At 38.9% G+C, this 71,516-nt stretch overlaps 5 protein-coding genes and 1 non-coding gene across 12 annotated transcripts; 2 read left to right on the forward strand and 4 right to left on the reverse strand.

Moving 5' to 3' along the window:
- The first annotated feature begins 6,767 nt into the window (after positions 1-6,767).
- Positions 6,768-8,779, forward strand: tmsb (thymosin, beta). The gene is made up of 3 exons (XM_027153468.2): positions 6,768-6,916; positions 7,362-7,463; positions 8,555-8,779. The coding sequence occupies exons 2-3, from the start codon at positions 7,364-7,366 to the stop codon at positions 8,587-8,589; spliced, it is 135 nt and encodes a 44-aa protein (XP_027009269.1). The 5' UTR covers positions 6,768-6,916; positions 7,362-7,363; the 3' UTR covers positions 8,590-8,779.
- Positions 8,780-13,381: 4,602 nt separating this feature from the next.
- On the reverse strand, positions 13,382-17,633 carry eif4ebp3 (eukaryotic translation initiation factor 4E binding protein 3). Of its 2 annotated transcripts, XM_027153349.2 has the most exons (4): positions 17,481-17,633; positions 17,265-17,407; positions 15,099-15,263; positions 13,382-13,831 (listed from the first exon to the last, which is right to left on the reverse strand). In XM_027153349.2, the coding sequence occupies exons 2-4, from the start codon at positions 17,395-17,397 to the stop codon at positions 13,800-13,802; spliced, it is 330 nt and encodes a 109-aa protein (XP_027009150.1). In that variant the 5' UTR covers positions 17,398-17,407; positions 17,481-17,633; the 3' UTR covers positions 13,382-13,799. The 2 variants fall into 2 exon arrangements, with proteins under 2 accessions (XP_027009150.1, XP_047661980.1); XM_047806024.1 differs by having other exon boundaries at positions 17,265-17,597.
- Positions 17,634-19,374: 1,741 nt separating this feature from the next.
- ankhd1 (ankyrin repeat and KH domain containing 1) lies at positions 19,375-47,171 on the reverse strand. Of its 6 annotated transcripts, none has more exons than XM_027153371.2 (34): positions 46,730-47,171; positions 36,697-36,850; positions 34,021-34,177; positions 32,586-32,733; positions 32,227-32,374; positions 31,732-31,965; positions 31,517-31,611; positions 30,976-31,213; positions 30,619-30,810; positions 30,413-30,522; positions 30,211-30,298; positions 29,838-29,965; positions 29,519-29,662; positions 29,279-29,381; positions 28,287-29,162; positions 28,054-28,184; positions 27,726-27,837; positions 27,484-27,629; positions 27,198-27,340; positions 26,849-27,062; positions 26,244-26,419; positions 25,958-26,120; positions 25,756-25,851; positions 25,535-25,651; positions 25,208-25,370; positions 24,528-25,026; positions 24,036-24,191; positions 23,801-23,950; positions 22,011-23,665; positions 21,404-21,577; positions 21,054-21,308; positions 20,788-20,960; positions 20,108-20,272; positions 19,375-19,976 (listed from the first exon to the last, which is right to left on the reverse strand). In XM_027153371.2, exons 1-34 carry the CDS (start codon positions 47,003-47,005, stop codon positions 19,917-19,919), a joined length of 7,839 nt encoding a protein of 2,612 aa, XP_027009172.2. In that variant the 5' UTR covers positions 47,006-47,171; the 3' UTR covers positions 19,375-19,916. The 6 variants fall into 6 exon arrangements, with proteins under 6 accessions (XP_027009172.2, XP_027009168.2, XP_027009169.2 ...); XM_027153367.2 differs by having other exon boundaries at positions 20,788-20,963; positions 32,586-32,748; XM_027153368.2 differs by having other exon boundaries at positions 28,054-28,187; positions 32,586-32,748.
- A 2,549-nt stretch (positions 47,172-49,720) lies between these two features.
- zgc:110540 (deoxynucleoside kinase) lies at positions 49,721-53,001 on the reverse strand. The gene is made up of 7 exons (XM_027153359.2): positions 52,758-53,001; positions 51,650-51,765; positions 51,211-51,404; positions 50,973-51,120; positions 50,616-50,731; positions 50,231-50,330; positions 49,721-50,068 (listed from the first exon to the last, which is right to left on the reverse strand). Exons 1-7 carry the CDS (start codon positions 52,849-52,851, stop codon positions 50,042-50,044), a joined length of 795 nt encoding a protein of 264 aa, XP_027009160.1. The 5' UTR covers positions 52,852-53,001; the 3' UTR covers positions 49,721-50,041.
- Positions 53,002-55,072: 2,071 nt separating this feature from the next.
- Positions 55,073-55,154, forward strand: trnas-gcu. The gene has a single exon. It is a non-coding gene; the product is annotated as a tRNA-Ser (tRNA).
- Positions 55,155-57,238: 2,084 nt separating this feature from the next.
- Positions 57,239-60,040, reverse strand: cd248b (CD248 molecule, endosialin b). The gene has a single exon (XM_027153434.2). It carries the CDS (start codon positions 59,973-59,975, stop codon positions 57,876-57,878), a length of 2,100 nt encoding a protein of 699 aa, XP_027009235.2. The 5' UTR covers positions 59,976-60,040; the 3' UTR covers positions 57,239-57,875.
- Positions 60,041-71,516: the final 11,476 nt, after the last annotated feature.

The following is a 71,516-nucleotide window of genomic DNA, read 5'->3' on the forward strand; positions in this document are numbered from 1 at the left end:
CACAAGAGAAATTCTAGAAGTGAGAAAGAAGCAGCACAAAAGTAGACAAAAAAAATAGTCAATGGCTAGATTTGAAACAAACAGAATCACCAAGGTATTTTGCTCACATACTTATTGTGCATGTATACACACTTAAAGAAAAATCTACCTCCAAAGCACATTAAAGATGTTTAGATTGAGATATTTCACATGCTTAGCAAATTCATTGTTAGTTAAGTTCCAGTGGCAGTTAAGGGGAGAAAACATTCCATGATCTCAAACATCTGGGGCATTTTTTTAGCATTTTCAAAGTGACGTTCGGTGTCATATTTCCGAGGAATGGACTCAACGTTACAACACAACTATATGACAGGGTTACGTACAATATGATGGTGCTGGCTGCAGAATTAACATGCAAGTTGAAGTTTTGGAAGCTGATCTGTTTGAGCATGAGATACAGATGAGAAGTGAGCGGTCCAAAGGGACTAAACCAACACTCTACAGGGGCAAGTCGTGGCCTAATGGTTAGAGAGTCTGCCTCGTAATCCTAAGGTCGTGGGTTCGAGTCTCGGGCTGGCCAAGACTGAGGCGCCCTTCCTTGAGCAAGGCACCGAACCCCCCAACTGCTCCCCGGGCACCGCAGCATAAATGGCTGCCCACTGCTCCGGGTGTGTGTGTGTGTGTGTGTTTACTGCTGTTTGTGTGCACTTTGGATGGAGAACGAATTCTGAGTATGGGTCACCGTACTTAGCCGTATGTCACGTCACTGTCACAAATTGTAAATAATGTAGTAATGTAGAAAACCACTAACCAGAGAAAATGTAAAGCAACACAATGATGAAAGATTATTAATGATGACTCATCTACAAAATGAATTTGGATGTAATTAAATACCATGTTTATTAAGATTAAAAGGCAATGTTTTTATTTTTGTAGAACTGAAAAACATGAATAGAAGCAGGGGACATGTGTATGATGTAAGAGTGAATGTGTAGAGCATATTTTGTAAGTAATAAATATTGATAAAATTAATTAATAAAAATAAACTAAAGCAATAGGACAAAAGTTTTTCACTGTACAAAAGTCCCAAAGGCAAGAAAATGAAACAAGAATCATGTAAAAAAAAAAAAAAAAAAAAAAAAAAAAAAAAAAAAAAAAAAAACATTTTTATCTCATTAGGAGTAAACGTCACTTCACTTGCATTATATGAGGCTGATTATATATAATGGGGAGCTGCTGTGAACAGAGATATTATACTCATATCCTGGGTTTGGACTTAAGTATAACTTGAGCTCTTGGGCTCAATTTGAGTAGCAGTTTATGAATTAAGCTCAACTTGAACAGTACTTGAGTAAGTAACTTAACACTGGATGAAGCCGTCGTGGAAGATGATGTGCAGAAGTATGCAGGACTTTGAGGCTAGATCTCAGTGCGGAGTTTTGTTTGCCAGTCTAATGTGTCCTTAAACTTAGTCAAGCTCCTGAGCACTTTATCATGTTCTGTAATGTTTGTGTAGATTAAATTAACCTGTAGTCATTATTTTGTTTTTTTCAATACAGTGTCTCAATTAGTTTTTAAATTACAGCTATTAAATTTTAAATAATAAGGCAAATTAGTGCCTAACCTTTTCAAAGAACCTTTTCTGGATTCTTTATTTTTAATAAGTTGATAATTATTAAAAGATATATTGGTGAACCTGTAATGTGACATGATGGGTTAAAGATTAGTCTGCATATCAAAATATCTGGATCCTATGAATGTTGGGATTCACTAATAAATCACTTATTCACTAATAAATCACTTATTCAGTAAAACCAGTTTAACTTCTTAAAAGTTAAACTGGAAGTTTAGAAGTTTCTTTAAACCAGATTCTTCTAGATATATCTACATTTTCAGTGTATGATATTTATTGTAGAGCTCGTTTATTTTTCGTGTATTTCAGCCTTCTGTGATATCAGTACTGCAAAATTCAGTATCGTGATCACAATAAACAAGCGATAAATTGTCTAGCCTTCTGTTCCAGGGAGCTGGGGAATAAATCAGAGGCTTGCTCAGGGCATTAAATGCTTGGCTGGTTCTGGGAGGAGCCACACATGACCCTCAGTGATTAATACTATGCGGATGAATTGACAACGACAAAATCCAAGAGGCGGAAGTACGTGGGAAGTGGACTCCGACAAGAGGGAACATCACTTCGCTCTGCTGCACACAGCTGCGACATGTCAAGGGGATTCAGCTCCAAGGAGGCATTGGAGAAAGGGAGGGGGACACAGAGGAGGGAACTTGGTCCACAGATGTGAAATGTGGGACATGACTTTTTAAACAAGGCCCAGGGGCTTTTGTTGATTTACTCAAAGGATTTGAGTGACTTGACTCTGAACACTCAGGATGTTCAGGTGAGGTGTAGGAGTGTCTGATCATTATCAGTCCAGTGTTTTTTTTCTCTGTATAACATGATAACATCCCCGTTATCAGGACTCAAGCTACACTGAGCCATAATTTGAGCCTGCTGAAGAGTGTTAAATGGTCAAGTGAATACAGTGTGTAGAGTGTGTAGAGGTGTCCAAGTGTGTCTGACTAATACATTAGTGAGTAATAAGAATCTCTCCAACTGCTCAACCTCAGTACAACATCAAAGCTACACAGTACCCTCTAGGGGACAACTATGACACCTACACAATGTTTTTCAGTGTTTAGAAAAGACAGAAAGGCCTTTTAGACATTCGGTTGCAGGTACATCAATATTCTAGAATAAAAAGTAATCAATTACAATATATCTATGACGAAGGATGAGTTGTACCGACCTGGATCAAACGCAGTTTAGAGCATATTAACACATATCCTGAAGGCCGGACCCAATCTGATAAATATTCTAAACAGCTAATCTCTTTTATTCCACTAGGAGGATCTGGTCTCTTTCAACAGAAGGGGGGTGAATACTTATGCAATAAATTACGCAGTCATGGCCGTCAAACCCAACATGATTGCCAATATATTAACATTTGTTACTATTTGTGTGGTGTAGATAAATGTTTTTTTATCTATGTTTTTTTAAATTTTATTTATTTGTTTGTTTTATTTATTCATTTGTTTATATATATTTTTTATCTTTTAATCTCTGAATAAATTCTTCACAATTCACAAAGAATTTAATATGAATTTCTACCACGATGGATTCATCAACAATAAGGTCACTTTCGAAAAGGATCTTATCAATACTTTATTCTTTACTTTTTCATTTTCTGCAGTTCATTTTATATATTCTGACAGTTTTAATGGAGTATTAATTGATTATAATATTATGTCCATAAACTCAGGGACCAGTAGGAATATGTATAATCAAATCTTAATATGTTGATCTGAATAAGTTGAACAGAATCTGCAAAAACATGAGCATTTAATAAAAAATTAAATACTCTCATTGGTTCCTGGCTTGAAAGACTACTGACTTACTGGTTCTTGACTTATTATACTACTCTGTACCAGGGTTAAATACGGTCACAAAGGCAAGCCTGATTAAACCATTTTTTATAAACATGAAAGTTTCATAAAGATGGATTAATGTTTAATCAGGGTGGAAACATAATGTTTGTCTGTGATCCTAGTAAAAGTTATCCAGGGAGAATGTTCTAGTAAATGTGAAGGCGTTTATTTTATATTCAGGAAAATACATACATGTTACAGTATAATACATACTATTTATGCATTGGAACTCTGTAAAAGCAAAAATTCGGATGTACTCAAAACCGCTTCTGCATCCAATTAGATGCTATTTTAAAGCCTGGGGAGCCTCTAATCCTGTTATTTTCCATGTTCGAGCCCCCAAATGCCCCATGGGTATGAAACATCAGTTCAAGCTCTAATTTCAGCAGGACAAATAGTGTTGCTGCTGAGCAGTGCTTTCGCAATGCGCTCTCAGTGCTTTCAAGGTGCTTTCGCAGTCTGTGCTGCCTTCAGGCACAACAGGTTAAGGGTTGTATACATGGCTTACTGTTGGGTCTTTTTTCCCCACAAGAGCCAGCACACAGCACCATTTGACAATGAAAAATACAGGATCTGGCTGTATAGAGAAATTTATACTCAGCAAAGAACAAATCATTTAGTGGTGAAGAGCTTGTGTGTGGTTAAAGACTGAATACCTCAAAGTGTCTTATACACTGGGTCCATCTGGTGGTCCAATAGGGAAGCTAATCAGTGTGTATTTTATACTCATTTTACTCATATTTCATATTTCATGTTTCTACTGATTTACTGATGTAAGTTCAGTATTTAGTACTCATTTGCAAAGGTGGAAAAGACTCTTGTTACACAATTTGAGTATATGGTTTATAGTAACAATACATTTTTCAACTTAATTAAATTAACAAAAACATTTTACTTTTAGTAAATAAAAAGTACATATATTTTTTTAAATTAGTTTACTTTGCTAGTATTTTTATCACCATTACAGAGTAATAAATTCATTTAACCCCAGAAGACTATAATCCAGTTACGGGCAAATGTTTTAAGAATTCATGTATGAGACCCACTAAATAAAAACAAAGCTGTTTTCTGCCAAATGTTTGCACTTGTAGCAGCCAATGTTTAGTCCCTGGTCTGAATGATCAGCCAAATCAAAACCTGTGGAGAAATAAATGTTCATGTAAACCACTAGCTGAGTGAGCTAGACTAGCCAGATCCTTTGATGCTTTGCAGTATAAAAATTTCCAGTCCTGAATGTAGTACACAGTATAACGTGTAAGGGGCATATTTGCTAGATAGATAATTATGTAACTAGAAACATTTATTAATATAAGCTAATGAACATAGCAAGCAGTTGAATCCCTCAACAGAATTTGGCTAATCCAGCTAGTCAGCTGCTGTTTTGTTTATTTCTACACACTGACTTCTTTAACTAAAGTGAATTCTTACAATAGCAGTACTTGTACTCCTTTGTTCCATCACTCCTAATCTGTCATTAAAAGCTTCTTAAAAGACTAGACAGAAAATCTAGCAGGACAAAATAACCCAATAGCTATAAAATAGAAGTGGAGAAGAAAATTAAATTGTTAAAATTGTTAAAATCACCCTTAAATGTGTTTTTTTTGTTTTGTTGTGTTTTGTTTTTGTTTGTTTCTTTTGTTTTTTGGTCAGCTGTCCGCTTGACAAGTAATTTAGAAAATTAAATAGAAAAAATGAAATGAAAATGAAGTCTAATATTAAAATGTATGTAGTGGGGTGAGGGGAAAAATCCCAGTAGACAGCTAACAACTGACAGTCTCTACAGCCTGATGCATGATGAAACATGGTTAAGCACAAGGTTAAGGTCAGTCCCCACCCAAAAGCTTCCCATATCATGACTCTTAGCAAGGGCAGCTGGGTGATATTGATAGGCTTTCAGTTACCCCCTCCCCATATGGACGTTCCTGTGCCATGTGTTCAGTGATCAACTGCTTTCTCAAGACCTTAAGATCATCTGACACACACCACACCCTTCTCTATTGTCTCAGAGACATGACCAGGACCTAGAATTACAACTATTTATTGGATAACACATCAAATTTCACAGCTGGTAACACAGCTGTGAGTCCAGTTCAGATTTAGATGAGGAAATCTAAATATTAGGAGTCATATCTTAATGTTGGCTGTTTACCAAGTGATACTAGTTTTTGTTCTTTTATGTCAGAATTGTGTACAATGTAATACAGGAATAATAATTTAGCCCAAATATTAAATTCACCAAATTTTCCCAAAGGAAAGCATAGTCACTGAGCTAAGAGAGGTTTGATAAAGCTTAAAGATTACTTCTTTATTTTTTGCATTGAAGCTCAAATGCTAAGCTTCTAGCTATTATTTTACATCATTCTATATTTAAGCTTCGAGTCACACTCTATGTCAGAGACGTGTCAGCTAAGGAAGGATGTGTCAGCCTATTATTTTATATCCTTCTATATTTAAGCTTCGAGTCACACCCTATGTCAGAGACGTGTCAGTGCTAAGGAAGTGATTGCAACTACTACTGATTTTGGCTTTATTACTGTTTTAATAACTTTATTTTTTATGTTCTGTTATGTAGTGTCAATCTTGTCTATTTTCCAGATTATAGACATAGTTTCAGTGTGTTGATTCTGCTGTACACTTAGCATGATGCAAACCTGCTGCCCTTAAACTTATTAGCAACTTTTGCCTTGTAGCAACAAAACAAAGTAGCAAACAACAAGGATGATTTATCTGAGTGAGTCTGTTTGTGATTAAAGGAATGTAGGGGGATTTATTTATTTTCTCATTTTACAATTATCTCCATTTTGAAGAAGAAGTATATACACAATATTTGTCCCATGCATTACAGCACAGTGAAATTCTCTCTTCACATATTTTGATAGGTTGATAGGAAGTTGAAAGTCCCTGCAGCAGAGAAGGTTAAGGGTCTTGCATTAAAATTAAGCCATGTCATTCCACTTTGGACTTTACTTGTTGAGGGTTTAAATAAGAATTTACTGAATCTTTTTTAAAAAAGACAAATACCACACTGTTTCAAATCCCAAATATAGCATTTAGTCAAGAGCTAGCTAATCAACACTATGTAACGGTGTCTTGACAGAAAACATGGTAGATTCATGAAGATACAGATAAAAACATAAAATTAATCAATTGCTTTCCCAAGGCTTGAACTGAACCCAAACTGGAATTCATTTGTTTACCACAATGTCATTTTGCAATTTATGCAGGAAAAAATTTAATACCATTCTGTGCTGCATCAAAAAAATCACATTCAGATTTCTTTCTTTTTTTAGAGTCATGAATATTTGATGGCATCAGTTCAGGAATGAAGATACAGATAGGGCCAGGGCTAATGGGAAATCCCCTCCCAGTCCCATCCACACACACAAAAGCAGGCTCATCTTACCAGCCTTCACAGACTGACTGCAGCCTTCACAGCTGACACACCCTTATCCTGGTAAGACATAATCTATTATAGTCTGTGATTTTATATTGCATTGCTTTTAGTATGGTAATAATGGTTCAAATAAAGAAGAGAGAATAAGAATTGACTTGGAAAGGCGAGTTGAAGCTGGTTAATTGACGTGAGGAAGAACAAAGGGGAATCAATGAAGGAGTCAGTACAAGTATATGATCTGTACATGTGTTTGGTAAATCTGTCTCTCTTACATTTTTAATCCACTCTCTTATTTATAAAAGTTTTTATTCATTCACTTTTTTATTCTATTGTTGTACATAATTAGAAACATGCATCTTTGTCAAATGATAACTACACCATCTCTAATGTGTTGACTGTGCGTGTTTGTGTTTGATTAGACAGATTAATCAGATGAAATTACGTGAGTGTATGTAAATGATATTATATAAATGATGGAGGCATCGATTCTGTTTTGTCATCGCAGTCATGGCCGACAAACCCAACATGATGGAAATCACAAGCTTCGACAAAACAAAACTGAAGAAGACGCAAACCCAAGAAAAGAATCCTTTACCAACAAAGGAAGGTGAGTCTCCATTTGTGCACTAACAAATAGTCACACACTTTCAAATGACATTCAGATCTTAGACCTTAGAAGTACATTTCAGTTCCATATAAAAGAGGACAAAGTAACAGGGCATAGAAATACCTTGTACGACAAGATTGCCGACTCATGGTGTTAAAATAGAAATGCAAAATGGACATGACAGTTGGTTCTGTTACCCATGGGTCATTTCTAATCTAATCAGCTGTGTGGCATCAATACGCAGTGAAAATCCACAGCTGCTGCTCAAGTCACATGTGAAATGAGATCATTCACCCAGCTGCTGCTTCCTCACATTTCTGCACAAGCTCCAAACATATTCACCTACGTCAAGATGTATACTAGTTTCTATTATGTTAAGATAATCATTAAAGAAATGGTGCTTGTGTACACAAGTTTCCACATACCCAAAACCACGTCATTCAGTTTCATCAGATAAGAGGTATGGATAGGAGCTAGCATCCAAACGAGAATATTTTCCTTGTGCATTTTGCGAAATATTTTATGGGTTACTGTAAAATTTAAGTAGGATTTTATTTCACTGAATCATTCTTTTTTGAAAACTTCTCTGTTCACTAATGTCAATAAAAAAAAAACATTGTAATAACTTTCATCCATAGAGTTTCATAAAATATACCAGACAAATACAGGGTTAACTGTATTTTCATTCAAATCACTTCGTGCAGCTCCATTTTCTAACTTAAATTGTACTTTTGCACAGTAATAAGAATTCCTGATCTATTGGATGAGTCATATTTTTACTTGACTCATCTCATCACTCGACTCTTCCGATTCTTAACGCGAACACATTGCCCAGGAAAACGAGGATGAATTTACACGTTAAAAAAAAGCATTCCAAATATATTTTAAATTTTATATATTTAAAGCTTCATTGCCATCATATGATGTGGGGGGGGGGGTATGATTATGAGCAAGAAGAAAATGACTCGTATCTCACAATGTTCGCATGAAAGAGTCGGGCTAAAGAGTCGACTCTTTTGCAAATTCACTGAATGATGCCAAAAAATATATACATGTGAGCTTGTTTTTTTTCTTGTTTCCTTATTCTGTAGCTATCGAACAGGAGAGGAGAGAATCATCGTCCTGAGAGCAGGCATGAATAAGTTCAAGGCTGAAGAAATAAAGACATATGCAGCAATCAATACACACCTTCGTTAGTTTGAAACTGATTTAACTCATGTAACCACATTTATTTTTCATATTTCAATGATTTCTTTTTTTATATAGAACTTTTTGGTGAATGTACGAGTTGTCTTTAAAATAATAAAAACAAATTTTAAAAAAAATGTGTTATAACCTGTAGTTATTTTTTAATGGTGAATATCAAAGTTATTTTAAATCACATTGCCTGTAAAATCCTGCAGTATTTCTTATGACCGCATGATGGCAGTATAAACTCGTGGTATTTGTATGAATACTGAGCGAAGATACTTGGGAGATGAAAGTTACAGCTAGCAATGCCTTTTGAGATATTTAACGAGTTTAAAATAGGACTAAATTTTACGATGATTTAAAAGAAATATCAGTTTAATAAATGAAAAGAATAAAAATCCCCTGGTTCAGGGGCAGTGACAGGAAGCTTCCCTGAGAGCTGCTGCTTTAGCCCTTAATCTTCAACCGAATGCTAGAGTTTGGATTATTCCTTCTCAGTTTGGATGAAATAACACACAAATTGGAGAGCAGGGTGTCAAAGCAGGTGATGCCGCAATCTCACAACTCCAGGTTCTAATCTAGAGTACTGTGTGTTTGGAGTTTTGCATCTTCTCCCAATGTCCATCTGGGTTTCTTCAGGGGTCTCCTCTTACCTCTCAAAAAAAAAAAAAAAAAAGTAAACAGATTGCTTCTTCTTATGGTGGAGTCATGAACCCTGAACTTACCTGAGGCAAGTAAGGCCTGCAGTTCTTTGGATGTTGTGGGGTCTTTTGGTGGGGTCATCGGGCATCAAGGCAGGATACACCCTGGACGGAGTGCCAACCCATCGCAGGGCGCACACACACACACACACACACACACACACACACACACACACACACACACACACACACACACACACACACACACACACACACCACGGACAATTTTCCAGAGATGACAATCAACCTACCATGCACCGGGGGAGGAAACCGGAGTAAACCCCCGAGGCACGGGGAGAACATGCGAACTCCACACACACAAGGCGGAGCGGGAATCGAACCCCCAACCCTGGAGGTGTGAGGCAACACGTGCTAACCACTAAGCCACCGTGTCCCCCTCGTTTCCAGACTTATATATCTCCATTACATGCTTTCTCATTTGTTCCTGAATTCCTTTGGATTTCAGCATGATGTGTAGCTTTTGAGGATCTTTTGGTTTACTTCACTTTGTCAGTCAGGTCTTATTTAAGTGATTTCTTGATTGCGAACAGGTGTGGCAGTAATCAGTCCTGTGGTTGGCTAGAGAAATTGAATGCAGGTGTGATAAACCACAGTTATGTTATGTTTTAGAAACACTTGTTCACACGAACCAATGTGGGTTTGGATTTTGTTTTCCCTTAATAATAAAAACCTTTATTTAAAAACTGCATGTTGTGTTTACTTGTGTTATCTTTGACTAATATTTAAAAAAAAAAAAAAAAAAAACACAGGAAGGGGCAAACACTTTTTCACACCACTGTATATGATCTGTTTTTTGTGAAATGTCATTGTCATGAAGATTCTATTTTTTTCCACCCAGAAACCCCATTGGTGCAACTTTTTATTGACGAAATGTAGGTGCATCATTTCTACATACAACCAACCTACCAACCAACCAACCAACAATAAATAAATAAACAAATAAATAAACAGCATATGCCAGGGTGAGTATATAATAGGTTTTGCTCTGTGTGGTAGAGAGGGTAATAATTTGTGCACTTGAGCTTCAGTCTTGTCGTTGTGTCTGAGGGGAAATCTGATGCTGGTGTTGGTATGTGGGGCTGTCACATTCCTTCATTGAACTGAACTTGTATACTGCTTGGGGTAAACAGAAACAAATGCACACCTGATAGTATGTATGTTCACAAACACAGTGTTGAAATCAGATATGTGGAAGTGGTTGTATTATTTCATATTCTAAATTGAATTCAATTCCTGACCAGTGGACACACTGAAGTTCAATGGTTTTGTGTATATTCAATGGTTCCAGTGGCTTTAAACCTGGGAATGTGCTCAAAGCAAAGCTCACAACTGTCAAAGCAATCTATCTTGGGTCACTTGACCTTAGAAAAGTACGTGACATACTTGAGTCACTGCACCGGATCCTGCTGGGTCACATCTTAAAAACACTATGAGTATATGATGCAATGAGGATGTAACAAAAGGTTTCAGATGATTTTGAACCAAACCCCAAATCAGTGGGCCAGGGAAAAAATAAACTCTGCAGATGCCTGTTTCAGTTCAGATCAGAGTTGCGGTTCATTGGGCAAACGTACTGTACATGCATATACAATACAAAAGAAAGGGAACAAACTCTCAGTACATGTTGCATTTATCAAGAAAATAATCAACAATTGTATCGCTTATTAATGCTTGCTATAATACCCTGGTGTTCTGAATAAAATAGTTGATCTAGGGGCAGCACGGTGGCGTGTGTGTGTGTGTGTGTATTCCTGCCTTCATCCCATTGTTGTCAGGACAGACTATGGATCTACTCCAAACATGAGCAGTTATAAAACTTTTTATTCAATAGAATGTGCTCAGGTCATATTTTAAATAGAAACGAAATGACACAGAACTCAAGAAATGCAAAGCAAAGTGAAATGAAATGGATTGGCTAAGGTCAGTATTTTATTTAAGATACATTGTAGTTGAAGGCCAGCATTAAAAACATATGCACTTACACAAACACACACGATTACACGCTGTCCTTGCAGTGTTCCAGACTTTCAGAGTAACAGGTGGTCTGTTCCCAGAAAAGGACAGAACATTGTAATAATGAATGCGGTGTCCTTTTTACATTTTTCACTTGTTATTCTGTCACCGAGGAGGCAACTGAAATTCTAGCTGAACTTAGACCTGCTGCAGTCTTTACTACAAAATGTACTCCCATGCACAATAAATATTCTTTAAAAGCAGTGTGATTTGTAATGTCATGCCTTTAACATTAGTTAACAAGAAGTTTAAAAAAAAAATAAAAGTGTCTCTAAAAATGATTTACACGGTTGCTGGTAGAAAAGTGCTGACCATTTGTGTGTTGACAAAAGTCTGACTATTATAATCCTGTTAGGTTTGTTGTGTGTTTTGAGACGCTTTGCTGCTCGCCACGGTTGTAAAGAGTGAGTGCTTATTTGAGTTAATATCACCCCATATATAGTCCATCAATTCTCCTCCGCTCTCTCATCAACAATGTGTTTCCACCCAGATCTACTGTACCATTAACTGGATGTAATTTGTGTAACATTCTGTTTAAACTTTAGAGACCTTTGTGCATGAAAATCAGTTTCTGGAAAAACAAATTAAATGTACGGTTTTATTTCCAAAGTATTTCTAGTCTACATAACAATAATGTAATATTATTAATACCTCAGTGTCAATTTATTAATACTAAATTGTCTTCTTGTTATTGGCTATTTGCTTTGTCCTGTCACCATATCTCTCTTTCCTGTATGTGTAGCTCAATGTAATATTTAGTTTAGTTAATTTCCTATTATTGCATTTTAGTTTGAGATCTTTTTTTATTAATTTTAGTAATTTGTGTTAAATGTGTGTAAGGTGCTCTGTTTTCGAGCCAGACTCAGACTTTTTATCATTTGGTCATGGGTCTGCAGATGAAAAAATAGCCTTTTTGGCTAATTCTGGCAGATTTACAGCCATTTTTTTTAATGTGCATTGCCCCTGTAAACAAGTAAATTGTTTTCTGGCCTGGAAAGCAACTTTCCTTCTATTTGAAGCTTCAAATCTCAGCCAATTTTCTTGAATAATGTAAGCACCATTGTTTGTATTTTTTCAAATGGTGTGGATTTGACTGTTTGAAGTTCAAGGACTGTGAATATCTTCTTTGTGTTGAAGGAACAGGTTTTCAAAATGATCTGACATCACATGCAGCAAAGAAAATAAATGTGGCATAAAACAGACACTTGCAAATGCAACAAGTTTAAAAAAAGTGTATAAACTTCATTATCAGTAAGACGATAATGTTGAAAATGTTGTATAAATAAAGGAATCCTTTTGTGTTTGTCTGAGCAGGACAGAGTATGAGATCTTTCCAAGAGTTTATTTTTTTTAATGGGTTGTGCTGTGCTCGACCGCCAGTGCAAATAAAACCAGTACGGGTAAAAACATCTAAATCTATACCTACATTTACATGTCTGTTTAAAGTTGTGGCTAAAACTAAAATTAAAATAAACACTGTTTACTGTTACTACTTTGATAGCAGATCGCAAAAGAGTAGATGCTTTCAAAGCAAGAGGCTCAAAAATAGGCCCAACAGGTTAACATCCATCCATCCAATCTGCTATACCGGGTTCAAGGAAAACCTGGATAGCATAGAAACTAGACTAACAAATGTACTCCAAGCCAAATCCACTATAACATGCAGAAGCCATTAATAGGGCAGCTGTATTGCATACAGACCAATAGACAAGTCAGTCTACTCCATAAAGAGAGATCATGAGTCCTGACCATGTAATGCTGCGATGAGCCAGTATGACGATGCTGATAGTTCGGTTTGCACTTTTCCTTCACGCTTCTTCAGACAGAACAGCCTTGTCCTGTTACACATTGAAATCATGGGGAAGGCAGAGTAGCTATTAAAAACAATCAGCTAGTGTCCCAGTGCATCTTGAGAGGATCACATGAGAAACCATCTCACACACTTCAGGCTACACACACAAGGGTTTAAACATAAAATCTATTGACAAGAACTGTGGTTTGTTTTTCAGGTTTTATTTAAAATACAACAGAAAATTAGTCAATACAGAAAGTTTCCACAAAATGAGGTACTGAATAGTCACCCTAACAGGGTTTTATCTCCCAACTTTAACCCATTGGAGAACCAGTATAAAAATCTTTATTGGAAAAATAATCCATTATAAAAGATAGTTACATTCATCTGAACGATAGACAGAATGATTCAAAGTTGTAACAACATAAAGCAAAATTGTGCATCATGGTAAATTAAGTTATCAAATTCAAACCCTAACCGGGAAACTTAGTAACTTCGTGTCATAGTGTTTCATTTTTCAATAAAGCACAGCATGGGTGTTTAACAAACGAAGAATCCTGTGGTTTCTCAGATCAGGAGCGCAACATATAGCTTCTCCACAGGAGCCATACCGCGCTCTCAGATGTCCAGGACAAACTGATTGTCATCAGCTGTAGAGAGAGAAAGTAGGGTGAGATTAGAGCCAGTGACCTCTCTGTATGAGTCATGCTCTGCATGTGGTGTATAGTACACAGTAAAGTTATAGAAACCAACGTGCCGAGAGATCACATGTAGTTGTGTTTGCTTTTCTCATGAAACGCTTATCAAGTCTTCACGAAAGGTGACCTTAACATTAAGAGAAGTGAGCAACAAGAAGAGGAAGTAAACAGTGGTAAATGCCGACCTCTAACAGAAAGCTGGATGTGTAATAAGGGCAATTTAGGAGGCACAAAACTGTATAATCGCTGCTAGAGTGTGTTAGCGATGAACAAGTTTCATTTACTCCAAACTCACTTATGTTGGAGGCCTAAGTTATTAAAACTCGATCATAGTGTTGAAATTGAATACTTTCACTGACTTTCTTGTTAACTTCTTACTGCTCACATTAAATTTATATATATAAGAACTAAATACACTTTCCTTTTGACACCCAATAGAACATTATTGGCCTCATAGTCAGGAGACCACATGTTCAAATCCTGGTGAAATCTGTCATGTTCTATGGGTGGGCGGAGCACGCACACTCTCCCATGTCAATCACAGGGAAACTAGCCAATCATGTGCATGTATGTGGAAAAGGGCAGAAATCAAAAATTCGCAAGTGACCACACAGGAAAGGAAATAGCAGGAACAATGACTTTTTTTTTTAAACACACAGTAGTTGTGTAGCTTTTTGGCAGGATAGGTCCACATTTTATTGACACATTAATTATCCAGGTCTAATGGCGAGTGCTATACAATTATTCAATTTAATGCACATTTGCGTATTTTTGTCATTTGTTTTGGAGTTATTCAAAGATTTGTCTGTTTAGAGATATGTGAAGATGGTAGACACAAAGTCAGAAGTTTGAGCACAGCACAAAAGTTTTAATGTATAAAACAGAAGTGGATCAAATGACAACTATTTTCCTCAAGTCTGTCTCATCATAAGGCTTTATAAAAAATCTATAATAATAATAATAATAAAAATAATAATAATAATACATAAAAATCACGTTCATCAATTGCCCTTAATTAGTGTGGAGCACAAAGTAAATAATTATTTGCAAAAAACTTTCCACAGTAATCGCAGCAATACATCAAATGCAAGATGATTCAGATTAGGCTTAAATAGACATTCTGACTCAAAAATATATCAAGTTCAACAACAGGTATACAGAATGAGGAATCCAAATACTTATTCTGAATGAATACAGGTATAAAAAAAAATTGACTCACTGTGGAGGCTTTTACGGACCTCGTCCTGCTCCAACAGCTTGTCCAGTGGGTGTGCGGACAGCATGGTGACGCCAGGAATGTGAGGCAGACAGCACGGAGGAGTCCGTGCGATCGGTGAGTTGCGGCATTCCAGGAGAAAATCCCTATCGTAGATGATTCTGGTCCCTGCAACAACAAAAAAAAAAGCTGTTTGAGTATTCAAAAGAAGGCCAGCATGCATCATGCAGAAATGCTTCTTATTTGAATATGTGGAAGATCGAGCCAAATATAATTATGTAGTCTAGAGCTGACAAAGTGCTTGGCCTTGATTTGCATTTCACTAGCCTTCCAAATGACTGCACTTCCTCTGAAGGAAATAGAAAAACACGTTGCTCAAGACATGCGGAACGGCTGATGTGGTAATCAGAGAGAGAAGGACTCATTGGGGTGCTGTGCAAAAGAGATTTAAAGACTTGGTGTTTCTGTTTATCTGATCTGTGCTGCCTTAAACAGTAAGAACCGCAACAGATATTAGGGGCCTTAGTAATATCTTACTCATTGGCTAATAGTAGATAAGCACATGCTCTCCAACGGCGTTGTTTAGATGCAGTAAAGCCGCCATAAATATGAACCACTTCTTAGAATAAATTTGAGGGAAAACAGAAGGTTCTAGCGATCTAAAGAAGTTAGACTTGAAAAGAAATAAAATTTAAATATTAAAGACTTTCAAGCCAAAGCTAATTATTTAAGATGCTAGATCTAATTTATTATTTAATCATACAGTACATTTATTTAGTTGAAGCCTCATTTTTCTATTTGTTCAGTGTAGTGTAGTGTGTTCGATCTGACGGCAGACAATTCAAAAACAGACTTCAGGATTTAAATATCTAAACATGCAATTTCCAAACCAATAGCAGACTTTTTGTTTCCTTTGACGTTCATGATCTTGGGAATATGTACACGTCATCCTATACTTTGCAATAAGACTTCTCTGATATTTTAAGGGTTTAAAGATGAAGTGATTTCTCTGAATGTTATTACTAAGATTGAAGATTCATCATCAGCTTTACAAACCATACCAAGCAAGTCCGAGCAGATGTCACTTAGCAACAGTACGAAGAGTTATGCTGAATTCTGAATTCATCAGAGATACTCATCAGGATACATTGCATGATTAAAGTTCTGAGACTCAGGCAGTCTGAAAGCTGGTCCAGGAAATAACAAAACAAGGGAAAGAAAACTTTTAGAAGGAATTGAAATAAAAATAAAAGCTAAAAACACACCAAATCTTCCTATTTACATTTAGATAGATAGATAGAGATAGATACTTTATCGTCATTGAACAGGGTACAACGAAATTAAGTTTAAACATTAAAGTTTACAGTAAAGTATAGTTACAGTAATAGTTAAGTTTACATAATTTGAAATTTTTGAACATTCAATGTCTTCTACATAGATTGTAGATGGGAATAATTAACTATTAAGGTTGTAGTCTATGAAATGTGTAGACGTGTGTGTATGTGTGTGTGTAGTGCAAATAGTTCTGAACATTCAGTGATGGTGTTTGTTTAGTTTATCAGGTAAATATTTTTACATTATACACTAGTTATTCTAAAATCGACACATTTTTGAAGCATTTTCTTGTTTTTAGGTCATGTTTTTTAAACTTGCACTAAGAGTAAGGTTATGTCAGTGAAATCATAACAGGACAAAAAGAGAAGTGAAATGGGGGGCGGTGTGTGTGTGTGTGTGTGTGTGTGTGTGAGTGAGAGATAAATGTCTTCTACATTGCAAAAAACACTGTTCACTTGCACCTTTAAAATGATTTCTTGTACAAAATTTAGAAATGGTATTTTTATAGAATTGTTATAATAAAATTAGGTCAAAGAAATTGAACACTTTTCACAGTATCTTGAAAAGGACAGTGTATAGAGCATGAAAACGTGTTTTTAAATCCCCTTTTCCAGGTTTCTCAGTCTTATCCTTTTTTAAAACATTTATTCTTAGAGAGTTTAAATACCTCCCACGTGAACTTCGTCCTCGGGAGCGCGCACTGACTTCTTGGCGATTTATTTGGCTACGTCCGAATCCATAAAGCGCACACAGGTAACTGTTTATTATTATTGTTTTAGATGACAAAATAAACCTCAGAAGAAATACAGACATCAGCTCAGAATGGCTACTTGCCTCCAGGGGTGGTGGAGAAGACTGTGCCGCCGGGGGTCTGGCTGTAGGACCCGGGCAGAGAAGCAAAGCACTGCGGTTGAGACGCGCGTCTGGGAATCGGGCAGCTCGACGACGCGTCACAGCTAGTCGACATGATTTCCACCCTGACAAAGCAGACTAAATTAGGCCTAGTGGGTAACTCTTAAAACCGACAGGCTAAACAGTTTGTTTTCCGACCTCTTTCCCGTTGTTTATGAATTATTCCCCGAGTTCCAGGAGCGGCGTGATAACCTTCGTGCTGTGTTCCAAAAACGCACAGCGCTCTCTCCAGCCTGCGCCTGCGCAATTGAACACCGGGTTGAAAGGCGGAGCCTAACGATGAGGCAATGTTTTGACACGTGATTTGGTACAAAACCAAACTAATGAGCTCGAGTCCCGTGCCTTGAGTTGTGAAACAGCGTCACGTTATGGTTTCCTGCTGTTTCGTATCGTGTCCAGTACGTGTCTCACTAATCCCCTCAGATCAGATATGTCATGAATCTATTCCCACTATTGAAATAGTTAAATATGCAGGATTATATGGAGCTTTTATTCCTATACAATAAATAACAAAACACACATTAGTTGAGATGATGGCATTATTTCTGGGTTAAACATAAACCAAAAGATCTGCTGCTCTATTTGCAGCCATTAAAAGACAGCTTTATTGATATTATACACACATGTACTGCATGGTATAATGCACATCACTTAAACCGTGAAGCCAGAGCACAGGGTCAGCTATAGTGGTGTCCCTGGGTGGTTAATGGTCAAACTTCATCCTGGGACCGTTGACCATTAACTACCCTGGGACACTGAACCATAGCTGACCTTGTGCTCTGGCTTCAAGGTTTAAGTGATGTGCATTATACACACATGTATAGTATGGAACAATGCACATCACTTAAACCGTTAAACCAGAGCACAGGGTCATCTATGGTTGTGTCCAAGGTCGGTTTATGGTCAAAGGTCCCAGGATGAAGTTTCATGGTGCTATGATTTGAGGTCACTGTATTTCTGAATCAAAAGTATCCTTGAATTAAGGGTGATCTTTAATGAACTACAGCACACAACTCGTACCCATAAATCCCCTCGCTGTCTTTTAGATTTCATCCTGGAGCTATGCACTGAGCTATGCACTAATAAAGTGATTTTTTTATTTTTTTTAAAATACGTAAAAGTGAAAAACACTGATGACCTTAAAGAAATCTAGGTGTGCATCCAGGCAGCTTTGCGGGTAGAGCCAAAATATAATACCAAAATATACTACAAATTCTACTTGCTGCAGCTATCAAATGCATGACATGCAAATCGTTAAAACCTGACTCTCCTTCATACAATGCCTGGATTAAAAAAGTATGGGAGCTTCATGAAATAGAACAAGTCACATTCATTACAACTTCAGAAAACTATTTTCTTTAATAGTTGTGACCTCATAATGCCTTTAATACTCCAATGATGATAATAATAATAATCTCTGCTTTCTCTCCTGCTCGCTCGCTCTCGCTCTTCTTGCTTCACCTTTTGTAGAATGTTTCATAAAGGTTGACTAAACAATGGTCAGTCATCAGAACAGGATAGACTGACACGATAAAACAATGTTGTATTATGTTGTGGTTATAAATAAAAAGTGGAAAAACACAGTAACAGCACTCAGCTATCTAAGCAGCCAATTTGCAGCCAGACCATAGTGATTGTGTAAAACAGTGACATTTCATTTCTGTGTACCATCAATAGTTTGTGTTTTCTTCTTAGATGGTCTCAGCTTGCTGGTTCTTCGTTGATGAACACTGTATTCGCTAATTTAAATCTGCTCTCTCAATTCCACATGTAATCATTTTTCTAGTAAAGATGACAGAAAAAATATAAATAAAGAGAAAACTAAGTAATCTGATCTTTCACAGTTGTGGATGTTTATGGTTTTAAGTTGTTTATGGTTTTAAGGATCCATCCATCCATTTGCATAAAGTGTGAAATTGAACCACCTTAGCAACAAAGTTGTTCTTTCTACAAGTAATATAATCACTGTGGTAAATGCTGTCTGTCTATACACTGATTATCACAGCAAATGACAGGCAGGACACCACCTGTATACATTTCCAACTTTTTATTGAATATTAAGGTAAATATTTCACATTAATACAGGCTACATAAAGTAGAGCCACTATACGACATGAAATTTACTCTCATTTTAACCCTTTTTCAGTATGTAAACAATTATACATGTATTTACCACTCTAAAAGGTCTGATTTCTCTCGTTGTGTAATCATCTAGTTCTTGGCCGAGTATAAATAGCGCACTGTCCTACTGAGCCCTGCAGACCAAGAACGCTTTTACGTGGGGCTTAAATGTCAAAATGGCTATACTACTCAAAATGTATCCTGTTGAACAGGCAATCAATTTGTTCATAGACAGTGGTAAACACGTTAAAGCCCACACTGGATTCTCTCTCTCGCTCTCTCTTTTTTTTGTTAGGCACATCAAAGGTGTCCCTCTCTCAAATTTCATGAAACTCTGTTTAACTTTTAAGGGGACACGCCTAGGTTAACGTTTTGGTAATTAGGAAATTATCTTGTTCTTTAACGTGTATGTCTTGTTACTGCTCCTATGCCTCTCAGTGTCTAGGTTTGTGTTTAGTTGACATGATTCAGGTGCACATTTCCCACATGCGGGGCCCAAGTCCCAGGCCACACCTGAAACAACAAGGATGACAATCATTACGTATCTTCACATTGAAACATTAATTAATATAAGTGTAAATGTACTTAAATGTGCAGCTGCAGATCTCTTGTTAATTCCTGGAAGGTCTACTCAGTAAGTTTACCTGCTGTGGATCTGTATTCTCAGCCGAGCTGGGGACGACTTTTAAGATGGGGTTCCAGGCAGGGTCGGTGGTGTGGAGCCCATTGTACATGGGGCCTCCAGGAGCCTCGGCCATCTGTGGGTGAGGAGGGATCATCGTGCCACCATACATCGACATTGGCAACCCCTAGTCATGAGGAGGGGGGGAGATTGGGGCTTAGCATGAATTCCATTATAAAAAGTTTATAACTGGGTTTAAACAAAGAAGCAGCTACACGGGTCCTTTTAAGCATGTGATGCAATTCAGGGTTAATAAAGTCTGAAATGTCTTAGTCTTTTACATTTATCCCTTAATTGATTTTTATTAAACTTAATACAGGAAAAACTTTTTTTTTTTTTTTTTTCAGTTTTGCTCTGTAAGAAGCAGGGCAGAAAAAAAAAGGAATACAAAAATGTCACTGCAAATATAGCTAAAGTCCATAAAGATAATTTTTTTTGCCTCTTCTGGTATGGACACTAAACAAATTTGTTTGCTTGTTTGTTTTGTTTTATAAAAATATTATTTTATATTACGTAACATTGGTCATGCACAATATGACCTAATTTCAATAATTTAAAAAAAACAAAAAGGAGTCATGCAAGTGACGAGTACATTGCATTTTAATAACATTTTTAATGAGAGGACATCACAGGTGTTCAAACCTTGGGAAAATCCATAAAGTTAGTGGGCATGGGTTGGTGAAATGTGTTAGATGGAGCCACAATGCCCGTGTCATCTCTCTCCATAGCCTGGTGCTGAGAAAAGGCTGACTGCTCCTGCAGCTGCTGGTGCATCACAGGTCCACCCATCATGGGCTGAGACCAGCCTGACATTGCTTCTGTAGAGAAGATAAGGGATTAAATATTTATTTGTACAATAGGCTGGCTCAAAGCTGAAGGGATCAAAATTTTTTGCTCAGTTAACTCACCGGAGGCACTGCCCACACCGAAAGACCAGATACCACCCTGTCCAACCGGCGGTGTATAGCTGGTGGGCAGCATGGTATGGTTGACGGAGCCAGTTTGCCGGATCCGAGCCAGGCGCTCTGTCCCGATGGGCGGGGGCACTTTGCGGTCCTGCTGACAGGAACTACTAGGTTTGGCCTGGATCAGCGCAGGTGTCACGGTGGACGTGCACAAAGGGGAAGATGCTCCAGATGACACGGAGGGCACTGGAGACTCACCTAAGAAACATACAATAAAATGTATTTGTCAAAAACATCTGCATGCATATGATCTTTGAAGTAAAGCAACATAGAGGGAGAGCTCTACAGCATACAGGATGTGGAGGCGCTCCAAGGATGAGGGGAGAAGTGCTGGCGGCTGAAAGAGGGCGTTCCTACAGGAGCTGGGCCCTGCAGAAAAACAGGGCTCGCTGACATGCTTGTGGCAAAGCTGGTGAGCGCGGTGGAAGAAGAGATGGAATTGCCTGAGGGGTCCATGGGGTGCATGCCTAAAGAGCAAAGAGACCACACAGATATGGAGAGAAGACATGAGCTTAGTTCAACAAGAACAGAACAGTGTTGAGAAAAAGCATAAAACAAAGCACAGGTAAGTTTTATAGCTAGATATAGAATATAACTAAAGTTGATCGTAAGATTAACGGAATAACAGCATAATAAAAACTGTAAGGACATTTAACTATTTACATACTATCTGAATAATCATTACATGTATCTAATGTATAGATATGTATTTAGGTATTATTAGCGCCATTTTTAAATTCCTATTTTGTTGTACATACAGTGCACTCTGTAGCTTGCAGAGTTTACTGTGACCCTGGATGCATGTAGCACTATGGCTAATGTGAGTTATCATTACTATAAAAAAAAGAAAAATGTACTTCTGATTTTTAAAGGAATTTAAGCTGTTTTTAATCATCTCACCAATGGGGCTGGAGACAACTCGCTGGGACGTACAACGATATCCTGGGGCCTTGGAGCCATCAGGTGGAGGCATGGTGTTCTCCATTTGCCCCATCCCTCCCATATAAGCAGGCGGGGCACTGTAGGGCTGTTCTGGCGGAGTGCGCGTTGGAAGGTGACAGGCCCCCCACACCTGGTTGTTGCCCACCTGGTTGTTGTCGAAGATGCTTGAAAAGTGATTGAAAAGAGCTGCAGGGCCAAAGTTCGGCGGTAGTTGAGCTTTGCCACTGTGAAGGTGCACCTGTGACCCATTTAACATGCCCATGGTAGAGGATATCTGAAGTGAATGGGGTGGCATGCTAGCTGTGGCTAAGCTAGGCTGGGTAGGCTGCTGTTGCTGCTTATGCGGCTCCTGTGTTGCACCCGATGGTACGAAAACAGACTGCTGCTCCTGCATAGGTGCGCCAGGTCCCATGGGGTAGTACGTTGTCGGGGGCTGTAAGCGAGTGGACACCCCAGTTGCAGCAGGTGTGGTGTAGAGAGGTAAGGTGCTGCTGGTGTTTGCGATTGTGCTGCTGACCGTGGTGGGCGGTACAGGACGAGAGACGGGCAGGGTGACGCCTGGTTGGACTGCAGACGAGGAACTTGGTTCTGTGCTGGCGGTGAAGGGCATGGGCACCTGTTGTCTGACCTCAGCCAGTACAGGCAATACAGGCTGTGCAGAAGGAGATGCAGGGAAGTGCAGGGGGGTAGAAGGGCTTGAGCCCTCACACGGGGCAGTAGAAACAGGAACAGGCAGATCAACCACCGGCTTTTCTTTAGCAGGCGTACCAGCGGGAGTGGATTCTGTTTTCAGAGCTTGAGTATGCTGTGTAGATGGTGCGATGGGGGCAGGCATAGGTGGAGGGGTCGTGGGAGTCGTTGAAGCACAGCTGAGTGGAGCAGGAGGGGCTTGCACAGCAGGAGTACTGCTTGCAGTTGTGGCAACAGCAGGCACCGCTGTAGGCTTGGGCTCAGAAGAGAAGAGCTGCTTCCTTACAGAGGTGGGTGTAGGTGTTTTGGAGGTGGCAGTGCTGGTGGAAGAGGCAGTGGAACCAGGGGCATTGATAGCACTTGATACCGGGGCAAGGTGCTCAGCGGCAGCAGGGGCAGAGCTGGAAGGGCGTGGGGGAACACTGCCACTGTGTTTAGGTGAGCTGTTAGCACTGCCAGGGCTCACAGGGCGCACAGGGAACGGGCCCCACGTGTTGGGTGAGGGAGAGAAAGTGCCGCCAAACTGTGCCATTGGCAGACGTGGGTGACGAATCTGATGCATGGTCTGCGCTGCGAGCAGGGCCAACTGGGGGTGTGTGTAAGCCAATGGTGGCAGAGAGACAAACTGTGGTCTAACACCAGGTGCCATATTCTTGCCCATTTTGCTAGCCTGCTGAGTGGTTGAATTGGAAGAGGACTGGAAGGACACACTGGAGGACGGCACGACTGACGACAGGCCTTTTGAACTGGCCGCAGTGGTGCTGGTAGCCCCTGTGGAGGTGGTGTAAGTGGAACCAATTTTGGTGTTGGTGCCGGGCTGACGAATATGGTTGCGAGGTATCAGGTCCTCTAACTCTTTGGCAGGGTCCTGGATAAGCGCGTTGATCAGTTGGACAGCATGTCGTGTGGACTCTGTGCCACCTCTGAAAAACAGTTTGAGTGTGTAAGGTATTGAAAGTATAATACTAATGCAATAGACATGCAAATGTATACATGTTATTAAAAAAAAAAAAAGAAAGAAAAGAAATTGATTTAAAACAGATATGAAGGCCCTTCACCTGATCGTGATCATTCTCTCGCCATTTTTGTCTTTCTGTTTGTCAACATCTATGTGTGCACCTGTCACATCTTGAATGGCTGTGATATTGCAGCCACCTCTGCCCATGATTCGAGATACGACAGAGGCTGGAACCGAGAGTTTCTTTGACCTACAAACGCATCAAATTTGAGAGCATGTACTCTAATATAAAGCACACAACAACAGCTGTGACTTTTCTATGTCACTTCACTTACCTTCGTACAACCTCCTTCCATCCCTCCTCTCTCTTTTGGCCCCTCTTAGGGCTGGTGAGGTTCATCTTGCTGTTAGGTGACGTGACTGGCAGTGAAATGGTCTTGAAAGATGTGGGCAAGGAACTGGGAGTCAAGTCACTAATAATCTCATGAGATCTGCAGAATAGAAAAATAGAAAAAGGAATATAGATACATTATACATACCTACTGCAGTTATAGTGCATACAAAAGTCAAAACAATAGATCAATATTTTACACACTTCAGGTCAATGAGGATTTGCCCTTGTAATAACTATTAAATCATCAGAAAGAGAATATGGTATAGTACAAAGTTCAAAAACACCTAAAACACATCTTTTCTAGAATCCCAAATGCATCCCAATGATGTGCTGTTGCAGTGATACATGACTCTTTTTGCCCAAAAAGCAAGTCAGTTAGGCCAAATTGCACAACAAGCAGTAGAGATTTCTGCCTATGCTGGTGAAAACTTACTTCTGTTGTGGTCTGGAAATGGACACGGTGACCTTCTCTTCTCGAGAAGTGGGATGCGACATGGCCTGTCTCTTCTCAGCCATTAGTAGAGGCTGGCTGGTCCCTGTGGGAGCGGAGGAAGAAAACGAGGTGGATGAAGATGATAAGTCAGCCAGGTCCTGGCTTTTACTGCCGTTGCTGCTTTCACTGTTGCAGTCTGTGCTGTCCAGGTTGTCAGAGTCGCTGGTGCCTCCAGGTGCCCCGCCGCCCCGTGGCTCACCATGGATCTTGTTTTTGTCCGCCTTTTGTTGTGCTAGCGCCACCTGAGGGTCCTGTAGTATGATGGGTTCAGTGGGCGAGTCCTTGGTCTTGTTCTTTTTATTCTTTCGGTTGGTGCTGGGCGTCGTAACCACGCTGGCCCGCTTTTTACCAAAGGCATTGGTGAACGTGGTAGACGTGGCTGAGATGCCAATGGTGGTGGTGGTAGTGGCGCTTGGGGGCTCAATGGGAACCTCTGGCTCTGAAAACGTAAACAAAGAAATTATCAAGGTGAATTGGAGACCATTTTACATTATTAAAAAAAAAAAAAACACCACCAATTAAGGTAACAATAAATAAATAAATAAAGATAGATAGATAGATAGATAGATAGATAGATAGATAGATAGATAGATAGATAGATAGATAAATACTAAACATACCTTCAGCAGAGTCCTCCTTCAGGTCTTGTGTCTCAGAATACGTATCCTTCACTTTTGCCTCCTCTTCAAGCTTTTTCTTTTGTTCCTCCTTCTTCTTCTTGCGCTTCTCTTTACGCTTCTCTCTTTTTGCTGCAAGAGCTTGTTTTTTGCTTTCTTCGCGGGACTATGGGTGAAAAGAAAGAGGGAAACATGGAATTGATTCACCCTATCCTGAATGTTTTCTATAAAATAAAAGGGGGATTGTGTCATTTTTATGATGATGTATTAGAACTATATTGTACCAAATTACTAAATCACAGAAAGTTCATATCTAAATCTTAGACACACCTTCTCAAGATCAAGTTCCTTGAGCAGAATACTGGCATTCTTGTTAGCCTCAGCTGCCTGCTGGTCTTTGGCTTTCACGATGGTTTCCATGCACTGATGACACTTCTTCAGCAGCTCCTGGATTACAGACAAAAGTCAGTAAAACAAATCACAACTTTATTTGAACTTACATGCCTATAAACTTGTAAATCTGTTGACTCCAAAAACGTATTATTCCATACCTTATCTGCAATGGTGGCGATGTATCTCATGCATTCAATGTCAGAGGGGAACTGGTTCACCTCCTTCACTAAATACTGGACCACTTTCACATGCCCCTAAAAAAATATACACAGTCAGAATCACTCCTGTTCTGAATTTTAAAATCGGACATTTATGCAACTGACTGCAGTGGAATCAGTATCCCCAAGGCGTTCTGCCTACCTTACGGAATGCTGCCATGAGAGGTGTGATCTTGCGGTTGTCTGCTGCATCCACATCGGCTCCCGCCTGCACCAGCAGCTGCACTACATCAAAATGACCCCCGTTTGCAGCCAACCACAGAGGAGTGTTCCCCTTCTTATTACGCACATCAATGTGAGCCACTCTACAAGAAGAAACACAAGAGAAAGAAAGAGCAAAACGATCACCTAAAACTGATTAGTATAAGAACAGGAATACATCTTAATCCTAGGTTTTTAAAAAGAACCCTGTTATTTCTGCTACTCACCTGTTAATGAGAAGCTCACAAAACTTGTAGTGGCCCTTGTCTGCAGCGATAGTGAGGGCAGTGTCACGAGAAGAAGGGACAGGAGGGGCATTGACATCAGCACCTTTATCTAGCAGCACACGGCCCACCTCAGCATAACCACCAGATGCAGCTTCCATAAGAGGGGTGAGTCCCGTCTGAGACGGAGATGTTAAAAATTAGCCCAAAGCACAACGGCCCAAACAGTGCCCGTAGGGTTAGTTAGGGTAGAAGGTAAAGCATTATTGCACCCCTCAGACATTGCTGTTAAATTTCTTAAGTGCTTAGATTAACCTTGATCAGTAGATGTTGCTAACGTTGAGGCCAATTAAAAATACTGAACCATCAGAACACCAAAAAATACACGACTGTCAACTCAATCCTATACAATGAAAGTGTTATGTTGGTTTGTTTCAGGTTTTATGCTGTAAATATAATTCCAGTGCCTTGTGAAGTTAAAACAGCTTTACAAAAATACAAAAAGTCAAGTAAAGTAGCAAATATCAGTATTAAAATATCTTTGCACCACAAATCTAAAATGAATGTTTTTCCCAGCAACATCATTAAAGATGTCAGTAGTAACTGACCTTGGCACGATGTTCCACATTAGCCTTGCGGTCCAGCAGCAGGCTGACCACCTCAGCTCGACCCTGGAAGCAGGCCAGTGTCAGTGCTGTGTTGCGATTGGTTTCGATCTGAGCGTTGATGTCAGAGCCCATGTCCAGCAGCAGCTTCACTGCAGGTACATGGCCATTCATTGCTGCCAACATTAAAGGAGAGATGCCCAGCTTGCTGCCCGTCCTTAAAGAAAGAAGGCAACAGAGGAACAAAAATATGATTGGAGAAAATCACTTTCTAACTTTCCACAGTCTCTCTTCAAAGTCAAAACTCAAAGAACAGAAAAGTGGTCACTCCAGACAGATAAACTTTTCTGACCTGGAATTGATCTCAGCTCCGGCATTGAGGAGAATTTTGATTATATTGACATATCCTCCTGAGGCTGCCAGGCTGAGTGGGGTGTAGTCGGACACGTTTCGGTGCTCCTTGTTTGCACCACGAAGAAGCAACAGTTCTACGACCTGTAGTCATGAAGAGAAAAAAAAGTTACTTATGGAAATAAGGACATTTCTGGTGACCTAGAGGTCTAATATGACAGTCTATAATGGCAGTATAATATGGTTGAACACGAATCTACACTTATGAAGTGATGTTGGTTCAACACCTCTTGTCTTCCGCCTGAGCATGCAAGGGAGAGAGGGGTGTCTTTGGTCCTTTCAGACTGCGCCTCAATGTCTCCTCCTTTGTCCAGGAGGATCTCAACGACGCCAACGTGACCTGCTGTGGCAGCCAGGATCAATGGTGTGAACCCTGTAGATAGGAAAGCAAGAATGTAATAACTGTTTAGAATTTGCTTCTTTTTTTATTTTTAAGATAAATGTTAGGGAGTCAGCAAGAAGCCCTTACCCTTTTTGTCCCGGTGCTCAATGTTGGCGCCACGTGCAATGAGTACCGACACCAGCTCTTCATGGCCACCTGCGCAGGCCAGAGTCAGAGCCGTGTCATGATTGCTCTCCGTCTGAAAAACAAATAAATGACCTTCAACCTGTGTATTGTGTAGAGTCCGATTTATTGGCATTATTCTCATAGTTTAGTGCTACAAATTGTTCTTTCGCCCAAATTCTGTGCTATGATCTATAAAAGAGCAAAACTAATTAAACAAATACTAAATATGTCCAGTTAAATCATAGTAGTAACTTGTGTGTTTGGTAACAAGAGTTAACCTAGGGCTTACATGTGCATCGATGTCTACAGATGGATAGAGTGGGAGCATGGAGGATGGGGAGACAGTGTTCATGGGCGTCTGTGTTGTGGGCTGAGGTATGGGTGAGGTTGTAGTGTTTAACATAGGCACTCTGCTGCTCACTGCTGCAGACAAGAAATACAGCATGAGTGTCATTACTTACAAAAATTACAACCACTATAATCGTTCCAAAAAGATAAAGAAAAGCGTTGCTGTAAACCTACCTGCCATGATGTCGTCCAGAGTGTCTGTGAGCGTCTGTGCAGGCGTGGCCACCATGAGGCCATCCGGTGCCTGTGCAAGGAGACCGGGCCCGAGCCCAGACAGCTGCTGGCCCAACATTACCCTCTGCAGGTCCGAGCTGCTGCTGCCTGGGTACTCCGTGCTACCGAAGTCTGTGGACTGCTGTGCATTCATAGGTTGAATGGGAACGAAGCTGGACTGTAGCGGTGGAGGAGGAGGTCCTTGGAGGCTGAGGGGCTGAGGTGGAGGCGGTGGTGCTGGCTGTTGTATTCCCTTTTGGTGCAGGATGGTGTCGACCTGTGGGAGCTCAGCATAGTCTCCGTCATCCTCATCCTCATCATCCTCTTCACCCTCCTCATCATCCTCATCATCAGGGAGCGTCTGGTGGTCTTTGTCGTCATCATTGCACCCTGTACTGGAGCCCAGCTGCGTGGCCTGTGGTGGCAGGGGGGTGCTGGGTGCCTCCACCCCTGCCGTCTGGCCCGGCTCTTCCTTCAACTTGCCCTCCATGTATTCTTTGTTGAGCTGCTGCTGCGTCTTAAGTTGCAGCTGCCGCTCGACCTTCTGCAGCTCCTTCAGGATCTTCTTCTTCTTTTGGACCTGCTCCTCACGGCTCTTCTTCAGCTCTTCGATCTTGTCTTTGGTGAGCGGCTCGCCCTGGATCAGCTCTAGCGAATGCAGTTGGGCCTTCTCGATAGCGCTAATTCGCTGGCCCAGCTCGTTTAGCTTGCCTTCCGTCTCCTCAACAATGCACTCGAGGGGCTGGTACGGGTGGAATGGAGGGAGAAGGTCAGCGTCCAGCCCCCCTGTGGCCACAGTATTGCTCTGCAGAGTGCTCAGCCTTTGCTTTGACATCCCTGAAAAACAGAACACGGTAGACTCGAGATTAAAAAAAAAATCATTCGGACAAAAACTATGACTGCACAAAATGCGACCTTAGTGGCATTTTGACATATTCTTGGTGGTGACTAACCTTTAGTTGTGACAGGTGGGGGTGTGGAAATGGTGGAGGGCACGCTGTCTGGCTCCTGAGGTGGTACCACCATGGCCAGAGCTTGGAATGGGACTCGAGGAGCCTGAATGGAGGAAAAGTTAGACAATCCGGTGTTTGTCATTGAAGCAACCTAATACATTCTTCAGATATTAACACATGGCTGCAAATCATGGCAACTGATGGCATGCATTTCAAACGGAGCATGATGCATCTTCGAACCTGAGATGTGTCATGGGAGGGGGGTGTGAGCTGAGATAAATCCGGTGCTGGGACTGACAAAATGTTGTTTGGGTAGTCTAGCAAGTAGGACACCACATTGGTGTGACCGCCCTTAGCAGCTTCTATCAGCATAGTTGAGCCGTCCTATGAGAGACAGATAAAAGACTAAATTAAACAAATACAACAGCAGCTACACAATGAAGAAAGCACTTGGACATAGAACTTTACTCTTACTGGATTTTTTTTTTTTCTTTTTTAAAATTACAAATGAAAATTCTCTGTAGTTATCTCAGCTAGGAAAGTGGCTTCAGGGACTCACTTTCAGTCTGTGAGTGGGATCAGCACCATGAGCCAGCAGCAGTTCCACCACAGCCAGGTGACCTCCAGCACAGGCGAGAGACACCACTGTGTGATCATTATTGGCTGTAGCTCTGTTAACATTAGCACCTACAGGCACAGAATACAAGATTATGCTTTGATTAGTCTTCCCATTAAGAATTTTATAGGTTGAACAGGTGAAAAGAAGATCAGGAGAACACACCGTAATGCAACGTAATTGTATTCCCACATATTATTATCGGTGTTCCCAGCTAGCTTCTCTAATCTGACTATTTAACTGGATGATAGGATATAATGTAGTACGCTTCATTAAATATATTCTCTGCTTTGCCGACGAGCAGCCGACTCCGTACCTTTACTGATTAGAAACTGCACCGTGCAAAGATGCCCTGCTCTGGCTGCTTTCATCAGTGGAGTCCTTCCACCCTCTGACTCATGTTCCTATTTTAAAAAAAAATGGAGGAAGAAATAAAGGAACATTAGCAGAGTTAACAACAAAGCACACAGTTGGGATAGGAATAAAAAAAAAAAAAGAAAAAAAAGAAAGGCAATTACAAGGTCAGCTCCGGTCTGAAGCAGCACATCAGCTACATCTGTGTGTCCGTTTTCACAGGCGTATGTCAACGCTGTGTCCCCAGTGGCTGTCGTGGCATGGACATTAGCTCCTAAACACAGAGGTCAGCAGCAGTTAAGACCCACAAATCCCTGAACAAAGGCAGCTAATAATAATATATTGGTATAATTTCAGACAGGAGACTCACCAGCAGCCAGCAGGTACTTGACCAGCTCTAGATGTCCTTCCTGCGCAGCCTCCATGAGAGGAGTGGAGCATCCGAGCTCGATGTCTGCGCCAGCTTTGATGAGGAAGTCCGCCACCTCCAAGAAACCCCCACAGCAAGCCAGAGTCAGCGCCGTCTCCTGTGTCTCTTCTGTCTGAGCGTTGATGTTTGCACCTAATCACAGCACATGAGTATGTTGCACTGTATGTTAAAATACTAATATTGCAACAGGTGTCATGGGACTAAAAAAATTGGACTAGAAAATTTTCTACTAGGATAAATTACTTGCTTAGACCCATCATCAGAAAATCTGGATAGTGACATATTGGAGATGTGTACCTTGTGCCAGGAGCAAAGCCACCATTTCCTCGTGACCCTCACGTGCAGCCTCCATAAGGGGAGTGTATCCCTCATCGTTGACCTCCTCCAGGTTTGCCCCTCGCTCAATAAGCAGTGCTGCCAGCTCCACATGCCCACCGCAAGCTGCTAGGGTCAGCGGCGACTCAAACGAATCTGCCGGCATGTTCACCTGCGCACCGCTGTCTAACAGCAACCGTGCCACCTCTACGTGCCCATCCTGCATGGAGCACAGAAGAAAACCTTGTGAGCTACAACACTGAAGGCTGAACGAACAGAAAGAGGTATTTTGTCATGCATACAATTTTCATGCATTTCAAAATTCATGTACTCTCAGTAAGGTCAACGTATCTTAAGTAAAAATGGGAGGGGGGGGGGGAACAGATCCAATAGAAATTTTATAATGATTGCATTTTTTTTTTTTTTTTTGACTTTTCTATTTTTCTCTTTGTGAATGTTTGTATTTATTTAGGCAAACGTGTTTGTGTGTGAATATGCAGAATAAAGAGTGCAGTGTTCTCACCATGCAGGCTTCCATGAGCGCCGTGTGCATCTCGTCCGTCTTGTGTTCCTGGTCAGCTCCTGCCTCCAAGAGAAACCGCACCATGTCCAAATGCCCTGTATTAAAGCCAGAATACTCATACACTGTGCCTTTCCACAGTATAAATGTTTACTTTTTATAAAATAGCCAAATAACATTTACTATAAACTCAGTGCACTGGTTATTCCAACACGTACCTTTATAGCAGGCTAGTGTGAGAGCGCTTTCCTTAAACTCGTTGGAGTGTGTGTTGATCCCTGCACCATATTCTAGGAGCACACGTGCCACCTCCACATGGCCCGCGCTAGCTGCCTCCATTAGGGGCGTGTGGCCGTTCTCGTTGTGATCTTCGATGTTGGCTCCCTCCTTTAGAAGAACTTTTACGACATCCAGGAACCCACCAGCACAGGCGTACGTCAGTGCTGTGTTACCTACAAACCAACCGGAAGCCACTAACGTTAAGTAAATGTGAAATTAATGGCCATTCAAATCACTCACAATGCCCCATATTGCTTGTGACATTTCTTCCTTTTTAATACATTTTAATGACACATCCTTGCTTTCCACTGTAAGGTTTATTCTGAGCTCAACCAGGTGTGAGGTTAAATCCAATAGGACTGACTTGATTAATGTGACTGCAGAAAAATGACTCGAATACTAGGGTAAATTCAGACTTAAAGAATTTGTTGTACCTGAAGAGGACTGTGCGTTGACGTCTGCTCCGTGAACTAAGAGCAGTTTGACGATGTCTACGTATCCACCGCTGGCAGCAGCCATGAGAGGCGTGATGTCTCCCTTGATGCCTCGGTCCTCTACGTTAGCGTGCATCGCCAGCAAAACCTATAATTAACAAAAACAACCACCACCAAATATTATTCGAGACTCTGATTAAACACACGCACATGCATTACACAACATTAGAATAGAACTGCTAAAGTAAGACACCTAACAAGAAAAACAGACTCAGAAGTATTGCTTACGAGTGTATTTGGTCAGAAGCAGCATAAAAGTGCAGTGTGTGTGCATAAGGGAGGAGGTTCTGAGCCCCTACCTGTGCGAGCTCATAGTATCCAGCGGAGCAGGCCAGACAGAGCAGGCTCTCTCCTTCCTCTGTGTGTTCGTTGACGCTGTGGCCCTCATCCAGCAGCTTCTTCACCGCGTTTACGTCTCCGTCGGAGCAGGCCTCAGGCAGGCTACGGCTAAAAATAACCAAACTGCTACAATTACCGCGACTGTGCAGGCAAAGCTAAGCTAGCTACGCTGACTGGCCCTCCAAGAAGATGACTATACTATAGAGGAACTACAAATACAATATGCTAGGCTTCAAGATAACTGAATGTACAGAGAATAGCTGATAGCTGACTATATAACACTTTGGTTTAGAATAAACATGAGAAAGTTATATAATAAAAGGTGGTATTCTGACATATCTAGAAAGTCTATTATTTTAGAAAACCTTTTAAAACATCCTAAATACAGACAAGTGACAAATTAAAGGGAAAAACAAACGGGTGACATCTCAATAATGGTGTGTATTGATGGTAAAATGCTAGCCAGGTAAACAACAGTAACGTTGTACATATGTACAAATATAAATTACGTTCACCAGGTGTACATGAACATACACTATATCCAAAGCCTCTCTGTCCGTCAGGTTTCCATCTCGTGTATGTGTAGGTGACAGCAATTATAAAATCAGCCTTAAGATGTATTTTCTTTCTCAGAACGGAACTGTTTATTCAGTGTTAAACGCAATCAACTAATGCATCAGTTTCAATTCTAAACTAATTTTAAGTAGTGAAGTAATATTTAATGTATCGTGGCCTGTGTGAGTGTCGATGCTGGTTTACAGCCGCATAACTCTGTTTGGATAAAACATTTCTCTACACTTCTTCCAGGTCAATGTTTTAAGCAGCATATGGTTTAACCCTATCCTAAAGCTGTAACCAGTCAATGCCTCAACCCAGCTAAATATCTATAAAATATTAATTCATCATATTCATCATCATCATCATGAATGAGAAACTATGTTTTGGAAGAATGGTATTTGTAGCTCCAGAAATGCTCCAGGAACTTGCAAAATCTCAGTCAAAAAACACAGCAGCATTTCTAGCAGCCTATGAGCGGTTTACGCTGAATATTCCTTTGTCACTCGTCTCTGTTGCTGACAAAAAAAGGCAAACCTATTGAACCGTATTTTAAATAAATGGTTTAACAGCTGTTTCTTGTTTATTGTTATTTATTGAAGGTCTTCATGAGAATTTCTCTTCCAAAACCTTTTCCAACTTTGAATAAAAAAGGGGCCTAAAAAGGATTTCATGTTGGATATACAATGACACTGATTTCAGAGAGAAAAGATTCTGTGCTTATTTCCTTGTTGCGCTTTTAAGTCTTTGGGAGTAATAAAAATGAATGAAATACTTGAAGTACTGAAAAAAAAGAAATGCTTGAAAGCATGCAATATATAAACTAGAGGAGATGCCTACTTGTCTGCCTGGTTGGCGTTGAGCGTGTTTTCAGCCCTCATGCGCGTGAGGGCGGCGGCGGCTTCGTCCAGCGCGCAGCTCACTGATGACGTCAGGCGGCGCAGCACCTCGGGATCTGCGAAGGCTTTGCCATCGGCAGTGGACAGTTTACCAATGCCTGCAGCATCAACCGCACACCAGCAACACGCAGCATTCAAGGCCAAAGGCATCCAGAGTTAGTGCACATCACACAAGCGCATATACATACACACACACACACACACACACACACACACACACACACACACACACAAAAAGGAAGACACCGCTACTGGTTAGTCATGTTTAAAACCATGCAGCATAGTGGAATACACAAGATTATTATAAAACTTTAAACTGGTGGGCTTAATTTCAAATTCGTCTAGTATTTTAATCACATGTCCATCATGAGAACACAGCTACAGACTAAACTGTAAGGCTTTACCGTACACAAATAAAGACCAACCTGCAACCTGTTATGCCCCTTTTCCCCCGAGGCAGTTCAAGTGCTGGTTCGGAGCCAGAGCCTAATTTAGAACCAGTTCTTTCTGTTTCGATAGCAAAAGCACCGGCTCCGAACCAGGAAAAGTGGTTCTTAAGTAGCACCAAAACGTTGCTGGTCTAGACTTAAGAACCGCTTGAGTTAGGGGCTGTGGGCGGGGTTACTGTTAGCGAATTTGATAATGCACCTTAAGTATACTAATGTTTGATACACTTTTACTTTTAAATTTTTTTCTGTGTTAACGATAAAATAACGTTATGTACTTTATCGATTACAACCTCCGTTTACACAGATTACATGGAGCTGAACGTACACGTTTTATTCGCCGCGTTTGGATGCCAATGTAGGTTCACAAAGCCATGAGCATTAACAGTAAAGCAACATCCGCCATTGTTGTTGTGTTTGCCGCTGCTGCGCTAACAATGCTGGGTCACGTGACACTCATACACGTGACGTCACACTCGGCGCTGTGATGGCTCTCTAGCCGGTGGAAAGGCAAACCGGTTCTTAGAAGGTTCGCCAGTGGAACCAACTTTGAACCAGCAATAGCGCTAGCTCTGAACCAGCACCCGGTTCTTTCCGGTGGAAAAGAGGCAATAGTGTTGTGGGGTCTATTGGGCCCTCTTTGTCTCTTAAACAAACTTTTTAAATACTCTTAAATACAAAAAAACAACAAACAACAAAAAACATGTTTAAGTACGTGACGGCATAACAAGCAAAACTAGACTGTGACTGCCTAAAATAGAGAAGCGATTCAAACCTACACAAGACGCAGATTCAGCATTTCAGGGTCTGAAAATGAACTTTTGTCACATGAAAACATCCAAGAGTCATGAAGGAATAAATTCCGCACGAGGGCTGCGTAAAGTGCGTCCTGACTTGCTCGACTTGTTAGCATAATCTGATTTTCTTCACTTCTTTAAAATATGATACATCTTTGTCTACTTGAAGACAATACTGTATCTGCTCCATTTCTCTTTTTTCCACAACAAGACATTTAACAAGCATCGGGACATATCGGTCATAAGTCACAAAATATCGAATAATGTATAGACCTGGATTCTCAAAACACTTACTATGGACATAACCCACTTCAAATCATCAAACAAACAAACTGAATATATTCCCTAAATCATGATAGCAACAAGTCTAACACGTCTACAAGAAACACAGGCAAAACACCGTCTATGTACAAATGGAAGTCTGCCAAGTGGAAAGAACAAACACCTGTGTAACCTGCATAAATACCGTGTAACTTATTAACACTGAGGTTGGACAACAAGTTGACCGCTATATTGCCAACACACACAAACACGGAAAACGGAGCACAATAGCAGCATTCGTAGACGGCCATGAATACAGCCTGAAAACCTAAGAAAGGTACGTGGAGGGAAGGGGTGAGGCGTGCACTAATTCTACATGGTCACAGAGGATTACGTGTATGCACACTCACGCACACACACACACACACACACACACACACACACACACACACACACACACACACACACACACACACACGATCGTACACACACACAGCAAGCTTACTAAATGCCACTGCTGAGTCATGATCAGAGCCGAGGCTGCTGTATTGAAATTATTGTTCCTCTTAATCTCCCCTGGCGCTGCTCTGAACTAAGCATCAACTCACAGGACCGGGCTAGCCTGTACTGCTTCACCCATCAGATCTAACACGCTGAGCCTCGTCTAGCCAATCGCTGCTGCGCCTATAGATTCTCAACACGCTTCTGTCTGAACGTAAACACAATTGGCAAACGTTAAGCGCTAAAAATACGCCTTTCAGTAGAGCTGTGTAATTATATATCTCCCATCACCTCTAGAATGTGATTCTATGGGAGGACGCACATCACTAACACCAACATACAGGTCAACTCCTAATACACACAAGCAGATGTTGTACACGTTTTACTGGAAAGTTGCTTTACTTTTATGTGCACTGTAAACAAAGGAAACTATTTAACAGGATGCCACTATATGCCACACTTAGCTAACATGGCTGTTGAGCCAAAGCTTTAACACAACATTAATTCACTCTGAAACAAATCCAGAAAACAGGTGAGTAAAGGCATGCAGGCGGGTGAGAACCATCTCTGATGCTGTGCATAGAGACTGAGCGAGCGTGTAGCGGGACATACCTGCTGCTTCTAGTAACGCCTCCAGCCGTGCTTGTGTCTCTGGATCTACTGTTCTGAGGTCAGCTCCGTCGGCTGCAGTCGATAGGAGCAGCTCTGACGCCGTCTTTAGCACTGGGTTATCCAGATCCTCCTGGTCTAAGATGAATGACTCCACCTGTAGGGAAAAGAGTTACAGAAACATATTGTGAACATCCAGTTAATCCACAAGACTTGCACATCATGACAGATGAATCGATATAATTGCTCAAGCTTATAATCTTACTGCTTTCTCGTTAAGGATATACATTACTGCAGTTCCCAGTTCCAGCAGTTCTCATCCCTTTTTTATGCCCAGATGCAATTTCTTAAAAAGATTTCCCATCTGGCCTGGTTATCAATCATACTACAACAACCATCGGCCCTATTCACATCTGGTAAGAACATTCATCCTGAGAGATCGAATCACGAGCGGACAGCCGAGACCCATGACTGTTCACACCTGGCATTATGAATGCGTCTCCAGCGGACACCTACAATCGTGTTTCATACTTCCTTTCTGCTGGAGAAAGACTGTCATACATATTTATTACGCCCGTCTTCCACTGCATTCACTGTCATGCAGAAATGTCCCGCAAATCATCTCTAATGCACCGTAATGAGCTGTTTTGAAAGTTTTAATCGTTCTGATCTGCTAAGAAAACTTATGGGAGATGAGACCATGGATGAAGTTATGAGAAGCTGCTTTTGTCTAAAGCGTCACAAATTCAGTTAATGCGATTCCTGAACACCGTTTACGTGCCTTCCTAGCGAAGATGCATGTGATTAGTTCGTCCTTCATTGCTGTATGGGATGCAGTGAGAAGCATTAAGATTTACTTTACAATATTTGGCAGACAGACTTATCCAGAGCGACCTCAGGGGCCCAGTAGTGGCAGCTTGGTAGACCATCGATTCAAACTTCTGATTGGTGGTCCAACACCTTAACCACTAGACTACTACATTCCCACCTTCTTGCTCATTCACGTTTACACTACAAATGTGACGTGGTCTTACGCAACCTCCGGGTGTGGTTTGAGAGACTGGATGATAACGCCTCTCTGAGGCACCCTTGACCCCGTGCTCACCTGTACTTTGACCTGAACACGTGATCGTGTTCATCTTAATAATGCCACTGTTATAAATGCTGACTGTGTATTTTTGGGATATCTCCAAAAATATCTTTCTGCAAACAAAGTTTAATTAAGTGATTACATCTTTTTTTACCCTTTTGATTTTTGTAATAAAAAAGAATTTGAAAAGACGACGGTCCCTAAATACCATCAAACACAAATGCACCGTTTTAAGACTTGGCTCTCATACGGTCCCTATTTCAGGATTTCATCCTGAGCAACAGAAAAAAAAACAGTTCATAAAGTTCCTAACAAGTTTATCGCTTGTGCTGTTTGTGGTAAAGAACTGTCAGAAAATGAAGTTGTTCTGTTATTGGAGATGTGTCCCATCAACCGGTGGCATTGTTTAACTTTTGTGAATTAAGTCATGCCAAATCACCGGAGACCAAACTTCACATTTTAAGGACAGCATGACAAAATGCATGTCCAGCCACTACACTGGGTTCTTGTCCAGTGAAGCCAGTTAATTAACACAAGAGGGCTCTGGTGACAAAGTTCACATGGGCCACGAGGTCCGGCCCTGTAGGCGTGTTGCCTGGAGATGGAACGTGCAATATTTAGGCCCTGAGCCTCAGTGGAATTACAGTAAGCACTAAGACGAGCCGATCAGCCGGTTGTTCTCTCCCCTTTCCCTAGCCACGTCCTTGACCTCCGCGCACCTGCCGCCCCACCCCTAAGGCACAACGTCCTGTAAACACACAACATGCAGCACTCAAGCAAATGTGGGTGTGTGTATGAGCATGCGTGTACGTGTGTGTGAGCGAGAGTGTTGCTGACCCACAGAGGCTCTTGTGAACGGGAGGAGCAGTGGCTCGAGCACATAGCAGAGCTAATCTACATAATTACTAGTGACTTTGACAACAGTGTGCATGGGAGCCTATAATGACATTAAATGTAATGTGATCCAATTTAACACTTCAGTATTCCCTTTCTAACACCAAGAGATGTTTTACAACACACAAGGACTTGAATTTGTAATATTGGGCTACAAGCCAAATATTTTTCTAGCATTTCAGGTCATGGGCTTTCTATCAGTCGAAAGTAAACAGAAAACTCCAGAATGTGGATTAAGGTAGGGTTTAAATTCATACTGCAAAGCATGGATGATTTTAAACTTGCCAGAATGACTGAATAAACAGATTTTTCTTAAAGCCAAAAAAAGAAAAGCCTGACAGCATAGCATCAACTGGGTTTCATCAGGGGAAAATTTTTTTTAAAAAATCACATGTATTACTATCACAACGATTCATGACAGTTCGTACGAGTACAAACCGTGTTTATTCATTCTGTGTACATTCTTTGTGCTTAACTCAAAAAAAGACCATATCCATCCTGAGTGCAGTTATATGACATCCAGGTGTAAATAATTCAGCGTCTTTTCCCCACAAGCACGGGGAAGTGCGTGTCTTGTACACGTGTCTCGTCGGCCACATGAGAAGGTTTCGTTCTTCGTTCAAAATAATAAAAGTAAACAAACAAACAAGCAAAAACAAAACGCAACAAGGCTGAAGCATCACTGCTGCATTAGAGGCTAACCGGGTGGGGTTTTCCATAAAAACATTTTCACAGAATTGCCAAGACGAGCTGACCCACAAAAAAAAGTGAGTAAGGCAGTGAGGGTGGGTGTGGTCAGCAAAAAGTCCATCTGTAGACAGAATAATTAAAAGCATGTACAGCTCAGATGGTGGTCGCTACTTCTGGGACACATATGCATCTTTGCCAAAAAAATTAACAAATAAATAAATAAATATATACAAATAAAGATGCAAGGGAGTGCCTAAGATGCAGCTGGAGAGACAGAACGCGTATAGAGATAGAGTAAGGGAGAGGCTGAGTCACAAGAGAGAGGCTTCATGTCCAACAAGGGAATCTTATTACCTCGTCAACGCTCTGAACGCAAGATGGGGTGTTTTTCCTCCGGCTTAGCTAACACACAGGACAAGACTATTCCGGTTATTGTGAGATCAGCTAACAAAACACACTAGCAAACATACAACTGCGGTATATCTTGTGCTAGCTCTTGCATGCAAAGACAACTTAGGTTCCTTGTCCTTTTCCTTCACCCTAAAACAACTGGAAAAACAAAGAGAAGGAGGGGAGAAAAAAAAAATAAAAACTTTCCCACAGTCTGGCCCTGTTTAGGTTTAAGGGAGAACAAATCCGCTTGGATTCTATGTTTATGTTGCTCAGCTTCAGAGAAGCGACACATTGTTCTGTACAGTACAGTGCAGTCATTCAATCAGCGTCCGCTACGAATTCATTAGAGAAGGACCTTAACGCAACTTGCACGTTAAACATGTCAGAAAAAGTAAAGCCAAACATTCCTGCTGAGGTATCTGGAAAAGTATGTGGATTTGCCAAAATCTATCGAGCCGGGCGATTTAAACGTCTGGCAGCGGACATCGTGTCTCAGCTTTAAACGAAAAAAAAAATTAAAAACAAAGCGTGTTGTATTTTTTAAACATCTTTCTTCGATGCCACTTAGTTTCCCTCGTCGGCGCTGCTGAACAGATAAAGTCTAAGACATGAACGGCAAAGTTACGCATATGAAACGGCGTGTTGTTTATCGGGGAGACTTTACTGTGCAAGGATAAAATAATCTCCACTGCTGTTCATCACATACGACGTGCACATAATCTCAGTTACAGCTAAAAACTTCATAAATTTACCGTCCTGGCTTTAGTGTAGAATTTCATTATTTTACAGACAAGCATGAGGGGGAAAAAACACAAGTGATTTCAGCTACAGCAGAGTCATAACAACGGCGTTTTGCAGCTACAATGTGCACACGTGTTAAAAAGACAATGCACTTACATTTACATGTTTTTGTGAATGTGAACCGTCTCAAATGTGTGATATTTACTGAGCACAGTAACAGAAACTGCAAGTCTCAGATTGTGTTAGCTCTTCTCAACTTAAAATAAAAATGATAAATCTGCATAAATATTAATAATGAAAACCTTTGTAACGACAGAAAAATTGTAAAGAACTCACTACTAAAAATTAAGATCGCATGAAGAAAATACTAAATGCTGATACACGGTACATCCTACACTGTGCTTCTGTTCATAAGGAGATGCAAAACACGTTGCACCTTTCTGCGTGTGCTTAACACATTTCAGTTTCTCCCACTCAGATCCAGACAGACTGATCACATGATCCAGTCATATTACAAACAGCTAAAGTGTGTTGGTTCTGGTGCCTGAGATTTTTAGAGGATGTACGGAGAATACCCCCTAAAGATATCCAGTGAAGGTATAGGGTGAAAGTGACTTAATCGTTAGCGTTTCTACCATAAAAATAAATGAATGCATAAATTGTCTCTTACAAGTCTCAGATTTGAAATTGAAAAACCCCTCCAAAAAAAGCAGTAGACGAATATTTTTCACATACATTCTGAAATCAAATCCAACTCTACAAGGTAAAAGAAACGCCACATATTTTGCATTTGTATTTTTCCTTCGACAGAGCTTTACAACAGAATTACATACACGAGACAGACAAAAAATATTTCGATGTGATTCTCGAAACTTTTTCATTTCCACAATTATCTATCTATGCGTGAGTGATGATTTCTAAACCCAGGGTTTGTTCCCGCTTCCGGGTTTTTGTTCCTGTCTGGTTTCCCTGTCGGATTTCTGTCAATTGAATGAAACAGTTTTATACATACATTTTCGGCCATACGCAACCCTCGGCCAACGTATTTGTCCGTACACAACGTGTAAAAGCAAAAAATAAATAAAAGCAGGTCACTAATCTAGATCTAATATGACTATGGTGCACTGACCGTTAGGAAACACGACTTCCTCCTCGTCAGGAATTCTTGGCATACAAATACAAGTTTTAAAAACTATTAAATACGGCATTAATGATTATTTCTAAATTGTCAGACTGGCAGTTACATCCAAAACGGTTTCGGTGTTATGTTTCAATACACGCTGACATTTTTTGTGGAAATAAGAATCTGAACTACAACCATAAATGATAAGTAGCTGTGGTTAGTTTGCTAACAGCTTGTTTCTTGCTTTATTATGATCCCATTAACCTTACAGACTTAATGAATCCGATCATCTTCGACCGATCCTGGAAACCCTTTGTATCACAAGTTTCGTGTCTGATTCTTTGGCTATACTCCTATCAGGGGCGATGATGATTCCCGCTGAATCGAACCCGAGAGCTCAGCCTCTGAATTACAGTTACAGGCTTCTCGGGGTGACTCACAGCAGCACAGGAACATCATGTTTTTACTGTATATTTTTCCTCCTCTGGCTAAATTTACACTAAAGCTTTAAGAGCTGTAGTATAGTTTATGTAATAGGTATAAATCTGGAACAACCAATGAAATGAGTCACCAACTAATATTTCTTAAACAGGTTTTCAAGGTTCGTACAAAGATTAGAGGGCATCTGTTTATTCCAACAAGCACGATGTGCATTTGCCTGACGTACCTCGTGTTTGGGTGGGGTGGGGGTGGGGGGTTGAACAGTCAATTTGTTTTACTTCCTTAAAAAATTTACAAGTTCAATGTTACAAAACACAATACAATACCTACAATAATCATTGTAACAGCCTGATGGTCTAATATTTGCTTGCTTTCCCATGCCTCCCATCCCTCTGGTAAATTTCCAGCCAGGCTAAGCAACAAGGAACCAGTTCTTCGCACAGCTTTACACACGTGAATGTTCAATATTTCACAGTTTCCCTGTTAGAATTTACAAGACAGTCTTTTATTACTGAATCGGTACATGCTGAATGTAGCCAAATTTTTAAGTTTTCTGAATAAAGAAATCTTTTTTCTTTAAACCATTTTGAATCAGCAGAAATAATAGCAGTCATTGTTTGTCTGACACAACAACAGATGACAGATACAATGATCATTTATTTTCATTTACGTAAAAAAAAAAAAAAAAAACCCACACATGAACTGGTGTACAATTACCAGCTATTAATAATTAACAACAATCTCAGCAAAACAGACAACAATCTTTACTGAATTTTGGAGGAACTACAGCAAATTAATGCGGTTCAGGTAACACGATAAAACATCTTAAACTCAGCACATGAAAAAAAGGGAAAGGAAGAGGGTGCACACTTTCCTGTTGCACCGCTTAACCGATATTTTCTTGACGATCTGCCACCAGATGCAAGCGAACCCAGAAAAACCCAAGAAGAACCAACTTTATTCCTTCTGTACAGAAGCACTTTTCTGCCTGAATCAAACCCGTTTTTATTCAAATCTACTATATGTACAATAACTAACATAACTAGGTTATTCGCTTAGTGTCAGAGGGATCCCCCCCCCAAGACTCGGAAAGAAGTTGCTCGGCTGTAATGTGAATGATAGATTAATATTAACGCGCTTATACTAACATGTTATTGTTTCTACATTAACAGCTCGTACACTAGGACAACAATATTCACGTAATCTAAAACTAATAAGAAATGGATATTAGAAACATTTAAATCCATATGATCACTGATATGTTTACCTTTTAGGAGATAATTATTTAGAGAGAGAGAAATATTTTAGGAGATAAATATTTAGGAGAGAGAGAGAGAGAGAGAATGACTCTCACATCTATACCATTTGTAAAAACAATAATTTATCTATCGGACGCTCCACAACATTAAATCCATCAAACCCTGATACCATACACAAAGTTTTGTTCATCAATTAAGCAGAACAACACACTCCAGACTGCAGAAGAAAAAAGTAAGGTGGTGGTACGTGGTCGTTTTGCCGCATCACATCCCAGCGTGTGTTATTTTCATAACAGCACGGCCAATCGTGTTTTTCCTTTCTTATTTAAAATCAACTTTGTAATGCTATACAGAACGAGCCTTGTAGTGTGCATTACACGTTAGGTAAACAGAGGAAAACACAAACAGAGTTAAATAAAACGTTCTTGTTCAATACTAGTAGATTACTCATTTTGCTATTAATAGGAGAAAAAAAACCCTGTCTGAGAAATTACCATGGATGCATCACTACATTAATATGTAGCTGTCTAACAAGAGAAGACAGAGCCTGAGAGTTGGATTTCATCCTTCTAAAACAGTGAACGTAAGTGTAGAGCATTTGCATCGCCATGTGCTGCAGTTTAGTAGGAATAAACGCCGCTCATGTAGGTCATGAGTTCAGTGTGGCACCAGTTCCTTCAGCCACCTGTGGAAAAAACTGCTGCTTCCTGCTAAAGACAGAACCCTTAGATTAGACCCATCTATCAACCTTGTGTTTATTCTCATTTCCACAAAAGGCATAAAAGCATAAACCGTTATTCACAGAGTAGTGGGTTTTTTTATTATATATATTCACACTGTTGAGAGACTGGCAGCTGAACACGTCAGATGAGGAACTAGCAGTGGGACACTGGTTATAAAGCCAAACAAACTAGTTTAGCTACCCAGTGACATAAGCACCTTTCTGTGGGAAGACTATTACCTTGTCTCACCGTTAAGAGTAAGAAGTGATCATCCAGGTAACCCGAGAAGATTCCCACCTAACCACATGTCCAGTGAACACACTGTGTATGATGCAACACCGTGGAGCTAAATTTTTACAGCTAATTTCATTTGCAGGTACAAAAGTTCACATTAAGAATCAAATTAAGACTGCAAATATGGAAATATTTATGCAAATAAGGCACATTTAGTAAAATAAACTGGAGTGGAAAATGGGTGTATTTTCCTTTTTTCCTGCAAATATTTACAAACTCTACACTTGTATTTAGGATGGACAAAACCTGCAAGTTTGCAATGAAACTTAGATTTTCACCATTTCCAATACTACTGATGATAATGCCTGATAATTATCCAATAAAAATATTTTCAGTTAGATTTTCAATAGCCAACATTGTTTGATATCTAATGCTGTGTTTAAGACAGACATATTGATCTTAATTAAGCTACACAAGAAAATGATGTGAACTGAAGTGTGTGTGTGTGGGGAGATTGTACGATCCAAAGAAGAAAACCCGGCTGAAAGATGTTATTCATGTTTTCACTGTTCACATGTTATTCATGAGGTCAGCTCTGTACTTAAAACAGTGTGTACTGAATTATTTTCTGGGTTGTTTTTATTTTGTTCCAGGATTGGACGAGTTTTAAAAAAGCACAAGTATGAAACATGTTTAATGGGATGATCCGGGCGCTCTGAACAGGTATCCGGGATCCACCTGAGGCTGATGTCTGCTAGACGACATTCCTCTTTTTTCATTACACCTCCCAAGAATTCCAGAGTGAATTCCAGCACCCCAAGAGACGGAGGTTTTTGTACCTGTTGACCGATATAACAGGCAACAAACACACCCCCGTACTCTAGCCAAAGACCGGGGGTAAAATCATCAGGTGTGTAGCGCTGTGTAAATATCCTGTGCAATATACTGCAGCAGAATTGAATATACTTTCAAATATAATGCAATTAAACATTTTCATTCAGAAAATAGGTGCAGTAAACAGCAATAAACTTATGAATAGTTCATGTTACAATTAGTTAAACGTGTGTAATGTCAGAGAAAATTTATAAAGAAAGTAGCTTGAAAGTTTATTCATCCACGAGCATCACATTTTTATAAAAAAAAAAAAGGAAAAAAAGCTTATTTCACATTTTAAATAGAAATGTTTCAACACAACATGAGGAGCACGTTTTAACATTCTGATAGTCGGTTATTCGTTTTTTTAAGGCTACAGTCATTACTAACACCACTGTGTTTACTTCCCTGAAATGAAGGTTTCATAAGAAATAACCAAGTGGGGGGGAAGCTTAAAGTTGTTTTAACTGTAAAGTAGACGATCATGATGACCACAGGGGTCTTGGAAATGATGAAGAACCCCAAGATCACATTTTTTGACAGATCCTTTACGTCCACCAGGAATCGGAAGGCAGTGTGATACACGTCTAAAAACTTGTGTGCAGGAAGAGAGCGACACACACGAGCAGTTAGTTTTCTGTCAGACCTTAAGGACTAACGTGTTTTTCTCAAACACTAGACTAAGGTTTGCGCCTCTGAAGGCAAATGAGATCCTGCAAACATGAGCAAATCCTCCGGGTAACTAACTAGTCACAGTGTTGACATTATCCTAAGGTGACTTGCAACATGGAGCGCCTTCTTTCCACAACATTCGGTGTCAGATGTTTGTTGTGGCCGAAAAAACCCATGGGTGGACGTCAGCGCTGTTTTACCAGCTAAACAAGCCGAGTGTGATTTTATAAACACGGTTTGTCTGGCCCAGATCAGAGGGTGAAAAAAACAAGCGTCTGTTGCTGACCAGATAACCAGCGATAAGCCGAACTAGTCTTAAAAGCTAATATTTAAGAGGTACGCAGCTAGCTAGCGACGTTTCTGCATCACTATGTAACAGAGCACCGTTTCTGAAAGTTACTCTGTCATTAACGTTCTAAATAACGACAACAAATAAGGCCGGCTGTCTGACAAAACTCACGAATGTGCATTACAGCAGGAATATTGAAAACTAAGAAGCAGGCGACTGCGTTGCCCGCTGCTGTCTTTAGGCCCAAATCGCAGCCTTCGACAGTCGCAGCCCGATGCTAACATGCTAGCTAGCACTGCCACAATCCGAGCTATTTGGAAACGCAACTGGCAACGTGGGTTGCGTGAAATAGCGTTGAAATTGTACACAACGACGGGGTTACACGTATGAATAGCATTAAAACGTTGTTTACAACAAGACGTGACGCCTCACACTTTTACATATTGTTCAGAAAATAATAATTAGACCAACTGAGGGATTTGATGGCTTAAGAATCCAGTCTGCCGTCACCCTGGTTTAGTAACGCTAGCTAGCTAAGCTAAGCTAAGCTAACTAGCGAGCTAGAATTACAGGAGCTAATAGCATACTTGTTTAGCTAAATACATGATAGCTTACCTCAGATACTTCATCCTCGTCGCTGCCGGATCCGGGCCCCGAGGAAAGCACTGCGGCTGCGGTGAGTTTGAAATCGAGTCTATCTGCTGCCGGGCCGCCCGGCTCGCCGAACAAGCGTACTTTTTTGCCACCGACACCCAAGCCGAGGCCTCCGAGTCCGGCTCCTGGTGTAGCTCCAACCCCCATCCCGAGCGCAGGGGAGCGCGGAGTCACCGAGTCAATCTCGTCCTCGAAGCCGTCCGTCAGCATTGCCGTCCCGGCTACTGCATCCTGCATACTTTCTTAAAGAATATGTATGTTTGTAAAGCTAACGTTATCCTCTCGCGTTCTCTGGGGTTATATTGTTATAAAATTTTCCCGTTTTACTTCAGAAAAACCCAAAAACTCTCCTGAAGCGAGAAGAGATTCTCTTTCCCCCAAGCCATTAACTTTCTAACAACCTACCCCCACTTCGTTCTATTTCTGTATTGTCCCGCCTCTTTTCAAAATACCCCACGGCGATTGGCTTACAGTCAGAGATTCTTCAAGACGATTGGCTAATGTACACGCCACTCGAACGAACGCAAGCGATGTAAAGGTTGGTTTACGTGAGCGCTCACGCCAGGAAACATCACCTGCTAACTGCGATTGGTTATCGATACGTCTGTCATAAAGTCCTGCCCTCCGAGATACGCCTATTTTTGTCTTAAATGATCGTTTGCTTTAAGTCGGAGGACTGTATAAAGTTTAGTTTACAATCAGCAAAGCGCCCAGTGCTCAATTCTGACTCTTGACAGCTAAATAGATGTTTAGGACAAGAGTTAAGTTTCTCTACTTGTAAGTAATCATGAAAACACAGTACAGATCAGGGCGCAACTGAGTCATGGGAGTGTGAGGCAATAGGCGGATTTCAAGATATTCTGGGAAATGTAGTTTAGATCAGCTTTACTGGTGAAGATATAATTCATTCATTAATTGCTTACTGTACATTTTGTGTAATATTTCACATTTTCTCACACACACACACACACACACACACACACACACACACACACACACATCAGTGTGTTAAGTAAATATATTTACACATATACATATATAAGTACATATTGCATATAATGTGTAGTGCTACTGTAAGGACGCCCAATAGTACACTTTGTGTACTGACTATATATATGAGCATATTGCACATTTCACATGCCAACTCGTTATCTATATAATTATCTATATAATTTTTCTGCAATTTGCTCCTAAGAATTTCACTCACCAAGGCACTCTGTGCTGTGGTGATGTGACAATAAATAAATAAATTATATATATAGTTATATATATATATAACCATAACCTTATAACCATTTGTGTACTTTTCAGCAATGTCCACACATCTCTGCCCTGCTATAGCCTTATATATATATGTAACATGCATATTTATCTGCATATTTATCTGCACTTGTCTCACTTGTCTATTTGCACAATTGCTACTCTTTGGACTTCTGGTAGATGCCAAACTGCATTTTGTTGCTGTATACCTGTAATATGTGCTGCTTACATGAACAGAATCAGTGTGACGTATGTTTAGACATAATACCTGTGTGTATCTATAATAGTTTATTTAGAACTCTAAATGAAAATTCTAGAAGGAAATGCAGTGTATGAGTGATGTTTTCTTTTTAAATGTAAGGCATAATCCCTGAACCAGGTGCCTGCATTTAATGGTATTTAATCATTTCACACGTTACTAATAAACTTTTTATGTCTGAAGGCCTTATGAGTATAATTTGACCAGCTTTACAGGAATACAGTTTAAAAAGTTTCCTTGCGTCTTTCATAATAGCTTGAGTGCTACATGATTTGCAGGTGTTGAGTACATTAGACAGGATGTCAAAAAATACAGTTAAATAGTTGTCATGATTTAAACATCTGTTCTAACTTAAGATTTGTGCTTTAACTATTTCTCACATACCTCAAAACAACAATAAAAATTAGGTCATAATTTACCTAAACCTTATAAATTTAAAAATTAAAATTACATGTTTAAAATGAAAAATAAAAATGGGCTCAACGTAACTTTTCATTTGTCAGTGACCTACCGATTTTTAAAAAAGTCAGTGAAAAATAAAATGCAGACAAGTCACTGTGCTTCTATATACATTATTTATCTATACTGTAATGTATAGAGAGAATATAGAATAACAAAAATACGAAAAGAATAACAAAACCAAAAATGAGGATGAAGTTCCCTTCTGAGTCGGTTCCCATTCAAGGTTTCTTCCTCATACAATCTCAGGGAATTTTTCCTTGCAACCTGCTTGCTCATTAGGGAAAATTGTTAGAAATAAATAGCAACTTAATTTTTTTGTTTCTGGAAAGCTGCTTTAAGACAATGTATATCAGTAAAAGCGCCATAGAAATAAACTGAATTGAAAACAAAACTATAACTACAACCATGAAACTACTAATTAAGGTATCGTAATAGGATCAACATGACAAAGCTTTCCAATATGTTTTTTCCTCAACAATTTCTATGTAAAGCGTAACTTACAGATAGAATCGACTGGAAAATTTGTAAAGAACATTTCAGAAACATTTTCCATAATAAGTCAGCTTCAAGTAATCAGGATTTCAAATGAAGTACAGTATGTGATTACTTTGTGTGTAAGGAATAAAACAATACAACATGGTATTATTAGGTAATTAATGATAAGATGATGTGATACAAAGTGGCGGGTCATTAGCACCCCATAGGGGTACAAAGAAGTGTTTATTCCTCACAGAAAACACTGAATTGCAGATGATCCTAAATTAATATTTACTAAAAACTTGTTAAATTACATGGAATATTGTAAAATTGTGAATATCATCCTTATATCATTTACATTATAGCAGTTATAAAATGTTTTCTTGAAGTTAATCACTCAAAAAAAAAAAACACTGCTTGTTACTGAGAAACCTCAAACTCAGTCACCCATCTCTGGAGGTTCCCATGGCAGGAAAAAAAAAAAGCTTAAACAGTAAAGTCCAACACTATTTATTGCATTTTAATTATTGCCATATTAGACATTTTTCAAATATGTAAAATACATATTCGATCATAAAAAACATTAAAAAAGCATAAAAAACTTAATAGCAAAAATGTACATATTTACATTTAAAAATGTTCATGTATCAAACACTTAAAGCTTGACAATGAAAATATAATAAAATATTTCAGTTGAAATTCAATAAATTTGTCATGTATTACTGTAAACGGGTACATTTGGGATATAAACTATAAAAATGTATTAAACACATCATTATCTCACACAAACACTTTGGACAATGTTTGATTATGTATTAGAGTGTAGACAGGAATTCTTTCACCTGTAAAGAAATAGAACACATTAAGCAAATGAATTGACCAGACATTAAAACATCACAATCATTTTTTCCTCTCTTCAAGAAGGTTAGATGTCTTATATTGTATAATTACTACGCTTGCATATCAGCTAAAGCAAATCAGGCTAATCTCATGGTGCATTTTACCTTGTCAACCACTGCCTGCTGCATTATTCTGTCATTCTTGAAGTCATCGTTAACATTCAGTACAAGAATAGGGAGATCCTTCAAGTACTCAAAATCAACCCTGTGGAGGGGAAAAAGAAAGAAAGAAAGAAATTAGAACATGAGAAATATATGGATCACAATTGACATTGTTGGATGATCAACACCAGGGTCTCTGTGATTAATTGTTTAAATTTTTAAAACCAACTTATGGAATAATGTATTCTGTATTTTCAACAACAACAACAAAAAAGACTGAATACTAAAGGCCGAATATCTACGACTGTAAATATATGGGCACCAGTTGGCATTACTGCCTTCAGGAAACGTAAAGGGAATTTATTATACTGTATAATGATGAACTTACTGAGTAGTTCTGTTATAGAGCCAACACTCGTGTTTATAGTGAAGTTTCTCCAAGTACTCCAGAGGAATTCCCAACTCTTCCTCACGAGCTCGGTATTTAAGACGCTGCATACACCTCTGCAACACGAATGACTCAAGTTAGGCTTTCTGATTGAAATTCAGTCCTTTTGGAAAGGTCTTCTTCCAGTTTAATCCACATCAAAATACATACTAAACTGTGCCACAGCATTCAAGACAGTGAATCAAACCTATGTGGAATTGTATTCTTGTGTGTCAGGTCATTTAAATTCTGTGTGTGAGCTTGAGAAAAAGAAAGAAGATTTTATGTGCGAGAACATCAGAAAGAACCCACACATACCTCAGGATCAGCCCGCAAATAGATTATGGCATCAAGCTCAAGGTCAGACTCAAACTGCGTGAGAAGCCAACTATGAAAGTCTTGGTAGATCGCAAACTCTGTCTCATTTAAGTCTCCAGACTCAAAGAGGTTTGAAGCAAAAACATATCTGCAAAAATAAGGACAGTTTGCTAAACATTCACATATTACATTAAAAACATACTTGGGTTCCAAATCACTTCTTTTCTCGTCAGGGTACCTGTCGCTGTAGACCGAGCGCTCGTAGAACTGGACAGGGTGCTCAGCCTGTTGTAGCTTGGCAGAGGGAGGCTGAAGCTGGGCACGAACACGGCTTAAACAAGCATAGGTCTGAAAGGTGTAGGACCAGCGGCTGGGCTTGTCATACAACATCTGCAGCAGGTTGCCTCCACTTTTCTGGGATGTGGTCAGCTCCTAAACAGGTCAACATTTTAGGCATTTGATTTTCTACATCTCTCACAGCATTCAATGTTTACCTTTACATCACTCGTCAGACGCCCTTATCCAGAGTGACGTATATAAGTGCTTAAGTCTCTATCATACAGCCAGTGTCACGCTCTCATTTGTACACAGATCTTTTATTCCCATTTAAAAAAGAATTTAAAAAATCACATGTAACATGAGTTCAATGTAAGAAAATCAGTCTGAGAATTTCATACCTCATACTCGTTCTCAGCAGTCTGAACATTGCACCATTTGCCAATGGGCTCAGGGATCACTTCCCATTCCTCGGATTCTCTTTCTAACAACCGCACAAAGGTTGACTTGCCTGCGGCTATTCAAGAAATGCAGGTTAAATTAATTTATTCCAAAAATCTAAAAACATATTCACTAACAAAAGAGATAAAGGTGGACAAAAATCAGTAATAAAGTCTGGCACTATAAAGTCGTGTCTTATGATGAAATCATTGGACAGAGTTTATCACATGCTCGTCAAATTCGTTCTAAACCTCAAATCAGACAAGTAGGACAACAATCAATGAAATCAAATTGTACTTTAACACCTTTTGTTCCTCAAAATTTAATTTAAATTTTATTTCATTCCTTTTTTAAAATAAAAAAACAAAATGTTCTGTAAGTTTCTCTAATGGGTCTTCATTTGATCCCCAACACAAAGATTTCAGGCTTTATCATTTCTTATCAATTTGAGCATCAATATTTTGAATTAGCATTATTAATTACAGACAAATTTCCATTTAAATACAGGATCTCAGCAATCAAGCAGGAAAGACAATCAATCAATCATCTTAAACCATTTGCCTACAGTCCTGCCTAGAGTTTCTTCTATTACTTAATTTATATCATTTAATTTAACACGAGCTTTATTCATTAATTGAAAATTCATTGTTAATCAATCAATCAATTAATTCATTGACCATTTATATAAACAGTGTTTACGAAGCAGTTCAAATTAAAGCTCCACGATACACTTACAACCAGTCAAATAAAGCAAAGAAAATAGAAATTTGACAATGAGACGCAATTGATTGTCGTGTAGTATTAGCAATAGTGTTGTAAACAACATTAGGATTTTAGGGCATTCATTTTTTCCCGCGTTTTTGTGTCTTTATTTGGCGCCAAACAAAAGAAATTTTACCGTTCCAAAAACACAAAGTTTCATGGAAAGAAAGTCATTTAAATAAAAATAAAAAATTTGCTTTTTAATTTTATAAGCAGATATACATATATATGAAAATAGTTATTCATATTATTATAATTATTATGATTACTATTATTATTATTGTAAGTACAACAACTTGAACTTACCAATGTTTCCTTCAATAGAAATCTTCTTAACTCTCTTTTCAAAACTGCTGTTGAAGTCAGAACCGGAGCAAATTCTCTTCGGGGGAGTCGCCATGACGAGAAATGATAGATCACTGTTATAAATGAACCATAAAATACTTTAAAAAGTAATAGAAATCCCAATGCACTACGCTGCACCAGTCCAGTCTGGGGTTTGTTTAAAAAAACGCGCCAAATACTACTCGTCATACTATACTACTATGCTATGTCATATCCGGTTGTTACAGGAAGCTCCAACAAAGAGTTCGGGAAGACACGTGGTTTAAATATTAAATATTGCCCAAAATATTTTTATAACAGTGCTGTTTTCTTTAATTGCACACATTCGCGTGGTTTCTGTAAAGACTTTTTGAAAGTTAAAAAAAAATGGTCGAAATGTTTTTCATTTTATTTTTTTATTTATTTTTACGACTACAACAACAGCAACATAAAACATTATAATTTCTTAAAACAATTTGTAAATAGATATATACAGAGATGGATATCTGTAAATATGGATAAAAATAAAATATATATATATATATATATAGTTTTTTTCATAGTTTCATTAAAGACATGTAGTAAACACGTTTCATTTGAAACTTATAAAAAAATATAAAACATAAAAATCTACATCATCTATAATTTTACAGCATGTAATAATAGCAATAATGCATGAACTATTATAACATTGCTGTTTCTCAGAACGTATACATCTCAAGTTACTGACATTTTAAATGGTTGATGAAAGCGAAATTACTTACCGTGTACTTACCATATGACAAGGCTATTTAATCGATCACAGATAAACTATATCACGTTACTTGATCTAAATAGTGTGACATTTAAAGTCAATGTCAGAGTCACTTTTATTGTCACATCACCACAGCACATGTGCCTTAGTGAGTGAAATTCTTGGGAGCGTACTCCAGAAATTGCAGAAACAATTAACATACAGGTGAAATTAACAGGTGAAAATGTGCAATATGCTCATACATATAGTCAGTACACATAGTGTACTATTAGACATACTTACAGTTAGCACTACACATTGCACGCAATATGTACATACATACAGTGACATTCCTACATTATGTAGACATATATACGCATAAAAATATGCTAAGGTGCAACAGATTGTATGTGAGCTGGATACAGAAATGTCTTGGATGTCATGGATGTGTATCGGATGGTATCCAGTGGTAACGGATAGATTATTGTATTAAATGCAGTGTGTATGTATAGTCCAGTGTTGAACTGTTTAAGTTAAAGTGCAGTGTGTGGCATACCATATTGTGGAAGTATGCTGTAGGGTGTATTAGTTTTAACTGTTAATTATTCTGATTGCCTGAGGGAAAAAGCTACTTCACACACTATACCTGCATCATGTGGTGTATGTGGTCTATATAAGATTTATTGCATCATTTGAGTTATAAGAAATACTAAAGCTCAATATTTTAGTGACATTACACCACTATAACTGTATGTGGACCTTACCATGAATTAACAGAAAGATGGATTTTGTATCAAGGCTGTGAGGATTTCTGTTTTATAGACCTTGCTTTGTGCATGAAGGCATTGTCATGATCTCAGTGGTTCTGGCCTGTTTTCCTAGTGACGAGAAATCTTAATACTACATAATAAAAAACATTCTAGATACAAAGATAGATACAACTTTATTGTCATCAAATAGTACAGGTACACAGCAACGAAATGCAGTTTGCCATCTACCAGAAGTGCAAAGAGTAGCAACTGTGCAAATAGACAAGTGCAGATAAATATGTAGCATTATATACAACATGTAATATAAATAGGTATATATCTAAACATATATACAGCATGTAATATAAATAGATATATAATGATAAAGGACTCCAAAAAGGCAACAAACACAATAAACAACGCCAGTCTCTCTCTCTCTCTCTCTCTCTCTCTCTCTCTCTCTCTCTCTCTCTCTCTCTCTCTCTCTCACACACACACACACACACACACACACGCACAAAATAATAAATGGAAATCTGTATTTGGTTGAATTGTGTTCAGTGATCCTGGTGACTTTTTTAAGCAAACGTTTGCTACTTTCCTCTAAAGAGCAACACTGCTACAGCTAAAAGTTAGCTAAAAGAAATGTAGTTCAACATTAGCGTAAACCGTAAAGAAATAATTTTATACACTGACTAAACGTAAAATTGAGTTCATAAACAACAACAACAGTTTGAATATAATTGTCGTGGTTTCTTATTTTGTAAGCAGTAAATAAATATAATTTCGTTAAATGGACCCTTTGTCGCCGTTCTGACGAGGTGGCCGAGTGGTTAAGGCGATGGACTGCTAATCCATTGTGCTCTGCACGCGTGGGTTCGAATCCCATCCTCGTCGATAAACTTTATTTTCATTATAAAAAAAAATATACGAACTTATATTCAAGTCCTCATATAACTATGCATTTCATTTAACCAATATAACGTTTTCTAACAAACCAATATTACTTTCTTTCATTTAATATTCTTTCATTCCTCTTAATAGGAACATTCGATCAAAAACCTTTTGTCTAAATAAGAAAAAAATACTTTTGTATGTTTAATAAAACTATCTTTTATTTTTATATCCGATCTTTTACAAGAGAGTTGTTCAAATATTATTCTAACAATTTGGAAATCAATTTCTTACTTTCAACACAAGGTGTCAATGTTTTCTAAGGTGATGCCACACTTCCGGGTTTTGTTGCTTATGCACTGTTCTGTTTAAAATCGTATAAAAAAGAAGTAACTAGAGCCAGATATTTTCTTGTATGATTTTCTTGTACACTACTAGCCGTTTAATCAACCACCCAAACTACATTACTTTGCAAATTGAACCAGACATGACATAGAACATAGACTTAGTGGCTAGTTTAAAAAGTGTACTTTAAATACAGGTGCATTCTGTTGGTGTACAATTATTGACTGTATCCCATTACTAAGCTATATGCTGGCATCTCAATTTTCCATTAATTAGACGAAAAATGTACCATCATATTTAAATCAAGTCAAATCAAGTAGCTTTTTTTCTATCTATCTATCTATCTATCTATCTATCTATCTATCTATCTATCTATCTATCTATCTATCTATCTATCTATCTATCTATCTATCTATCTATCTATCTATCTATCTATCTATCTATCTATCTATCTATCTATCTATCTATCTATCTATCTATCTATCTATCTATCTATTTATCTATCTATCTATCGGGATGCACAGCTAGTAGAGTAAACAGTGAAACAAAACATCATTGCTTCCAGGACCCTGGTGCCTGAACCCTGAATTATCTGGGTGGTGGATAATTCTCAACACATGTGGTACTGGTCACAACACATCAGTTTCACGGCAGTTAAGGACTGAATAGACAAGATGAATATCCAAGGATTTGAGTACAAAAACATGTCCTCACAGGGCCATTATGTCCATCACACAGCTTTACCTGATATGCTCAAACTTTCACACACCACCATTCCACAGCTTAGAATATGGTCCAGATGATAGCATGTTATCTGAGACAATAATTTAAATGATAAATGATTTCAAACACTTCTTGGCCCATTTTACCCCCAGGTTGCACATTACATGGAAGAAACTGGAACTTTCGATGTAGGACTGATGACACCGTCTGTGTTTGCGAATCTTCATCTCTGCTACTTACTTGGCTTGTCAGTATAAGCTAAATAACAAAATAAATCTAAATATTTGATAGTTCAGGACTTTAAGTCGCAATTTTAACAATCCACACAAAATACCTAAAATATTCTTCCTCTATACGGTATCAAACTGACAGTTCACTAATTCATAACAAACTGGTAATTTGTGTACATCTACCTGCCCTCTGTTGAGAGTTTAAGCTCCTTTCCACCTGAAGTATTTATTTTCTGTCCTTCACTGACTGCATCTGAGATCTTTGATCACATGAGAGAAATATCACTTTGTCTAACATGAGAGAGAATGTCACGGACCACCATTGCTGAAACACATGACTTGGTTTGAGCAGCTACCTGCTACCAAAACACATGCTGAGCTAGCACAAAATTGAGGATTTTCTAGTTACCTCATTGTTGTGTGTCGAGTTGTTCTGATTGCTTAATTCTTTTATTACTCAACTTATCTAACTGTTATCCATCATATTTATTTAATGAAAACACTGAATATTTTTTTCCTTAATTCGTTCTCTTAAAAAAATATAATAACTTGTTAAACCAGATAGATTTGTTATTATATTAACTGCATATTAACTTATTAACTTACAGGCATGCCTCATGAACCTAGGGGATCCCTGGATCCCACTAATTTTCTGCATCCACAGCGCGTCTGTGATTATATTCTATTTCAAACATCACATTTCACAGTTGATGGCACTAAAACATAATATAAGACATATATAATTTGTGCAATAGGAATTCAAATAGCTCTGAACGAGATCAAACAGCAGACTTTACATTCAAATTTATTACGAATTTGTGGCAAACTGTGAATCATTTAGGCAAAATACAGATGAAGTGCATGTTCACATTACAAATAGCCAATTCACAAAAGCAAACTGTACAATCCACTATGTTCTGCAATACATTGCTTTACAATAATTTGGACCAAATTTAATTATTCACTGACCAAATATCAGTAATTGAAATTGATACAAAATTTATATAATAATCAAACATTTAGTATCAAGATACATGTAACTGGGCAATATGGTCTTACTGAATGTACATATATTATAAAATGTTGGACACAGTCAATATGATCAATTGTCTTTAATCTGAAAAACATTGGGTATGGTAAAATGCACAGCCAAAGCTTAAATCAAGCTTTTGTAACTTTAGGATGTATGGACAACACAGTACTGATTTCATTAGAACTTCTAAATGTACAGCAAAATACAAATAAAATGCAACTGCACTGAGATGGAAACAGATTTCTGATGCTTTGTCTCCAAAAGTTTTCTCAAAACAGTCCACACATGGACCCCTTAAACCTCTAAACAATGCCAAAGTGACATAACGAGACACAGCCAGACATGTTTGGGATGCTGCTATTTTTATTAGTCATGTTGTTGTGTGCAAAATTTTCAGTCCTTTGATTTTGCAGGTTTTGTTTCAGCAGGCTTGGAGTTGGTGGTCCAGCTGTAACAGTCTGTTACAGTTTTGTCACGTGGCTCAACAGCACAGCTTGTACAGTACACAATACCCAGTGCGAGCATGACTACGATAAAGACACAGAGAGGAACTAGGAGTGCTACTAACAACCAGCTTCTGTCATGTTTCTTTTTGCCATCTAGATTCTTTTCTTGGCTTGAGGTGGATGGCAAAGTACTCATATGAATTTGATGTGTCAAAGGAGTGATTCTATCAGCATCCCCATTCCCATTTGGTGAAAGAGTTGAAGGTAAGTGGGCTTCACCTTGTGATTCTATTCTGCTCTCATCAAACCATGGGTTTATTTCATTCTTAGCGTTTGAATCAGCTGGTATATTTGTTGTTGGAAAATCTTCTAACCAATCTGATGCTGGGGAATTAGTGGTTTGCTCTGTCCAGCCAGGTGAGGCAATGTACTCCTCCTGTGCTGTGTCTGTAAACCAGTCTAACCCTGTGGTGATCCACTCTGTGCGTGGAGGTTCAGTATGCCATTTCAGAGTAATCTCATCAGTTACTGTGTCAGGTGTTGTTGCAGGTTCATCTGAAACAGGTGTTGTCATATGAGCCGGTTCAGCAGTTGTGTACTGCTCGGCCATGTCACTGACAGGCAAACATGAATACTCATCCTGCTGCAACTCATAGCCTGCCTCACAACTACACTGAAATCCACCTTCATAATTGTCACATATCTGCTCACAAATGCCAGTATGTTGGCATTCATTGATATCCTCACAGTGCTCTAGATCATCAGGTATAGGGGCGAATCCTTCATGACAGAGACATGTATAGCTTCCTAGTGAGTTCTCACAGAAGTGCTCACATTTGCCTTCTTTGCATTCATCCACATCCAAACACTCACCAAACTTAGACAGCTGATACCCCTCGTTGCAGCGGCACTCGAATGTTCCTGGTGCATTAACACAAACTTGTGGACATGGATTTTGTGAGCACTCATCAATGTCAATGCAATTTAGACCATCTTTTGAGAGAAAGTACCCCTCTGGGCACTTGCAGCGGTATCCCCCAGGACTGGGCTCACAGTCAAACTCACAGTCAGAACTGTGACATGGATCCAAGGGCTGGCAGCTTTGCCCATCCTCCCCTATTTTGAAATCCTCTGAGCACTCACAATAATAGTGAAAACCTGCATTTACACAGAAGTGCTCACAACCTCCATTGTCCTGCTCGCACCAGTCCTTTGAAGTATCAGAGCAAAGAGGTGCATCCTTGGACCATCCAACACTTCCATTCTCATGTAGCATACAGAGTACTGACTGATCTCCCTTGGTGATGTCTGGACAAGGTAAGGTGGCCACAGATCCAAATGGGACATGAGAGAGCAGGGTACTGTGCAGGTCGAAAGGGGTGGTGTAGAGTGCAGGTCCCTTTCCTTCACTCTGCAGAGCAGGACACATCCCTTTGTATGTGTAGTGACACAAGAACCCGTCCACAGCAAGCAAGCATGAACCATCTAACCACTTAAAGTTGTTCTGATCACTGTTACTTTTGTCTGTCGTGTTGTAGGTAATAACCACACAACGAGGGGCAGCACATGCACCTGGTAATTCCTCACGTTGCCAGTTAGTGTATTCCATCTCTTGATCTCCTGTAATCCAGGTGAAGCCTCTCAGAGGACGTGTGGCTGAGCACTGTCGAGGCTGCCTCTGGAGACCGATCCAGAGCCTTAACCTGGGACGAGGACCATGACGGTCTGCAGCATTTAGCAGATCCTGGATCAATGCTGCCTCCTCTGGCCGCTTCACTGTTGCTAGACTGCCCCCTTTATCCTTGCAACTTTTCCAAGATTCCCGGAAAGTCTTGCGCTGGAAGTGAACTGAGTAGCATCTCTCAGCGTTGCACAAACCATCTTGTTCCTGCAAGGTTTGACCCAAAATTCCCTGAGGCAGGCAAATCAATAGCACTGCAAGGAAGAGAATAGGGTATGCAGCACAGCACATCTGTTTCAGAGACTTGTCTTTCTCTGCTTCTGCATTCATCCTTTGTCCAACTGGAAACTTATTTTCTTCTGTCATCTTTTGTATTACTTTTCTTCAGCCGTAACTTAGGTTTTGCAGTTGGTCAGGAGATCCAACTCTGGTCTGCACTTTTGTCTGTCTGCAAAAGAGAGACAGTGAGGGAGGGTACGGATGTATGTTTTTGGAAGAGGGGGGCGGGTAATGAGTGAGTGAGTGTGTGAGGAGTTTGGGGGGTTATAAGGAGGGAATTCGACCTGTGGTTTTCTCTGGTGCCGTATGGTTTTCATAAGCCTGTTTAAGAAAATAGATTGTAGCCCCACTAACAAGCCCCCCTACTTTACCTCCAACTCATCTATCATAATCACAAAATTGTCTGTGAGCCTGGACATTTTTCTCTCATTTTGCAGAAGGATCATTTTGTTTTTGTATCCATTTGGATTTTTATTTTATATTTTCTTTATTTCTTTTAAGAAGTGAAAATGTATGCACATCCATGAATGAATTTAAGTAAATTGTTATAGCTCGTGCTGTATTGTGCCACATTTTGCCATCTCATTTTTATTTTCTTTTTAATTAGTCTTTACATTTCAGCAATATAGATTTCAATGCATGATTTATTTTATGTAGAATTAAAAGTGATGGTTATCAGATTCTGCCTGGAGAAAGAAAACAATAAAGAAGGCTCATGCTGAGTATTAGGTATCCTTTTTGTATTGAGAAGCAAACTTGTGAACCTGAATATCATTGGGAGACACAAGTCCTTTTATTTCACATAACAGGGACAGTCTGTGTCTGTTCTTTCATTCCCAATAAAGACCACAACACTCATCCAAAGTCCCATCAAAAATAAATCTTTTGCTTCAAAGGACATAAACACTGACTTACTGTTAAAACTCTCTAGCAAATGTTTCCATGTCTTTACAGTGGGGAATTTCTTCCACATCCTTTCTTTTACCAGTTTTTAGGTTTAATTGTATGAACCGTACTTGACTTGGTTTCACATTTCATATTTTTAGGAACAACTATTATATCACATTTACACTAGATGAGATGATTAGAAATAAAATGCTCCATCAATAGGAGATTATACTACAAACAATATTTGAGAAGCTATTATGCAGATGCAGTTTAGAAATTGTAGTGGTGCCAGTGGTCAGCAGTAGAAACTGTCTAGCAGCCAGACAAAGCAATGACTGCTTTTGTTCTCAAACTTTTTCCCTGTCTGTAATTCAAATCAACCCTCAGTTATTTTTCTCCAAGTATTGAGTTGAATTTAAGTCTCTCTGTCTTAAGTCAGTGTGTACCTTTGTAAAATTCCTCCAGAACTACCCAGTCTCCATCCAATTTAAACAAATCATTCTTGGCTTCTTTGTTTTCCCTGGATGCCCTTAATCTAATGTGGTCTTGTACAACGTATTTAAAAAAAAGCCACATTTACACATAAACAAATTAAAAGACAATTGCAAGCTCTATAAATTTAAGTCATAGAAGATAAAAAGCGACAAACTGTATAGTAACTTTTAATTTTGTGTACATAACCCTTCAGAGATGCTGATCTTCCTGAGGCATTTTTTGTTCCAACAGCCCATATGCTGAAGCACGCTTAGTACAGACACATCTGGTCTTTATCCTACACTGCCTGTTTAGATTTGCATCTTTCCCTGAAATAGATGAAGGTTTCCAAACTGTAAAAGACCCGAAGCTGTCATAACTGTGCTTGTGTTTCATATGATGGAACTTTTTTTTGTGCACTGTCAGTTTCCATGAGAGTTATCTGAATATTTTTTTTTCCAGATCACTCTCATTTGAAGAAGTTTTTTTTAAATTCTTTAAAGATCTGGCAACATTTACATGGTCTGATGACATACATAATTTAATTGAACGCCTTTTCCATTGAACACAGTTTGTCAGTGTGTATACATGTACACAAAGAGTATTGTTTGCTAATTTAGACCTATTTATTCTGTAATACCCTGCAGAAAAATCTAATTTCAGATTGAACTTCGTTTTCAGATGTGATTTACAAAGGCCTACTTCCTGTTCTTCGCCTGTAGACTGTGAAGATTTTATCCTGTAGATACTCCCTTTGCAGAAACTACACCCTAAAGTCCCATGAGTTTACTTATGGGTTTTTTCCAAGGCTATAGTGATCCTAATTAGAGGTCATTAACAAAAAGTCCATAGTTATTTATTGTTTACAGTCTGTTTTTAAAGGTCTTATTCATGTCAGTTCACATGCTAAGCTCATAAAATCACAGGTGGGAGCATGTTGATACAAGTGCTGGTCTATATAATAGCGTAATAATAAATACTAATAAAAAAGCATTCTTAAAAGAAAACTCTATCTTATTTCTTAAAAGAAAGAAAAAACACAGTCTCATTGCTGCTCTGTATTTTTTTTTGTTTGTAATGGAATCCTAAACAGAATTGGTGTAGATAGATAGATAGATAGATAGATAGATAGATAGATAGATAGATAGATAGATAGATAGATAGATAGATAGATAGATAGATAGATAGATAGATAGATAGATAGATAGATAGATAGATAGATAGATAGATAAGTGTGTGTGGGTGTTATGAATGGGTTGTTTTTCATAGCACATTTTATGACCTATGAAATCATATAAAATGGCATTTTAGCACCTGAGAGGTTTCAAACCTGTTGGTATTCTCTAAAATATTTTGCAGTGTTAACAAGCTTGCTGTTTTAAAAGTTTGCCTCCTGCAGAGCAGCCTGACATAACCGTCCTTTTAACATACACATAATCAGTGTTCTATGGCCGTAGGGAATTTCCTGATGAGGAATGCTGGGAAACTGTTGCTCATTTTAAAAATATGGGGGGGGGGGGGGGGGAATCAACATCCTGTTTCTCTCTTTGTCTTTCTTAACTCCACTACACCCCTACACTTTCAGAGATCGGTATGCCCTCTACAGCTGTCTGCAATAGCTTGGACTTAATGGGGCACCCACTAACCCTCTGACCTCTTAACTTCACACATGCTTATCTCCTCTGGATATACGGTCTTATTTAACATATTTAACCAATGACTGTGTTTAAAATGGATTATTTTGGGATCTGGGGACATGAACCAGATATCTGCTGTTTGGATAATTAGTGCAGATGTGTATGAAAGTGGAAATCGAATTCCATACTGAAGGTGGGAAGTTAAATAGTTGTCCTATTTCACTCCGTCCTGCCGATTCGGACCGTTTAACTAACACTTGCTATATGCACACAATGTTGAATGAATTTCCATTGGTATCATTTAAATCCAAGCCACATGTATAGCATCTCAGTATATTTTGGCCTTAAACCCAACAATCTTTCACAAACTAACTTTAAAGTTTTTTGTATGATACTGACAAGTATAAACCTATATACAGTGCTGGTCCAGAATGATCTGTTGTGCTGATCAGACCTGTACAAAATGCACCAACACTACAAAGATATTTTTCAGACATTTCATTTTATTAAATTTTTTCCAGTGGCCTTTCAGTTAATGCAAAGTTGTAGGGTGTGATCTATAAAATCTCTGATTTTTAAGCCATGTTTGGAAGTCTGGGATGACCTTTACTTCATTTTTCATTGCCTCAGCCATCTAGTCACCGGTGATGTGTGCAGCATATGTTGCCTCCATTGCCACCTGATCGCTATAGCATCTGCACTTTTTCTCTCTATGGACAAACTTTCTTTGGATGTGGAAGCCTTCAAACATACCTGTAACTTCTCTTTGATACTCCAGAGGCATATTTGGATATAAAGTGTTGGATAGAAAAGACTAAACAGCAACTGAGATATGGTAGCTCTCTACAGGAATCGTGACCTTCTAGAGATTTAGACTGTACTCCAGAATGAATTACGATTAAACCAAATATCTTAGAAAATGAAGCCTGGGCTATTTTGTGAGGATAAAGGTTTCAAAATTTTGATAAAGGTCTTACAATTTTACTAAAGAAGGCATTTTTGAAGGTATTTGAAAAGAGAAGGGGAGTGTCAAATTTTTACATCTGTGATATGTAACTGCAGACAGTGTGTAGTCTAGATTTACTGATGTTTTGTTCTTATGTCTAGTTCTATAGTGAGTGTAAGAAATACTGCGCTACCATATTCTGCTCCTTATTATGAAATTTTACATATCTTTGAATCATATATCAGGAGCTGTCAGGATCAGCAGCAGTTCAGTGGTCTAGCTGAAATGCAGAGAATTGCCTGAGTCTGTTGTACGTACCACAGATCATTTCAGGTAACACATGTATTTCAGAATTTGTGTTTAAACTTAACCTCTGTCTTAGATCAAGCCTTTTCCATCTCACCTCACCTTGTCTACATACACGGTGTCTGCCTTCTAAAGTGATTATGGACCGTGCAAAAACAAAGTGTCAGGTTAAAGTCCTATTGGCTGTATATGTGTAGACTTAATGGTTCCAATGGTTTGTTTATTGATTCTTAGTGCTAAGGCATGTCTTTCCCAGTGGTGGCCTCGGCACTGGAAGCATCAGCCACCTAGGATTCATTAGACATACTGAAGCTATTATCCAAGGCCATGTGCCCCACTGATTCAGCCATGCAAAATTCTCAAGGTTTCTGTCCTCTCCAAAGTGTTTTCTATTACTTGCAGGCCTTGAGCAATGCCTGCTCTTGCCCAGCTGGTTTCATGAATGGATTGTTCTATTTAGAGCTTACTACATCAAGGCCATCTGAATGGCACAGAAATGTCTGTAGATGTTGAATGTCGGACTTCTTTGTTTTAAATTTACAGTGTGGAATATCTAGCTTAAGAAATAACATCTCAAAGAGGAAATGTATGCATGTTTCAATTTTATGCAAATTAAGATTCAACCCTTAAAGTGGCTGGACCAATACTATTGCGCTTATTGGTCCAAAGTTTTGATTAGATGATTTCATCATATACATCCTAGTAAGGAAGTAAAATAAAGCTTCTATTGGTGCCTTTGGTGAGTGTACTTCTTTTTTAATATATAAAAGGTGAAGAACATTTATATATTATTATTAATTATTATATTTATTGAATAGATCAAAAATAACACTTGTTAGGTTATTCCATCTCAAGTAGTGACACATTATTTAGGAATTAAGTTAGAGCTTTGTTCTTGAGATAAGTTAAGAATACTTGGTTAAAGCAGCATGGCTAAATTCAGTGTAAATACAGAAAGAACATGAGATTTAGACATAACAAGAGAAACATAGTGTCCAGCTGAATAGCCGCAGAACATTTCTCAAATTTGTTTGGCTCATTGAAAGAACAGGAATTTAAAAAAGTACAGACTTATTGGACCTAAAAGCCTAGAAGAAAGCAATACGAATTACTGAGGACCATGTTCCCAAAAATAAAATCATTCATGGACAGGAAATCGTGACCATGCATTAATTACACTGGAAAACTCCTCTTGTCATCAAAGAGACAAGACATTTCCTTAATAAGTTGTTCCTGAATCCCTAGAGATTTTCTTTACTTACAAATACAATTACAAACTCGAGCATGCTCTCTCACCAAACATCAAGCATACATTTTCTGAGCCTGCAGAAGTCCAAATAACAGCTCAACTTATTAAACCTCACCAGTCTGTTCCAGTCATATAAATGAGGTTAGGGCCACTGGGTTTGTAAAAGGGACGATTAAAGGGACATCTGGCAGAAACGTGAACAAATGTTGTGTTACCTCCGAGAGCAATCAGTGATAAATTCCAAAATGGAGATTCCAGGTCTAATACCTTAGTAATCATTTTGGTAATAAAATAAAACCCAGTAGACAGCAACTTGTAGGAAAAACTGAGCTTACTGGAAGGCAGGGGGGTGGTGGTGAAGATTTGAATGGAAAATGGTTTAAAAGATGATCTGACGTTTCTTATTTCACAGGCTGAAGATAGTAAAGGGGTCTTCTGGAATGGACATCTTTTTTGGAGGATACAGTCATGATATAAGCATTTTAATAGACTGAAGTTGCACTTGCTTCACTTTTTCCATCATTCCTGTTTTTCCTAACTTGATCAAGAACAGCTGGATTTCCTTAACCAGCTTCTGACCCATCTAAAGCTCTTTATCTTCAAAAAGGAAATTATGTTCTCCAAATGGATTTGTCGTCTCACACTTGACCACCATGTCATTGCTTCATCTTGCTTGTCATTCCGACATTTTGCTCGTTCGGTCTATGACCCTGAGTGAGCACTTGGTGTGAATTACAATGTCACCATACAACAATATTCTTAGTGTCCTATCTTTGTCCTATCGTGTTGAGTACAATCACAGAACAACATATAAAATTTTATAACAATTTTCTATTAAAACTCTAAACCCAGAGCAGCTACCACTGGTGACTATGTTATTCACAGGAGCTAGTGGAGAACTGTGTATCTACAGAACATGGTGAAACAATGATGAAAAGTTTCAGGAGGAAAAACACAAAGTAGTTTAAAGCTTTTGAATAAAATCATAATAATCCCATAGATTCATGTTGCATACTGTCGATGCCTACTTCTGTGAAGACAAATATGCAGAGATATTTTGAAAAAAACATTCATGTTTAAATTATTTGGGGAAAGAATGGTAAAGAAAATATTTTGAATCGTATCAATTTAGCATCTGCTGGATGACTGTATGCTGAACACTGTATGTTCTTGACACCATGCCTAGTATGTGCTGACTAAAAGTTCACTGGGAAGCTTGTAGCACAAGTAAAGTGTGATTGTCTCTTGATTTATTTACATATAATATATTCCTTAGTCAGGTATCAGCAAAAGATATTGCAACATTATTTTATCCTTAAAAGTTTTCCATACTCAATTTTGCCATATGGCTTTTCCCTTTGCTAGAATCTTCCACGCTGTGCAGCTTTCTATTCAGGATCCCCTTGTGTTATAAAGGTCATCGTAGGACATGCAGGGGGCAGCAGCTTTGTTTGGACCACAGTAAGTACCCACGGACAGGTCTATGCATCCTGTCTCTTCACTCATGGCATTGAGACACGCTGCGTTTGGATTTCCACTGGGCCCCATGAGGATGCAGGAATGAAAGTTTCCTGGAACCGGAGCCTACATCAGCAGCTTTGCCCCGGCAAAGAGCCTGAGCTGTAAATGTACTCCAAGAGTAATGCATAGAGATCAACTAAATCATGCAGGACCTTTGCAGACACGTGGGAGAATTGCAGAATTATATTGTTTGTTATTCATGGTTTGACCTACATAATTTTTAAATTTTACATAAGTTTTGATGAGCACTTTCCAGACTGTCCCACTGACTATCAAAGGTTGCTGGAACGTGTGCAGCTACTGAACACGTGCATGAGGACTGAAATCAATTCTCTAACATCAACATAGAATTCTACAGAATTAAATACCGGGCACAAGATGCAATGTGGAAGAGCCTTTGTCCTCTGAAACACAGCTGTGCCTGGTAAAGGAAAGGAAATATCTATTTATGCTTGCAAAAATATTTGTAAAACTATTAATATGTTAAATACGAAAGAAAGCATTACATTGGTCTGAACCATTTTACAGTAGCTGTTTCAGGAATGGATGGAATTTATATACTTTAAAGAATAATGAATTGTTAGCATGTGCATGGGTGTGAGAGAATGTGTGAAAGACACAGACAGACAGGTTAATTGTAGTCATTTCTTAATTCAAATCATGTTTATTTGCTTCTGTCTGTCTTATTTCTAGACAGTTCTTTAATTTCCTGCAGCAAAATGACAACTGATGTCTGTTATTTACTACATCAAAGGTTTTAAAAAATGTAACACACCTGGTCTGATGCAGCCATTTGATTAAAAACACAGTGTAAATATATGAAAATTCTGTTGTTTTTGCTGATATTACAGCGTGCAGGTAACTTGAGCTGTGTGCACGATAGCCAGCAGCACAAAATGGAATTTCAGCTGTGAAGCACATTAACATCTGGTCTCAATTGAAAGTACATCTACTGTGATATAGTATGTGTGCCTATACTGACCTTATACAGTTCTACTGGAAACACTGTAAAATATGACACATCACACTGCAGATCTCATAAAATATGACAGATGGAAAATCAGTGATTAAAAAACACTTGCAGTCTGTGGGCTTCTGAACCACTGTGGGGCCCAAAATGGTACAGCGTTAAATATTTAAAAACAAAGAAAGAGTCATAAGCCCAAGGAGGAATGAATTGCCAATCATGGATTAAGCAAAAAGCTAAAAAAAAAAAAAAAAAAAAAAAAAAAGGATCTATAGGCTAATCCCCTCTTCAGGTTTTCTTCATTTAAAAGAAATATATCTGATTCCTCTAGAGGTATCTGATCTCAAGAAGCTTCTCATTGACCTGCTCCTTCTGAGGCCAGGAATATGATCTACACTAAACTGCAGCATTACTGGAATCATTTGCTCCAAATAAGCATGCACTATTGTATAAAATGAATATTATTTTCTATAATATAAATTCTCCATACATTCTCCAGAGCTTTTGGAGAATCTGTTTAAATTTCACTCGCTCTGTGCCGCTTGTTGTAAAGACAACAAAAAGGACAGACGTAATTGTTGACTAATATGTGCAAAGTGATGGATATAACAAAACGAGTGAGCACTATAACGGCTAAAATAAATTAGCATAGTATAAATAACCATTTTAACATTTGTACTATAAAGCTGTTGTCTGTATTGAAGACAGCTATCTACATGTTCAAACCTGAAAATATCATGGAGCTTGCAATATTTGGTACGGTGAAGGCAAAATACTGTTTTTCTTGCTACTGTAGGTGCACTAATTAGGGATTTTTATGGGGTTTTTTTGTTTCAAAGTCCCCATATGCTCAGGCTTAAAATGTCATTTGGGTTATTTGTGAAGGTGCCAAAATTTCTGAAGTCTACTGTATCCACAACAAATATTAAATGTTTTTGTGAACTGGATACATGTTTGATTTATGGGCAGACCGAGTGACTGTGTACAGCAGTGTGTTGGTGAGTGATTCGAGGAGGAGGAGGAAAAGCACCACAGCTCACAGGAGCACAGAAGTGGTGGTCTATGTGGCTTCTAGTGAGTCACATATCACAGACACCACCAGATGATCTAGTGAAGAGAAAAATAAATCATTGGAAAAAAATTAACATGTGACCTCAGCAAACTGACAAAAATCATTTAGTGCAATCAAGTGGGGAAAAAATTGACTGACAGACATTGACAGGAAAGAAAAATGAAAACTTAGACTCTGTCAGTGTATAACTAAGATTGAGAAGATTGAGAGGCTGAGAGTATTAGTCAGTTCCCAGTAAGGTTTTCAAATGACTGACAGTTTCTTAATTACACGGTAAAATGCACTGCACAAACCCACAACACAAATAAGCAAATGGGGAAATCAAAATGAAATGAGTGGTACATCTTAAATACACTGTTTGAGAGAAAATTGGAAATGGTGAATCATTTTCCAAACCATGGTAAAAACACTTCTCAAGAAAAGACAAACATGATAATCATTGCTTAAACCAAGATGATTTATTCCACAACCTAAAGGAAAATGAATGTTATTTAGAAATGCAATTCCAGTAGCAAAATTCCATCCAGCCAGCAATTTTGGACTTTTTGTCAACCTCCAATTAGGATCTGTGTACGTACCCACGCCAAAAAGATATAGAGCAATGAAAATGGTAGCAGATGGGCTGGTGTCTTATACTAATGCAAGCTTGAACTAGAGGAACATCTGTAATTCACTCACACAAGTAAATTAATAAAATCACATTATGGAATTTGACAATATTTTTTCAATAAATCTCATTCAATCATATGGAGTAATAATTCCCCTACCCCGCCCCACCCAACACACCCACACACATACACAAACAACTATTAGTGCTGCCAATCCACGTTCAGACCTGTTTACTGGAGGTAGGAGGAACCCACACAAACATCTCCAGTCATGCTGAAGATATTGGATATCAAGTTTCAGGGTCTAGAAATTGGAGCTGAAAGGGACCAACATAAACTGTAGCAACACCTGGAGGACAAACCTGGATATAAAGTAATGAAAAACAAAAAATGGAAAATGACTTTTAAACTGTGACTGTATTATGGCATTCCATAGTTCAAGATAAAACAATGCAAACTAATAATTATAATATTATAATAATAAAAATATAAGCCTTTATTTTGTCCCATATACATTATAGCACATTGAAATTATTTCTTTGCATATATCAACTTTGGAAGTTGGGGCCAGGGCGCAGGGTCAGCCATGATACAGAGAGCGTTAAGAGCCCTTGGAGCAGAGAGAGTTAAGGGCCTTGCTCAAGGGCCCAACCGTGGCAGCTTGGCCAAGGTAGAGCTTGAACCCCGATCCTCAGATAAAGAATCAAGAATTATCTTAAACTGGTTACGACACAATCTTACCTAATGTCCACTGTTTCTAGTTTTCTCTTTTATTGTTAGCACTCTCTCACTCTCACTCACTCATTTTCTACCGCTTATCCGAACTACCTCAGGCGTCATCGGGCATCAAGGCAGGATACACCCTGGACAGAGTGCCAACCCATCGCAGGGCATTGTTAGCATTTCTTTATCAGTATATTATATGGAAAAACAGGAACTACGATTCAATTTAATTCAAATACAATTTATTTGTAGAGCGCTTTTAAAAATAGTATATAATGTAATATAATACAAAAATTATATTTTTGACATTTGTGTATTGATTAGGACTTTGTTGTTTTCAAAGACCACATGTAGTTGGCATACAACTGCTTGAGTGGGTGCTGTGCAGGAGAATTCACTCTGTATGGTAATTCAGTCCACACACTGGAGCTGAGAGACAGCAATTTATCTTAACTGAACATGAACCATAACCTGTTGTCATGTTATTTGTCATGTTATTAAACCCACAAGCAAGGCCTGTTTGTAACTTTTTAGATATAATATGGATTATTGCACAATTACATGCATAATCTAATTTTAGTATTATTCTTACTATTCCTCCTCTTCTTTAATAATAATTATCATTACTAATTTTTAAACAAAATTGTATCCTGATACAAGGTCATTGACTATTTGCACAGACTACTTCCTTTTTAAGGACACTGCCCTTATCCAGAGCAATGTAGAAAATACAGTGACTCAGCTGTTCAGACCCCTAGTGGAAGTTCATTCCACCACCTCGGTGCCAGAACAGAAAAGAGTCTTGATGTGTGTCTACCTCTTACCCTGAGAGATGGTGGGACCAGTCAAGGAGTGCTGGAAGCTCTGAGAGAGTGAGGTGCAGTGCGAGGAGTGATAAGAGCTTTGAGGTAAGAGGGAGCTGGTACATTTTTGGCTTTGCAGGCAAACATCAGTGTTTTGAATCTGATGCATGCAGATGCTAGTCAAGTCAAGTCAAGTCAATTTTACTGTCACAACACCACAGCACATGTGCCTTGGTGAGTGAAATTCTTAGAAGCAAACTCCAGAAATTGCAGAACAGTTATACAGATAAGGATATAGATAATGAGTTGGCATGTGAAAATGTGCAATTTGCTCATTTGTGCGTACAATGTGTACAATTACAAACATAAACATAATGAAATCAAGAGGTGAAATGTGCAGTACGCTCATACATATAGTCAGTACAATGTGTGTA

This window comes from Tachysurus fulvidraco, chromosome 21, assembly GCF_022655615.1.
Source record: "Tachysurus fulvidraco isolate hzauxx_2018 chromosome 21, HZAU_PFXX_2.0, whole genome shotgun sequence".
Classification (NCBI taxonomy): Eukaryota; Metazoa; Chordata; class Actinopteri; order Siluriformes; family Bagridae; genus Tachysurus; species Tachysurus fulvidraco.

Excerpts from the sequence above, each read along its gene's own strand:
- tmsb (XM_027153468.2), top strand. The coding sequence starts at position 7,364 with ATGGCCGACAAACCCAACATGATGGAAATCACAAGCTTCGACAAAACA. Across the intron at positions 7,464-8,554 it reads TCCTTTACCAACAAAGGAAG|CTATCGAACAGGAGAGGAGA; the intron begins GTGAGTCTCCAT and ends CTTATTCTGTAG.
- eif4ebp3 (XM_027153349.2), bottom strand. The coding sequence starts at position 17,397 with ATGTCGACTAGCTGTGACGCGTCGTCGAGCTGCCCGATTCCCAGACGC. Across the intron at positions 15,264-17,264 it reads CTTCTCCACCACCCCTGGAG|GGACCAGAATCATCTACGAT; the intron begins GCAAGTAGCCAT and ends TTGTTGTTGCAG. Across the intron at positions 13,832-15,098 it reads GGTCCGTAAAAGCCTCCACA|CTGATGACAATCAGTTTGTC; the intron begins GTGAGTCAATTT and ends CTCTCTCTACAG.
- ankhd1 (XM_027153366.2), bottom strand. The coding sequence starts at position 47,005 with ATGCAGGATGCAGTAGCCGGGACGGCAATGCTGACGGACGGCTTCGAG. Across the intron at positions 34,178-36,696 it reads GGCGTTACTAGAAGCAGCAG|GCATTGGTAAACTGTCCACT; the intron begins GTATGTCCCGCT and ends TTGATGCTGCAG. Across the intron at positions 19,977-20,107 it reads AGAATACAGATCCACAGCAG|GTGTGGCCTGGGACTTGGGC; the intron begins GTAAACTTACTG and ends TTGTTGTTTCAG.
- zgc:110540 (XM_027153359.2), bottom strand. The coding sequence starts at position 52,851 with ATGGCGACTCCCCCGAAGAGAATTTGCTCCGGTTCTGACTTCAACAGC. Across the intron at positions 51,121-51,210 it reads CGCTCGGTCTACAGCGACAG|ATATGTTTTTGCTTCAAACC; the intron begins GTACCCTGACGA and ends TTATTTTTGCAG. Across the intron at positions 50,069-50,230 it reads AGCAGGCAGTGGTTGACAAG|GTGAAAGAATTCCTGTCTAC; the intron begins GTAAAATGCACC and ends ATTTCTTTACAG.
- cd248b (XM_027153434.2), bottom strand. The coding sequence starts at position 59,975 with ATGACAGAAGAAAATAAGTTTCCAGTTGGACAAAGGATGAATGCAGAA.